Source organism: Chiroxiphia lanceolata, chromosome 4 (genome assembly GCF_009829145.1).
Source record: "Chiroxiphia lanceolata isolate bChiLan1 chromosome 4, bChiLan1.pri, whole genome shotgun sequence".
NCBI lineage: Eukaryota > Metazoa > Chordata > Aves > Passeriformes > Pipridae > Chiroxiphia > Chiroxiphia lanceolata.
The window spans coordinates 11,205,300-11,277,388 of record NC_045640.1 but is presented as its reverse complement, the minus strand read 5'-3'; the positions used below and the strand labels follow the sequence as shown (position 1 = coordinate 11,277,388).

At 40.1% G+C, this 72,089-nt stretch overlaps 1 protein-coding gene across 1 annotated transcript; it reads left to right on the top strand.

Moving 5' to 3' along the window:
• The first annotated feature begins 12,305 nt into the window (after positions 1–12,305).
• On the top strand, positions 12,306–50,057 carry CPZ (carboxypeptidase Z). The gene is made up of 11 exons (XM_032686079.1): positions 12,306–12,395; positions 25,112–25,135; positions 27,413–27,787; positions 28,561–28,773; positions 30,883–31,079; positions 32,018–32,179; positions 38,317–38,475; positions 42,931–43,066; positions 44,134–44,273; positions 47,761–47,860; positions 49,551–50,057. Exons 1-11 carry the CDS (start codon positions 12,308–12,310, stop codon positions 49,904–49,906), a joined length of 1,950 nt encoding a protein of 649 aa, XP_032541970.1. The 5' UTR covers positions 12,306–12,307; the 3' UTR covers positions 49,907–50,057.
• Positions 50,058–72,089: the final 22,032 nt, after the last annotated feature.

Here is a 72,089-nt window from a genome sequence, read left to right as displayed (position 1 = left end):
TAGAATAGTTATACTTAAATCACTTTCTCAATTTGATTTTTTTTTTAACCAAAGGCCTCGCACTCAACTTGTATTTTGATGAAGCCTGACCGTAAGTGGCAGACTCATTACCACCTTCTTTTCACTTTTATAATTCCTGCTTTTACGTATCCAACCATTCTGTTCTCTTTGCTTGCAGCTGTCAGCCCTGATGCACATTTTCAGACTGTTTTCTGAAACCCAGTAAGTTGTTCAGTGCCTTTGCTCCATGGCATGGGACTGGAGACTGGATTTGTGTGGTTTGTGTGCACCTTCATGAGAATATTTAAACAGGTTTTAGGTCTTCTTTTTCATAATTGTCCTTTATCATGGGAAAAAAAATGTTGATTGGTGATACATGACCTTTATTTTACAAAAGACTGCTGATCACTACTTTCAGATGAATAGCTCCACACTGGCTTTCAGCTTGAAATCTGACTTTTCAGTTAATCAAACCTTTATTGTTATAATTTTTAATGAAGCCTGTTTTAGGCATTTAAAATATCTTTTGGGCTTCTCATACAGTAGTCTGAATACTTCATTATCCTTTTACTCTTACTACCTTGCTGAAAGTCAGAGAAATACAAGAACTGCTATTCTCAGAAGACCTGAGTCACAGACAGATGAAAGATCACACACAGCCAGGAAAGGATCAAGTTGCATGAAACATGGTTTAGGATATACTTAGGAATGGAAGAAAAATATTGTCATCCTAAATCTGTCTGTTGATCTTTTGCATTTCTCAGGCGTTTATAAAGGTGCTTCTCGTGATGGTTAGGGATACCTTAGAGTTGACAGTGGAGCTGACTTTTTGGGAGAAAGATATGCAGTATACAAGAATAGAATGTTCCTCTTCCCATCCTGAGGAGCTTGCCATGCCAGCACCATGAAAAAAAGGAGTGACAGACACTTTTTTGCACTTTTCTAAATGGAGGTAGTGGTCTTCTCTGGGTGTGAGAGCTCATGCTGGGATCTCTTTTCTCCTTGGCCAGACTGGAAGTTAGGTAGAAATTTGAGATACTGTGTATGAGACCAGACTCCATGTACATGATAGTGAAATTCAGTGGGTAGGGCACTTATTACAAAGGAGGGATGATGCCTTTGCTCTTCTTCAGAGGGCTGCTTATATCCCATCTATGTATTACATCCCACTCATTTTGTGGGCAGAGACATAACTGAAGCAGAAAATATGTTCAGGGAAAGATCCTATCTTCACCGACTTCAGGTGGAGGTAAGCCAAGATTTTACTTGAAGGTTTCCATCAGTAGAGTCCAAGTTTGAGTTTACAGGAATGTTTTGAAAAGATCATTTAAGACCAGCTGAGTTAAGAATTAACTGAATTAAACACAAAAAAGAAAAAAAAATAAGAAATTGGATTCTTGTATATCCTAGCAAACCACACTAATGCCACTGAATGGAAATGTAAGCTAAGTTGAAGGTTTTTCTTCAAATGACAACAAAGGTATCAAGCAGACTGCAAATGGAGACGGTGTGGTTGTAGAGGAGCTTGAATTCCGGTCCTTTTACAGCCACTTACACCTCTGAGTGCTTTTTTCTTGAGTCTCTGTTCATACTCCTTCTGTCCTCCCTCTGGTAGATACCTGTGGCTTGCTGAGCATCTGCAGTCACTCCAGCCAATTGAATTTGGCTCTTGTAAGCTCCTTTCTTCTAGACCTAGAGGAGCACTGTGACAGTGGTTCTGAAAAGTGATTCAAACCCAGGGTATGTTCCTTCCTTCTTAAAACCCTAGTTTATTCTTATTATTCATAAATTCCCTCCTACTCGATTATTTTAATGTCTGGCCTTAGAGCTGAACAGAGACATGAACAGCATTAGCTCTGTGCATCTCTGCTAACCTGTTCTCCCTTTGCAACTGCTGGAAGCTCAGTCAATTCCCACACTTCCTCCACCTTCATAACTTTACCAAGTTTTTACCTGCCCTCTGATTTCTTATGTCACCTGAAAGGCAGGTTATTCAGACCCCATCTTTCCCTGATGCCTTCCCTTGTGCTACTGTGATGGTATTCTCCCTTTTTCTTCCCCCTCCCCCCCCCCCCCGTGGTTTTGGTTTCCTGTGGGATTTCTTTGTTGTTTTTAATCACTTTTCCACAGACAGCCTTTTCAAGTTTTTAATTTTGTGCAGCTGAGCAAGATTACAAAATGCAAATTAAATAAACTAGGAAGAAAACTGTGCCCCTCAACTTTTTGTGCTCAACAAAGCAAGCAGGTAAAGGAATCAAACCAGGAATCTTACTGAACCTACTTTGTCCCTTGGGATTACAGTCTACCAATCTCTGCAATCAGTGGCACATAGGGAGTAATAATATGACTACTGTTACATTCTCGCTTTCAGATAAAATTACCAGATAACCATTTATGGCTGAATCAAGGTATTCAGCATGAATTCCTCATAAAAATTAAATTCTTACTATTGGAACTTCAATAAAATCTCCCACCTACTGTCTTAATAAACCTCCTGAAGGGAAGATTGGATGAAATGCAACCTATCCCTTATGGATGCATAGTGGGTTTCTCTGGGCTCATTCTGCAATGGCCAAATGTCTGTAATTACCCTGGCAACTCAAAGCCTCTATGTCCAATGCTGATGCCCTCAGGTTCAGCCCTTGAGTGTCAGCCACCTTTTGTTTTCAGTTGCACACGATATGAACCTTCAAAAAAACAGATAAATGGATCCCTAGACCTTAGCCTTGTCATTTTCCCTACTGCCATGGCATTGATTTGATAAATTGTGGGGGTATCTGTTGCTTGGCAACTGGAAGCTGGAGAGGACCAACATGAGGTGGAGTGTGTGAATAGCTTGATTTAACATTCTGGCTTCCTCACAGAGGAAAGATGGAAGTTGGACTTGTCTTCTGGTACACTGTAGTTTACTTCAAGGAGAAAGAAGGAGTTACTGAGAGCTGTGTCTAGCACAATAATCTGAAGGAAAATGGAAAAACTCAGAGATTTCTCTGGATATCTGTTCTGCAAACTCGTCCTGCTTAACAGTAGTTTAAAGGAAGGTCCTTACTTGTCAAAATTTTGATTTGTAAAGTTAATCTTTTTGATAAGCCACTGGTTCTTTTTTGTTCCCTAATGATAGTAAAGGAGTAGAGGATAACTCACTGATATGAACAGTTGAGGGAAGTTAGAAAAACGCAAATTCCAGGTTGTCATAGGGGTCTCAGTGTCACTGTAGCTCAGGTTGTGAATAGTATGACTAGAATGACCGATGACAGTCTTGGAGCTGCTAAGGATCTTGTCCTAAAGCCTTGTAGGCTGAAGAAACTTCTCCCATAGAGTTCAGTTTGATAAGTGGATGATAAGATATGTCTCATATCTGTTCAAAACTTAGCAGTCCTATATCAACTCTCTAGTCAGGGCAACATCATTATATCAGTAGCACTAGATTACTTTACACTGGCAGAGGTTTTAGCCCAGAATGCTGGCTTTTTAGAAAAGCAGGGAGGAGAGGGAGAAGGATTTGACTGATTGAAGGAGCTGTTTCCAAGTTCAGCCCATGACTGGTATTGTTCCCATACTTTAGCCTATGGCTAATAATTAGGACCCTATAGTCTTTCTTTTACTCTCCCTGCTGCCCTATGCTTGTTCTCTTGAGTCATAACTGTGTCTTGGCCTGTCCTATACAACTTATTTTTTCAGATGCCTGAATATCAAATTAGTCATTATTTGGCCAAGAAAAAAAACATATTCAGCAGCTCAAATTATTTCTCATGAGTCAATGCTTAAGCCCCCGTCCTATTTGTTACCTCTCTGCAAATCCCTTCCAGTTTGTTAATACTTTTCCTGACATGGAAAAGCATGGACACATGCTTCTAATGTCATTGGATGCACAACTATAGCATGACTGAAGAATGGCACAATAGCAGTGCTGTGCAGGACTCTACAGTTCTCTAGCAAACCCTGAGTCAGCGTCACACATCACCACCACCCTGCCCTCCTGTTACGACCACCCCAAAAGACGAAGGTAACCCAAGTTCTTGTTAATAGATCCCTTGGGGCAGATTAGAGTGAAACAACACTGAATGATTGGTGTTTGTAAATATATATAAGTAGAGTTCATTTTAGAACAATCTGGTTTCAAAGGAAAACAGATGTGTAGCCATTTTGGTTGTTATTATCTATAATAATATAGTAATATAAAAGCATGAAAATAACACTTAGGAAAATGTATAAGGAAAAGAAAGAGAAAGAAAGGATAAAAGTAGAAAGATATATGTTGTCACCACCTACTGGATCCAGTGATGAAACTTGGTAGTTGCAGCTCCAATGTCTGTTGGTTGAAGTGGTGGTCAAAGTCCTGTCAAAGCGATGGTCTTGATCCCTCTGGGGTTTTGCCTCTTATCAGCCTCTTCCCTTATCTGAAAATCCAGTTTGTATCTTCAAGTATGCAAGCCCTTCTGCTCCTGGGATAGTTGAACAATAGTATCCTCCCTTATCTTATCTCATCTCAAGGTCCTTTTGCACCCCAAATTAGGAGGCATATTCAGGGATGGGTGGGTTTTGCTGGGTTCTTTGCTGTTTCCTTGCAGTTTGCTACAGTGGACAAAAGTCTTTGTTTAAGCCATTAACCATTTCAGTCTCTGACACCTCCTCAAACAGTATTTTGTACAACTCACATTTGAAGTAGATATCCATATCTATAAACTAATGACTTTCTTACAAATAAGGGAAACAGGATGCTGCATATGGGTGTGGCATGAGCTGCACCTGTGTAGACACTGGTAAAGCTGGGAGAACAACTCTGAGGTCAGCTTGGTCTCTGTAGGGCAGCCAGGCTATTTGTGGTGCCTCTGTAGGGCTGAGCATTGTGCTGCTGAAAATGCTGGCTATATGGGATCCTGCATAATCCCAAGGACAGCCTCCAACCTGGCCTCTCCTTTGCTATCTAACTATGGTAGCTATGGTGATTATCCTTTGTGGGCAATTCAGCACATCTTTAGTCTGAACATCATGAGTGGAGCATGCCTGAATATCAGAGGCTACAGATGTTGTCTTCCAAGGATTGTCAGGAAAAGATGGTCCCTACAATTGTTTTGTATTTGATCTCTCTAGTTTCCACTGATACTTTGATACACTGATAGATGTTTTGTAAATTATTTGAATAAAAGAAGAAAATACAATTTGAACTAATATTTCTTATCTTTTAAAAGACTTTATTTTTCACAGGCTGTGTCAATCTAAAGAGTTGGAACCTCGATATAGAAAACAAATATTAAGACACTTAAATATTATCAATATTTAGTGTGATGTAGACTCTCAGTATACTGATATGCAATTTTAAAGTGCCTAAATACCTTTGGAAGCATTTTATTTTAACTACTTTAACAGCCTGTTTCTCCTTGTTTTAAGTGAGGCCTGGGTCTTGATTTAACTTGTAAGTTTGTTTCTGAAAATGAAGTTAAAATCCTCAGAGCTGTCATGCTAGTATTATCTGAAATGGCTACTGGTTCTTGCTATCTGAGCTGACTCCCAGTTTTCTGGGGAGTGTCAACCTTGGAGGGCCTAATTTTTCTTTGGAAAATGCCAAGGATCTCCCTGCAAAGCATCAGAGTCTGTTGAGTTTTTCCCCCATCGGGTATCTACAAACTAAAGGACTCCAAGTCACTTTTTCAAAATACTTCCCAGCACCTCTGCAAATGTGCAAAGCAAGCCCTAGAGAACTTCTTTTGAATGTTTTGGCATTAATGTTCTGTGAGACAGGGAGAAGAGACAAAGTGAAATGAGTCTCAAAATAGGACTGTCAAGTTCTTTTCTGGTAGAACTTACATTAATTTTTAATACTCCATCTGTGATCAGAAGAAAAGAAAGACCTTTAGTTCTCAGCACAGATCTTTTTTGAGCACACATTTTTCCTTGTAGCTGTTATATATTCAGTTCTATGATTCACCGACTTATTTGTATTATTTTTCTTGCTTTATGGCAGAGTCACCTTTGAGCCTCATCTTGAACTAAACCCACAAAATGTATTACCAGTAAGCCCTCAGCAGTAATCCTGCTTTGCTGCTTTACATGTGGGAATAATAAAAGGCAGCCTTTGAGAGGATAACAAAGTCCTTATGTCAGCTCTGTCTTCTTAATGATTAAATTTAAATAATATTGTGTGCTTATCGCAGGGTTTAGTGATCAGTGCATGTTATTTTGCACATGTTCTCCTGGATATTGAATCATATTTATTACTGTTGTCCCTTTGTGGTCTCATTCTACCATCTGGTGCCAGGTTCCCTTCCAGTTTTTTTGTATCACTTGTGCCTTTGATCATGTCTGAATTTTAACTAGATATCATTTTCTCCTGTCATCAAAAGAAACTTTTTGAGTGGCTTCATTTCTTACTGATTAACTCAAACAAGCACAGAGACCACATGAAGGGTAGGTTAAAAGAAAGGCATGTATTTAGTTGAATCTTTTGGGGATGCTAAGGCCTTCTCCTGCTTTAATTGCATTCTTCTGCATTATGATGGGATCAGTTCAGTGAATCACCTGGAAGTGGTATAAGCAACTAATTTTGTGGGTCATTGCCTTAGTTAATCTGTGACAAGTGAGAAGAAGAAAACAGAATTTAATTATCACTGACAGTACTTGTATTGAATTTAAATGATTTAAATATTTTTAAGAGCTGAGTTTTCTTAACATTTATTATATTTAACCAGAAAGGAAATAAATATCTGTGACAGCAATAATAATAGTGAGGGAAATAAATCCACCCACTCACCCCTTGGTTTTGTTTCTACCTTACGAGGAAAAACTGAGGGAAAGAAATGGGCAAAACATGTCAAAATGACCAGAAAAAAAAAAGAAGAAAATAATTAAAGACCAGTTTCGAAACCATTGCAGGAAATTCAATGTTTGGAGTATAGCCAGACTGGTTCACTGAAGAGGTCTACTGGAGCATTATTCCTCTTCCCTTAGTGATCTGGTACAAATATGTACTTGATGAATAATAATCAAAAGTAACTAGTAGAGGCTATAGGGAATTTTTGAAGTACTTGAGACATGTAGAGAGTTGCAGTCCATGATCCATTCCAGGTTAAACTTTTAGGGTACTGTGTAGGAAAACACAAAAACTCTTGGTTTTGTGGTCTTTTTCTCTACAGTCTCTCCATCAAATTTTCAGCACTCAATGTTTATGTGTGGCAGTCTCTAAAGCTGGTTTAATCCTATGGGTCATAAAGGGAACAAATTGAAAGGTGAGATAAAAGGCACTGCTGAGAAAAACTCCCTGTGAGAATGTTAAAAGCTCCCCAAGAGTAATGTAGATGGTCCCAGAAGGCACAGCGAAACATCCCAAAATATCTTCTTCTCTTAACAAGTGCAGAGCTCAGAATAGTCTGTGTATCTTTAGAGTAAATTACCCATTTCTCTTATCCACATGCATGTTAATTTGAATTAGAAATATTTGTTTGGAGAACAAGCCTGTTTTCCTTTTTTAGCTTAGCAGCTAGAAGCTGAAAGAGAAGGCCTTGTGGGCCTTTTTCAGATCTCTGTTGTTGCATGAAGAGCCATCAGGCACAGGGAAATAAGGTCTTGCAAAGATAGCTAGAATAGAGTTGGGATTTTTTAAAATATTGCTGTTGGTTTATTCCCTGTTTGTCCTGAGAGCAGCTCCTCTTCTCTGCTCTGTTTTGCAGAAGCTGAAAAAGGGGGAAAAAATAAATAGCAACAGAAAACACAGAATGAGGATTGGTTTCTACTGTGCAAATGAAAACATCCTCTGGATTAATTTAAACTTCTGTAAAGTCCTAAAACCACACCTGCTGACTTTGTACTGGAGCAGACGTGATGTGCTGCCAAACACCATCCTGCCAGCTTCACTAGCTAGTAGAGGAGAGAATAACAAGCCATGAAGTAGCATTTTCATCTGGTATCTGTCTGTTTGTCCTTCAGAATAGTTATCTAGACAGCATTGCTTCTATTTATTGTTCAACCTCCTATCAGCTCCTATCAGAGTCAAAATAAAAAAAGAACCAGGTAATGAAACCCAGTCTGAGTCTAGTATACCCCTCTGCTAAATTTCTCTGACAATAGTAAGAATCATGAGAATGCAACCAAATTAAATGTACTGTATTTAATCCCACTTTGAGTACCTACCAGGGACATGAAGCAGTTTTGGTATTTAGTCCTGAAGAGGATTTCTGTATTGCTTCTGTGCTGCAGACTGTAGGCTAACAGAAAGGTCAGATCAGGAAAGACATAGTCAGCAATAAGAGCTAGTGAAATCCTTTAAATTTATTGTAGTGATTCAAGTGCAAATGATGAAACCCAGGTTACATCTGCTTAACACTCTGTGATTTGTTTGTTCATTTTTAAGATTCTTTCAGAACTGGAGTGAAAATATATTTAAACCTACGCCAGAACTTGTTGTCAACTCCCTGGAAAGACTAGAAGATTTACTAAAACCCAGAAATAAAAATAGACAGGTTGAGAAATCCCTCTATTCCCAACCATCCCTTCCCTAACTGCTTTTAATACTTTTAGGTTTGGTCATGCAGCTGTGCAATACCTGCTAGTAGTCCCATTTGATATTGTTAGTGTTAACATACACCAAAAATATGAGAAGGGCAAGTGATATACACAAAGTGCTAATAATGGGCTGAAAAATAGTCAAACATGGTAGAAATGCTGGATGGCTGGAAACAGTGTATGAGTGAGAAGAGCAGTAGCTGAACTACTGTTCCCCTAAGAAAGGCGTAAATCTGCAGGGGAGCCCAGAGATGGCAACCATGCCCAACCTTCACAGAAAGACACACTGTAAAGCCTGCGATCAAAACCCTTAGGAAGGAAGAAAAGAGCAGGCAATCAAAGTTAAGAGTAAGTGAAATAACCCTTCCAGACCTTCTGTTCTCCATGCTTTATGACATGCAAGCATGGGAAAAATCATAGGTGGTGGTGACGCACTGATAAATTTACCTTTATTGCTAATTGTCTTAATATCATTCTTAGCCCCCCATCTGTCCTATTTATATTGTAAATTTTTTTATTCTGGTACCAAATAGATATCCTGATTGAATGTAAAAGGTCTATGGAAGCTAAGAAACAAAGAAACTCGGAGCTTTCCAGCTATTGAGGGTTTAATTTCGTTGGTGCAGTGGAGTTTGTTAAGGATGTGATGTTTGTGGGTGTCAGATCCGTGCAATCAGGACCTGTGGGTGCAGCTGTGACTACTCCCAATTGCAGGTTCAGACAGCAGTAAGGATGAGTCCCACAGTGGCACACACACACGTGTCAACACATGCACGATTCCAGAAGAGCTGGTTTACCACCAGCACTCGCACAAGCCTAAGTACAGAGAGCCCAGTCCTATTGCTCCTCTCTGGCTGTTCAGGATTGAGGTTCACTGGTGGCAACACACATGCTCCCACTCTCTGTGTTCACATGTATGCTCACATTCCCAGATTCCTCAAATATCAGCACAAGCTCTCAGGTCATATCTTCAGCCTAGGCCCTTTACCCAGCCACTGATTCACATGTTGAGTTTTTCCAGAGAAGCCTTCTGTTTGCTTGCTAATCCAGACTGGAGTTTGCTAGCAAACTACACATGTACACATATGGACACAGGATTATATTCACTTGACAAATCTTAACACATACATGTCACTTCAGTGGCTGACACTTTGACTTTGCAGCTTACATTTGGTCTCTCTGGTTGCTGGCACTTTGATCTTTCAGTGTGCACACCTAGGTCAGAGAGGGAGATTACACAGTAGGAAAAAAAAAAGGATTTAGTATGAAAATAGTCCTGTGACCAGGCACAGGACTATGTCAGAAAAGCATACAGCTTGCCAGCCTACCTACATGCTGCCACTCCCTTTATTCCCCTCCTCTCTGATTTTCCTACACTTGAGCCTCCCTGATCCATTGTGGTCCTTCCCTTTGCTCTTTTCCCTGACCAGGCCATCATAAGTTTTCCATGGTCCCTGAAGTCACTTCTTATTTTCTATAATACTAAAGATAATCACATTTTATGTTTCTTATCAGTGACAAAATTCAGCCTGACCTTATTCAAGGTTGTGACTAAACTATTCCTTTAACAGCCCATCAGGCAGTGACCAACATGTTCTGGTCCCTGTTAATGTCTCCTTCATCACCGGCTTCTTAGTTCCTGAGTACCTGTGGGTTTAATTTATCACTTTCCTCATTACTTGTTTATTCTGTTTTACTGAATAGTCCTTACACTGTCTCCATTTGATTCTGTTGAATATGATACAATGACCTGAAGACTGATTGAGCTGGGATGTGTGTGGGAATCGATGCATAGACAAGCTACAAATAATATTAGATGGATACAATAATCTTGAGAACAAGAAATGTTATAAGGTGTGCCACAATCTTTTAATTGAGGGAAATAACAAATTAACATTTCCAAATTACACCAAATCAGTATTTCCAGAGTGATGTGACTTTGTCTCATTAATAATTGAGACTAAATATATGGAGCACAGTATGAATGTGGAGTATCACAGTAGGGCTAATAGTGTTGATGAAAGCAGGTGTCAGTGGTTTGCAAAATGTTTTGGGCAATCTTGGTAAAGGAGACATATATTTGCTGTGTTTTAAGATATATGGTCCCAAAGTATGTAGTTGCAGAAAACTACAATACAGATATAATTTCCAGGGGCTGAGGGTCAGCATCTGTTTATAGGTATTATCTCCATAGTCTTTTTTTCACTGTAAAGAGTTTATCCATATCACTTTGGTTAGATCTGGGCAACCTCTTTTTTTCCCTGTAACACCAAGTGCACAGCCTGGGCATGCAGCAAGCCTTGGGCTCGGATGCACTCTCAGCTGTAAATAGTATTTTGTCCTTGTAAGTTTGTTCTTTGAACCCTGATAGGCTTTGGTACTGTTTACTCCCAGGACAGACTCTGCAGTCTCCAGATCTAGAAGGAAGTCCTGGAGACAAACTCCCCCCTTCCTCGCAGGGCCTGGAAGCAGAGGACATACTTTACTGCTGAGCTTCCCAATGCACCTCTTTCAAAAGAGATGAAACATAAATTGATTTTCGAGGTGTATACAGCTTTCTCCTGCCCTGTCAGCCTCTTTAGTGGTTTCCCTATGGGGGGCTTATTTGATTACATTGTCATATAACACCATGTCTCCTTACTGATCTTCGATACTGATCAGCAGGAACCAGAGTGCTCTGTCTGCAAGGACAGATTCTCTATTCTCATGTGTAAGCAGGTATCTGTCCTCAAAGGAACATGCACTACCTGAAAAGATAGGAAGCTTTGATCTGTTTTGGTCTAGATTTTTGAAGAAAAATTCCTTTTTTTTTTTTTTTTTATTCTGTGGTACAGGATATTTTTTGATGTACAGGTAAGAAATGAGGATTTCACATCCTACCTAAGGGAAACTTCTCCACCTGTTGCGTAGAAATAAAAACATACAATGCATATTTCTCAAAAAAGAAAAAAATCCAACAGAACCCCCCCAAACAAGCAAGATAATAAAAAAATCAACTTACAAACAATTTAATGTAGATTTACCATCCAGTTAAAGCTTATAATGTTTTTCTGGAATCTTATCTACATTTTTGTGAAGTTATTCTTTTTTAAGAATAGAGAGAAAATACTGGCATCCCTCCAAGGTTGCTTCTGTAAACTGGATCTTATCTTAAGTAAAATGCCCAGGAGGAGTACACAGAGAGAGATCCTGGTGGCTATTCTTTGGGTTCTCAATCTTGCTGTGCTGGAAGGGATACAGCTTAGGGTCCCTTTGTTGTCATGTTATGTTTTAAACTTGCAGTTGTGTGATGAAATACCATTCTTTGGGAGGAAAGTTGCTTTCAATTGTTTGCTTTTCTCTCTCTCTTTTCTCCCTGCTCTCTTCAGGCAGTTGCTCTTGGCTTCAGTGAGACACGCTTTCATGAAGCTCCTCTTGTCCCTTAGGAAAACTGCCGCAGGAAGACCAAAGACATCAAACCCGCAGCTGAGGAGCAGCTGGGCACAACCCTGCAGGGACCCCCCTTTGCTCAAACTGTTTATGAAATTGTAAACCAAGCTGCAAGAGGGAGACGGTCTGGAGGCAGAGGGGAGGGGGAGCTCACTCCTCCTCCCTCTCTGTCTCAAAGCCTTTTGCTTTCCAAGCTCAAACGCTAGCTGAAATCTGACGCCTGGACTGCACACACTGTGAGACGTGGGCATGCCCTTGCAGTGCACTGATTTCCTCTGCAGCTTGGAGAGCCAGAGGCGCGCTGAGGCTCCAAGCGAGGAGTCACTCCATCGGGCAGTGAGTGCCACATCACTGTGCTGCTTGCCTAAGGGGCTCCAGCATGGTTCTGAGGCTCCTGTTCCTCCTCGGCGCACTGCTTAGGGCCACCAAGCCAGCTCCCCACTGTGAAACCGGCCAGGAGACCCTAGGTAAGGCTTATCACCCCAAGAGTCCCCCTTCTTCTCTTCTTCCTTCTCCTGGAGATGAGCAGAGTAAAGGGTTCCAGCTTCAAGGAGAGGGAGACAGGAGTTGTCACTCTCCTTTACAGACAAGGGGGATCAGCTTCTTGAAAACCTGCACACTGTTAGTGATGAAACTGGGGTTGTGCTTGGGAAGTGTGGATGGGAAGGCAGGAGGTGTGTGACTCTGCAATAGAAAAACAAGGCTGTGATGCAAGGGAACATAATGATTCCCCATTACTGTCTTTAGGGTTGTCTGTAGATGTGTCTTTCTGCTACTTTATGGACTTCCCAACTGTTAGGACCCCCCTCACTCTCATGGGGAATGCAGAAGATTTGCCTGATCTCTGGCCTTGCCTTCTAGGAATGTGGTAATCGGATTGAGAGAAGGTGAACTTTTGACCTTCTGTTTGCTTTTCGGCTTAAGAAAAAAAGCTTTTCCTTACATTTAGCTTTAGGTCACTTATTTCAAGTCCAAAATATGAGATTTATTAGGATCTGACAGCTGTAAGGGTGTGTTTTAACTTGCTATAAGCAATATGGAATTTGTATGAGTTGATTGGCTGGAAAAGTAAATTTACCCTTTAGAATAATGGTTAAATAGGAATATGCTGCTAAATTGATTGAAAGCTTTTGATTCAGTAACTATTGACTAAAAAAAATATTAAATGTCTTTTAAACATCTGTGGTTTTTATCAAGTGTATTTAATTAAAATGTCATTTATGTGTACATGATGGAGGCATGAATTTCAGTGTAGTGACAAGGTCTATTCCAGGAAAACTATTTTCAGAGAATCTAAACTTAAAATGAGTCAGAAAAATATTTATTTTATGGGATTACAGGAAGATATAAGTTAACCTGAAACTGACCTTAATGTTGCCCAAAGAAATTCTTCTATATTTCAGTGCTTAAATATAAGCCAAAGACTGTCACTGGCATTGAACTGCTACACAATGCAGTCCATGTGCCATGTACTGCATATAATTTGAGAGTGCTGTTCCCATGGACATCAAGGTCTACCACAGCCTAAAGGGATTTTATTTTTGGATAAAGCTGCACAAAGAGAAGTGTTGTAGACTATTTACAGCCAGTTACAGGAAGAGGTAATGTGGTTTGCAGCATGCCCTTTCTCTGTGAGGTATGATTCTACTCCAGTTCCAGCTGATCAGTTTTGCCATGGGATATTAATTCTAGCAGCCACAAATCTATGGATCATTGAGGGGTAACTCTGCTGTGGTAGAGTGTTTTGTGTGTGTTGGCAACTGCTCTGTCTTTAGGGGAGGGCTTGCAGAAGGGCAAGCAGTGGAAAAATACCTTGGATCTGGTGGGACTGGAGAGCTGAATATGGTGCTAGAGGGATGGGTAAAGGTAGGGAAAGGGAGCTGTCAACATAACCACATTGTGTGCCACATGAAGGTGGGATACACTTCTCACTGGAGAATCAGACAATAAAGTAGCAGCTTCTCACTGGAGAATCAGACAATAAAGTAGCAGCTTGGACATTCAGAGACCTGCCAGATTTCTCAAGGGTCTTCCTTTTCTAAAATGGGGGTAAGGCCATGTCAGACCACATGAAAAGAAAGGGCACTGCGGCAATGTTCACAAACAGACCTGGCAGAGGTCTCCTCTCCATGGTCAGGGCAGTAGGTTATGTCTTCAGCTGTAGCAGTGGGATTTTCTCTCCTGTTTTAGGATTCCTTGCATAGGTCTTGATGCATCTCAGTGGTCAGACCTGTGGTGCACTGCAAGAGGAGACCAGCCTGGAGCTGCTCTTGTAGGAGAGGAGAGCAGGAACCAGTTCTGCTGTCTGAGTCCCAGCGAGGCTGGAGCTGCTTTCTTCAGGCTGCCTTGTCTTCTCAGTGATATTTGTTCTGCAGTGACTCATTTTGCCTTTTTTTTAATAAGAAGCCAAAGTGAAACACAATTTACAATACCAAAATCCTTTCAAAATGCTTTTTGTTCTTCTGTTTAGAAAAATAAGGAAATGATTACTTATAATCCAGCTCTACAATATGATACAGACATCATACACCGTGTGTGGAGCTTTTTGAGCAGCAGTTGGGAACTGTGGCACCAAGAGAGGGCAAATCCCTTCTCCTTAGCTGTGTGCTGTATCCCTGGGGAGTCAGTAAGTCACTGTCTACTCCAGCGATAGGATGCTACACTGTCCCCTTGCGAGGCAGCACTTCCAGACCCTGATGAGTTTAACTGGCCTCTTAGCCTACAGTTTGGGTGAGAAAAGCACAGCTTAGCATGTGCTTAGCATGTGCTCCGCGGAGAGGTGGCCAACATTTGGTGGAGGGAGCTGATAGCACAGGTTCCCCTTTTATCCAAGTAGTGTGTGTCTCTGCTGCTGACTGATATATTCCTGTGGTAATTAGTTAAATGAAGTACTTTATCATAACTGACAACGAAACCAAAGTCCACGGAGAAGCAGGCTGAAGTCACTTGCCTTCAAATAGGTGACTTTCCTTGCAGCTGGGGCCAACTCTGCAGTTGCGATGACACCAGGGTCAGGCTAAGGCTGAATAGCATCATAGAATAATAGAATCATAGAATGGTTTGGGTTGGAAAGGACTTTAAAGGTCATTTAGTTCCAACCCCCATGCAGGGGCAGGGTCACCTTCCACTACACCAGGTTGTTCCAAGACACATCCAGCTTGGCCTTGAATGCTTCCAGGGATGGGGCACAACAGCAATAAAACTTTTAATAATACCAATAAAGGCTTTCCTTTCCTGATCAGTTGTATTCAGGCAGAGCTTTATTGTGGAGTTCTGGGGCAGGGGCAGACCGGTGCTCCAGTGGGAGCCCCCGGGGCTTACAGGGTGCGCAGGGAAGCAACGTCCGAGGTTCGCCGTGGCCTGGGACCTCCCCAAGGGCCGGGTGTCAGCGGGCCCCTGGTGGCCCCAGGTGGCCTCTGGCCCCGGGAAGCGCCTCCGCCACCGTCCGGGGCCGCGCCGCCGTCTGTGGTGCCACCGTGTGGGCTCCTCGGCTCGTACAGGCTCCGGGCAGGCACCGGAGCTGGGCTGGGGTTAAACGCAGCAGGGGTGCCCGAGCCTTTCGCCACGCTCCCGATCCTTGCCCGAGCATTTCAAGGGTGTTTCGGGTACATGGCACAGCCTGGCAGAGGATAGAATCATGGAATAGATACGGCTGGAAAAGACCTCTGAGATCGTCGAGTTCAACCATTAGCCCAGCACGACTGTGTTCAGCACTTAACCGTATCCCTAAGTACCACATCTACAGGTGTTTTAAATACCTCCAGGGATGATGATCAATCCCTTCCCTGTGGGCAGCCTGTTCCAATGCTTGAAAACCTTTTCTGTGAAGAAATTTTTCCTGATATCCAACCTAAACCTCCCCTGGCACAACTTGAGGCCATTTCCTCTTGTCCTTTTACTTGTTATCTGAGAGGAGAGCTACCTTACCTTGTTACAACCTCCTTTCAGGTAGTTGTAGAGAGTGATAAGCTCCCCCCCTCGAGCCTCCTGTTCTCCAGGCAGGAGTCCAGAGGGCTGGAGCTGTTTGACCTGAAGCTGTGGAGGTAGGAGAGCAGCTTGAGTGCTGCTCCCAGAATTGCCCCGGTTGGCCCACCCACCACTTTTGGGTCTTCTCCTCTCAAAAGTACCTTGGTGTTTCCCATTATTTTGGCTTGTTTTAGCCCTGAGTCAGACATTGCCCCATCCTGGGGGTCTGTGACTTTAACCACTGGAGATGGGAGGGAGTGGGGAGGTAAAAGGAAGAGAGATGAGGAGTGACAAACCACCAGGGCGGGAGGCAGGGGACTGGTATGGTATTTTTTCTGGAGCCTGGAACAGATTCTGTGACACTGACTCCTCTCTAAGCCATGGCATTGAGTAAGAGTGATTGTCTTCTGGGAAGTCAGACTGTCAGAAAAAGTAGCTTCCAATATAAATGTTTCCACTTAATATATAATACCTTTCCACTCTTCTCTGCAGTTCCCAACTCCACAGTGTGCCATGGTTTTTGCTAAGTGAAAAGGGAAAAGCTATTTCCCTTCATGATCTTCGCACTGCCCCCAGCTTCATGGGACCTGAGCATAACTTGTTCACTTGCTGTGGATATTTCTTACACCAGTTTCCTGGCGAAACTTGTACCTGTGCACACACACACAGACAGAGCCACTCCAGGTGCTGTTCTTCCTGTGTGTGTGATTGCACTGAATGACCTGCAGTGGGCTGGGGTCTGCTTTTTGCCCCAGGCCAGTGGTGCCAGCTGGGTCCCTCATCCTGCTGTGGCTGGCACAGGCAGGTGCTCACATGGAGCACGATCACAGGACTGTGCTGCCACATGTGGGAAAGCCCAAGCCCTAGGAATCTTGCCTGCTGGACCCAAGATGGATGTGTCCAAGTCTTGCCAAAACACAAAAATGCAGAACTAGCATTGACATCATGCTCACTCACAAGATGAGAAATTCCAGCTCTTGTAAAGCCGGTTGTCATCACTGAATCATGTGAGCTGCTCTGGATTCCTGCCACTGGCTCTAGTATTCCTACACAATTATTATTTTAGCAACACTGACCTTCAGCTACATTTAACATGGGAAATGGGGTCAGAAACAGCCACTTATGTAGGAAAAGTAAGTTTATATTGAAAATATAATACACAGGTATATCCTTTTACTGCTGAAATGGTTTATGCATGATTTTAGTCTGAAGGCAAAGTTTTTTCAGGATGCTTGTTGAGATATCTATAAATCGTGGGGGTGTGAATACATAGAAGTCAAAACTTGAACAAAACCCCGCTGCCCTAAGGAACAGCTAGGCTTTTAGCAAGACTCTAATACTAATTTTTGATACCCTGTAATATTTATGGGCATTGCCTTTCCCTTCACACAGTCACAGGGTTTGAGGATGTTGGCTGGCTGATAGATACCATGGTCCCCTTTGAGCTGCTAACGTCATGTGAGAGCCATTCCCTTCTCAAGCCTGGAGCAAATGTTGGATAAATGTCACAGGTATCATTGCTTGAGATAGGGCTGAGCATGGAGGTACCAGGCAGAAGTCACTTATCATGTTGTGAGCATAGTGTTTGAGGCTGGTGGGCCATGTCTTGGTCTCTTTGCTGGGCTTTTATGACTGCTGAATCTTGTTTGGACAGAATCACTCTCCCATTTTGATGCAGCTGTCACAGATTAATGGATTTTAGGGACTTAGGGTCGCTCTGCCCACCGTAGAAATAAAAATGAAATTTTGATCCCTTAATTTATCCTCCTGTACCTCAATTGATTTGTAACTCCCCATAAAACACCCGAGTTTTACAGGGTTATAGCAGGACACCTTTATCTAGGAGACAATATGAGATTAAGATGTAGATTTAAGTCAAGGATGTTGAATTAACTGTCAATCTTTTGTAACATAAACCCACCACATTTGGTTAAAACTCACAGGAGAATCAAATGTGATGTTAATTACAATAATTTTCATACACCTAAACTAAAGAACAGACAGAGTTGTTCTAGGGGGCTGCATAGGCTGTTTAAAGAGGATGGAATGATATTTTGGCAAATGTTTTGGAAAGGTTGTAGTAGAACAGATAAACTCTTTGTTTCTTTCAGACATAATCCTTTGTCCCATGACATTCAACAGAGTTGGCCTTACACAAAGGAAAGTTTCTGACTGTTGTTGGCCAACTCATGTGGAGAATACTACATCCATAGACAGTGGGAACTGTGCTATAAAGAGTGTGTGATCACAAAGTACAGCTGTGGAGGCATCCCAGCTCCCAACTCCACATTACCAGGTTAATAAGTGTTTTCATCCTTCTCCAGGCACCCTGGCAAAAAATCTGATCCTTTAGATGATAGTTGTAGAGATATCCTGACCTATTGCACCTTCTCATCACAGCTGTTTTTTAAACAGCATTATCCCCCACATCTGAGCTGATTTCTCCCTCCTTCACTGACCAGACACTGAGGGATGATCTCCATATGTCTCCAGATCATCCTGGTACACAGGAAATGCTTGTTCAGCAGCAGCCTAGCCACACATGCAGCTCAGTAAGCCTTCAGCCAATTTGGCAACACATTTTGTTGTTTTGTTGTCATTGTCTCTGTTGCATTTTGTTTTCCCAATGGGTAATTTTTCCCTCGCAACTTGGAAAAGATCTGAACTGAGGCCAGGAAAGGGCATTTAGTATATTTTGTTTTGAGAATTATGTTTCTGTTCAGGATTTTCAGCTCCTGAAGGACTCAGCACTTACTAGCCAGATGCACAGCTGAGGTGACACGGGGAGGGGGTCTGGTCACCAGAGGCACCAAGGCAGGTGGTGGGGACAGACAGGCAGACAGAAATATTCTTCATCTGTTCTTTTAGGTGCCTATCACTGCAGACATGTCTGAGTTGCATCTGAGCAACTAGAAACAAGGGGGAATTGCTGGCCCCCACTGAGGGGGGGGGGCACTTTGTGCCCTTGCCATATGACAAGTCTTGGTATGCATTTGCACAGATTTGGACCTGTCACCTGCAGGTTGTGAGCTCCCATTATCCATGGAAAAACTTCAGCACCTTCTCACTGGCCCCAGAGCAGTTCTGTGGGAGAAACAGCCCAGGAAAAGCTGATTGTAGTGTCACTGCTGTGGAAACACCTTCAGTAATTCAATAAAAATGGGTGTTTAACCAAATACCAGGCAGCAGGTGGGTTAGAAAGAAGTGTGATTAGTAACAAATACTGGTCTGAGCCTCCCTGCTGTGATCTTGCTCTGCAAAGTAAAAGCAGATGAGGCATTAATCTCTTTCAGGTGCTTTCAGGCTTCTTCATGTGAGGGAGCAGGGCTAAAGCAGGGCTGTATGTTGTTCCTGCTTGCTGCTCCTGCCTGTTGCAAACACATCGCTCCTCCAGGCAGTTGCTGCAATTGCCAGAGTGGAAGATTAATGACAGGAATTCAGTCCTCTACTCACAAGAACTTTGATGTATCCAGAAAACTGAGTTAACCACGTGGCTGCTTTTTGCAAGCGCTCCTCTCTCCTCCAGTTTTCCTGGAATTCCTTTTCTGCGGCTGTGGATCTTCTCCAGTTCTGCCCTTGCATGTATGCCTTTGATGTGTAGCTGCTTTCTCTTTTGGGCTTTCTGTTTGACCAAGCTGTCTGTCCAAGCTACTCATCTCTGTCAGTCCTCTACCACTAGTCCTCTCACATATTCACTACTCCTTCACCCTCCTCCTCATGATTCTGGTCCATTTTACAATTATATAATGGATCTTGTCCTGTTCTTGTCCTCATGCTGTAGCTGGGAGCTGGCTCCCAAAGCTGGCTGTGCTTTGCCATTTGAAGGTGCTGTTCCAGTGTTTTGCAAAATCGTAGAAACCGTATTTGCATCTTACTACTGATATTAAGTTTTGTCTCTTTAGTGTTACAAGGCAGATTATCATTGAAAGACTGACTCAATGAGCCATGTAGAACAGCAATATAATGTAATAATAATAAATACTAATATAACAAGGAACTGAATGCTTTGTGTGGAAAAATGGAGGTTTTTACTATAAACAGACAAAAATGAATACATATGTCTTCCAGTTTAAGAAAAGTATTGTAAGAAGCCCAGAAAGCTGGTAGGGGGTGTGCTGGACTGCACAGATCAAACAAGATGAGATAATTTATGTTATAAAGACCTGCAAACCCCCTACCAATTTGCCTCACTGAATGATTTAGATATTTTAGATTTAAGAATGGCCTTTGGGCTTATTCCATATCATCAATTGCACGAGTCTCCTGTTGCCTTTGCTCTTGAAATGGCAAGTGGCCAGGCCATGGTACTGGAAGTAGCTGTTGAGCTCCGTTGTCTGGGTTAGGGTTAATCAGAGCAGCTTGCTTCCTTCAGTGCTGAATCATCAAGGGAAAAAATGTAAGCTTGGCAGTAAAATATGTATGTGCTGCATTGTAGATTTTCAAGCTTGCCTTTGCAAATTGAAACCATAAGCGTATATTATAGAGAGGGCTCAGAAAGCTTGAAATGGCTTTTCTCCTCTTCAATAAGTTATTTTATCCATAATCTTGAATAGAAACCGTGCTACTGAAAGGACTTTTGTAGCTCTGATGGAATAGCTAGAGTACAAAAATAAACATTAAAAATTGAAAAGGTTGTTCTGGGTCAGGAAGAAAAAGGTCTCTCTGTACCAACCTATCCATGGATGTGACTTTGAGAGTGGGTGACACCGTCTTCCTTTGAGACCAGGGGAGCCTCTGCCCAAAAAATGGAAGAGGTTTAGACTCTTTCATGCACAGAAGAAGCAGCAACTGAAGCCTGCCAACTGAACCAGGAACTCTTTGTATATCATCACCTGTCATTTCTCTTATGAAAATCAGAAAAGGAGTGGCTGAACTCTTCTGGCATTGCCAGAGCTTAGAGAAAATGAGCTATAATGGGTGGGGATGGGGATTTGCTGGTGACTTCTGTGTGCAGAGACCTAGGGCTGTGGGTGCAGGGCTGCAGGAACAGAGAGTACAGCTGCAGCTTGGGAGCTGGCCTTGGAGAGTTTCCTGCCGCTGGCTCTCCAGGCAGGCAGGCTCTGGCCCAGCTACGTGTATTCACACTTATTTATATAAGCACACATACTAGAGAATTATCTTTGGCCCTTGTAGAGCTTCACACTCCAAAACATATGTAAGCATTGGCATTAGAAAACATTGGGAAAGTCCAAACACCACATCAGCACACATACATGTTTAAGACTGGCTATAAAGCAAGGTTTAGTATAAACCAGACCTTTTCTCTCTTGCTTTTATGTACACTGGCTCCTGATAACCTGAAATCTCAAGCTATTTCACTCCTGGGTGTTTACAAGACAGAGCTGTGTCTGATGTATGGATCATATGATAGCTTCCATGATGGGGAGAGGTAGTACAGTTTGGGCAGAGCTGGCCTTTGACAGCAGAAAAAGTTGCATAGAGAGAAAACAGCACAATATACTGCAAAAGTGTGAGGCTTAGATCCAATTTTAGACTTAGATCTAGGTTTAGATCTAGGTGTAGGACCCAGTAGCAAGGAGTCAGGTTTGCTAGTGAATGAGTAAATACTGATAACTGATTTTGTAAGGGGTATCCTGGGTCACAAGCAGTGGAAAAGCTTTATCCACTAAGCAGGGGATGTTGCAGATTCACCCCTGCTTATCACATACTGAGATGAATAACTTCAGTTGCCATGGAAAAGATTTATATGGATTTGGGTTCCTCATCTAAAAAATACATTTATGCTCTTCAGTCAGCATCTTAGTTAATGAGTAATAGCCATGTTGTTTAATAGATTGCCTCTCCCTCTGTAAGAATGGTTAAAACACGCAAGTGTAGAAGCCAGGTAGCAGACAGTTTGAAACCAGAGCTGCCTTTACCTCTCCTGTGCTAACACCTCCTGCTCACAAAAGGTTCACCAGTCCTCTGGTGAACCCAGGGATAGCTATGACTTAGCAAAATTTCACATCTCTTCCATCAGCTATCCATTGCTCCCCGATGCCTTCCTTCTGGCCAACTGGGCAGAAAGAGGCATCTGCTAAATGCAGCAAGTCTGCTGCTGCTCAGAGAGCTGGAGCAGGGACAAGCACCAGCACCTTGTCCAGACTCCGCCTGCTGCATTTCCTCTTTGGTTTCCTCTGCTTGTTCCAGCGTGTTCCCAGAACACCTTTTTGCTCCAGCTGAATAAGCAGAATCCTGAGACACCACTGAGAATGGGCTTGTGCCACACTGATGGTTATAACACTCCTGTACAGCAAAAGAAGTCACGAAGATTGTGTGCGCCTCAGTTTTGCTATTTGATCATTGCATGTCAGAGATAGAAACATAAGGGACATTTGTAGCTTGGTCCCAGAGCCAGCAGAGGGCAAAATGCCTCTTACCTTTGAGGAAATGTGAGCAGATGTAGAAAGACCATTCATACTCCCCAAACGCCCCATGAAGAGCTGTGCTCAACACACATGACCCTCTAGCCTAAAATAATAGCTACAGTACATTCATTTTCTGCTCAGGAGAGAAAAAAAAGGTGTCAAATATTTCTCATCCACCCTTCAAAGTAATGAAGGGGATTCATTGCTAATGACACAGGTGATAAACAGCGATAGCGTCACTTTGCTCGTTGGGATGTGGCTGAACTCAAGCCAGTCCCATCCACACCATGTTTTCCCCTCTGTATGGAACATTTGGCTGGCTCCAGACTTGTGTCCAAGGCCTCTGAAACGTGGGTGTGACGGTGTTAGGATATAAGACTATCCAGATTCAGGAGGTAGTGACATGCAATTTTATCAGCAGGATTAATTGCTGGAGCTCTTACTAACAAGAGATCACTCTTTCCCAGATAGTGTTATACAAAATGCTATTCCTTGATTATCCCCAGATGTAACACTACATGCAGTATCTGGCTGAGATGAAGCTTTTCTAGAAATGTCTTGACCTTAATAACTAACTCACAGAGGGGATTGTGCCTAGTTAGGGGAAACACTGAAATCCTATAACGGAAGGCACTGTTGATGAACCAGGTATTATTTAATGCAATTAGCATAATGTACTGAGCCAAGAAAGCAGTATGTAGGGATATAATTTTTTCCAGCTTGCTGCTTACCAGAACTTGTTGGTGTTGGAGGTGCACTGTTTCTGCTAGTTCTGATGCCTCATTTATTTTATGAGGTAATGTGGCTCAATTACAAGTCATAATATAGAACCAGCCTAATTTCCAATTCAATGTCCCCCTCCAAGATAAAACCCCAGGGTTAATTTGGTTCTCATTACAATGACTTTATTTTGGCTAAAGAACGATCAGCTCATTAGCAACACATATGCGGATGATTACAGTTAAACAAATATGCCAGGAGTAGAAGTTTAAGCTCTCTTTAGCAGCAAAAAAAGAAAACATAATGAATTTGGGCTTATGAGGACAAATACCTGATTCAAAGATGAACAAGAAGCTAGATGCCTGTCCCCCCAGTGAGAGCTAGGAGAAATAGCAGCAGAGCTAGATTTCCAGTACATCATAAGGAAAGTGAACCCGTTGGTGCTGAAAAAACTTGCAGTTACTGACTTAGCTGCTGTGAGGCACTGGTGAAAACAACTCCAATACCTTGGTAGCAATACTTTTCTTAAGTTGCCAGTATTGGAGAAGGACAAGATAGAATCATTGGTTATTGGCAGAAAAAGAGGCCTCTCCTGAGTCATCAAACCATGTTCCTTCAGAATCAAGAAAGCTTCATTTATTTGACCTAGTAAACAGAAAGCTGAGGAGATCTGATTGCTCTTTGCAAGCAGGGGGTGAATGAATGCACCAGGGAACACAGAGAGCTATTTAAGCTGAAGGACAATGCTGGCACAACACCACGTGGACATAAACTGGCCACAAATACTTTCAAACAGGAAATTAAAAGGCAATTTCTAGCCATTAGAAGAGTGAGCTTTTGGGGGAGGGAAATAATTAGTTTTAAGATGTTATTAAAGGATGATAAAATGCAGTTGCTAGAGATAGGATGAAATAGGATGGGGAAGAAACAAAGTCCCCTCATATCTACCAAAGGCTGAATTGCTTTACAAGAAAGTCACAGACAACATCATTTAGGACCAACACATTTTTTAGTGGAGATTGATAAGACACCTTGTTATGTGTGGAAGGACTCCTATGGAATTTTAGACTAAACAGATTGATAAGGACCTACATTTTGATTAGTGAAATTTCCTAGGCACCGAAGTTACAGTTTTTAGGCATGTCTAGAAATATTGGCCAGTTGTCAGGGCTGGGCTAAACACCTTTTTCAAGCACAGGCCTGATTTCTTACGAAACCACATTTCAGATACGTTGTCAAGTCCTCCCTTTTTAAAGTGGATCAAGGACTGGCTGGTCAGTGGATTTGCCTACCATGCCCTGTACCTGATCCCTGCAGTCTTTTCTTATTAAACTCCATTTCCAACTCTTTGCCTGGGTGTGGGTATTGCTTTTTGTGCATGTGGATGGGGGTGTATGAGGTTCCTCATGCCAGCAACTGGTGTGAGACAATGGGTCGGTGGGGCTTGTGTGTCCAGGGCTCAGCAGTTGGAGGGATCAGAGTGTGTGTGCCTTGTGTGTGTTTGTCAGTGTGTGCCATTGCTAGCAAACACCAAGCTGGACTAGCAGTGGACAGGACAAAACATATGGGAGATGGATATTTGTGGGACTGTAATCCTGGGCTAGATACTGAGAAGACCAGAGGGTCTCATAGTTGGATACTTGAGGAATCAGGAGGTCCAAGTCAGCTATTAGGAAGACCAAAGTGTCTGGAGCTTGGCTAACAGTGAGACCCTTGGTCTGGACCAGCTGCCAGAGGGACTAATGTGTGTGTCAGCACACGAGGCAACCAGTAGGTCAGTGTATCCAGGGGCCAGCTACTGGGAAACAGCCTAGTTACTCAGGTTCTGGTGTGTCTGTGCTGAGCAACCGGAGGGATTCACCTGTGCTTCTTTTTCATCAATGGTATTTCCTCCTGTTTAACCAGAAAGGGGAACAGGATGAAGCTTTGTGTTTGCCTGTGCTGCATTTTCTCTTTGTGTATACATGTAATAGATGCCTGCTGGGAATATGTACTTGTCCCTGGTATGTCTGGACCTCAGGATACAGAGCTTCAGCAGCCTCTGTGGGGATACCAGACTGGACAATTCCTAGTACTAGGGAGGTATTTTGTACACCTGCCCTGTAATGACTTTTCCTCTTTATTTGCAGGTCAATGCCAAACAGTACGGAAAGGTATGATGTGTCTTTGCTCGCTCTTCATGGAGAAGCTCAAAACCTTAAGTATTTCTTCATTATTTCTTTGCAAGTGTTCTAATATTGGTGCTCTGGTAGGTCTTGTTACAAGAGAAATGTACTTTTTCATGCAGTGTAGGATTTTGCTGCTGTGACAATGGCATTTGTTACCAACCAGAGCCATTATCAAGAGAAGGAGGCTCAAATATAGACCAATTACTACAATAGCCAGTAATTTTATGAAGAGATGTCTTTCTATTATTCCCTTTTCACCTCTGAGTTGGCTGAAGGTATTACCAGCACTTAGCCTTCTCAAGACCTCCTAACATGATTTCTTAAAAAGTAATCACATTTATGGGTCTGCTTGTCTGTGAGTTAAGTCCCAGAATAACTTTTGATCGTTTTGGGTAATTTCAATCAAACTTCACAGAGGGCCTGCAGTTTCAGAGGTATTAAACTCTACATATTTTGTGGGCCCAAGCAGAGAAGAGAGATATCTTACTGGTACATTCCTCACTAAAAAAAATCAATCTATATGATCTCACACCTCATCAGTGAATCCATATGATAAGGGAAGGACAGGGAAGAGAGTGATATCACAAATACACTTTCTTTCAGGAATCTGAGTTTTTCTCATGTTAGACAACAGCAAATTTATACCTCAACAGAGTTTTTTTCTCTCTTAGGAGTTTAATAAACTCAAATTGTATTCATAATTTAAATCAATTAAGATTTAATTGGAAATTAAATTGGAGAGACATGGATTTCATGGGTGTACCACTCAGTGCATAAGGAATTGGATGGATGTTCACACTCAGAGGTGCAGTCAATGGCTTCATGTTCAGGTGGAGAGTAGTGATGAGTGATTTTCCTCAGGGGTCGGTACTGGGACTGGTGTTGTTTAATACCTTCGTTGGCAACATGGGCAGTGGGATGGAGTGCACCCACAGCAAGTTTGCCAATGACATCAAACTGTGTGGTGAGGTCCACACACTGGAGAGAAGGGATGCCATCCAGAGGGACCTCGACAGGTTTGAGAGGCAGGTCTGAGCAACCCTCATGAAGTTGAACAAGAACAATAGCAAAATCCTGCACCTGGGTCAGGGCAATCCCAAGCCAAATGCAGGCTGAGTGGAGAACGGATTGAGAGCAATCCTGAGAAGGACTTGGGGGTGGTGGTGGACGGGAAGCTCAACATGACCAAGCAATGTGCACTTGCAGTCCAGAAAGTCAAAAGTATCCTGGGCTGCATAAAATGCAGGTCAAGGGAGGTGATTCTGATACTGTACTCAGCTCTTGTGACACCCTGCCTAAAGTACTCCATTCAGCTCTGATGCTCTTAACACAAAAAGGACATGAATCTGTCTGAGCAAGTCCAGAGGAGGGGCCACAAGAGGCCTGGAGCACCCCTCCTATGAAAATAGGCTAAGACAGTTGGGGTTGTTCATCCTGGAGAAGAGAAGGCCCCAGGGAGACCTTAAAGCATCCTACCAGCACCAAGGGGGCCTCTAAGAGGTCTGGAGAGGGACTTGGGAGAATGGCTTTAAGCTGAAAGGAGTCAGATTATACATTAGGAAGAAATTCTCACTATGAAAGTGGTTAGGCACTGGACCAGGCTGCACAGAGAAGTTGTGGCTGACCCACTCCTGGAATTGTTCAAGGCCAGACTGGATGGGGCTCTGAGCATCCTGGTCTAGTGGATGTGTCCCTGCCCCTGGCAGGGGAGTTGGGACTACATAATCCTTAAGGTTCCTTTCTATTCCAAACTGTTCTACAATTCTATGAGTATGTGTCAGCCTTTCATTTGGAAACTAGACTTTACTAATTTTGGTTGTTTTCTAATTTCAGTGGTTTTCAAACTATGTTTCAAATGAACTCCCACATGGGCTCAGTACTCCAGTGTTTTCTAGGCAGGGATTTATCCTTTTTTTTTTTTCAGGTATTGAATTAACGAAATGCATCTAATTTAGAAACAGTGGTTATCAATCAGATAAGCTCTGATGCCCCATAAATTTACAGATACCGTTTGAATTCTGAAGGACATCTAAATGCATTAAAGTATTTGCAATCAATCTCTAGACCACGCATGCTTCTCATCATCTTTCTATATGTTGTTTTAGACATGAAAGTCATTTGAGAGTACTGCAAACTGCTTCCAGCCTATCTGAGAACAAAAGGAATAAGTTCATTGAACATGGTATTTGTTATGTTGTCTTTGAACTATTCAGAATGTCTGTGAAGTGAGTTATTTTTCCTCTGTTCATCTCCCTTTCATAGCAAAATGTGTGGATATTGCCTTAAGTTCTTGTACTGATGTTTCCTATACTCAAATGGTGTATCCCAATTTTCTGGATCAGAAGTCTCGAGAAGTGATTGAGTACAGCTCTGAGTACCTCCTCATCAGCGTGCTGCACAACTTGCTCCAGGGAGAATGTAATCCTGACCTGAGGCTCCTGGGCTGCTCAGTGCTGGCCCCACAGTGTGAAAAGGACAAAGTTATAAAGCCCTGCAGGCATGTCTGTGAAAACCTAAAAAAAAATTGCCTCCCTGCCTTTGATGCAATAGACATGGCCTGGCCCTACTTCTTAGACTGTGACCGCTTTTTCGCTGGGGAAGAAGAGGGATGTTTTGATCCGCTGGCAAAGCTGAGAGGTGAGGAAGGAAGCTCTGCCAACACATCTTGTCTACATGGGAAGGGTCTCATCTCACTTTTCTTGGCATATCTATGGCACAAAACCTCTTTGTTTGTCATCTCAGCTTGTTGTCTTTAGAGACACCTGTGTGATTCATTTTGTTCCACCTATTTTAAACACCTAATTAAACTGTGCTCAAGAAATGTCTGTTTCTCTCTTCGTTTACAAAGAGATCAAGACAGGCAGCTCAGAGCAAGATGTTTGGATGCATTCAGATAAGCCCTGTCCTGTGTGATAGCTGTCTATATATTTGAAATTTTTTATTTTAATACTGAAACTTTAATGCACTCATGAATTTTTGACTGCTTGACAAGCTTAACAGCTCATTAAAGTGTTCTCATTAATGATTGTCACAGATTTTTGTTTGGATGAAGAAAATCCAGATAGCTGAAGACAGATGAATCTCATAAAAAAATAAATTTGATCCATCAAATTCAAAAGGAAAAATCTGTACAATTTGTGACTAAAATCTGCCAGCATGCCAAAGGCCAAATTAAAACTGGAGGTTTCACAAAATATTTGTCAGTGTGCATATGGATTAGTAGGATTTTGAAAACAAAATATGCCACAATAAACAGTGTAAGATGTACTACATACATTTAAGGTTTTGATTGTGTCTGTATTTTCTATAATTCTTCAACTTATAAAGGTATTTTGCAAAAAAGTGCAGGCTTTCATGCAATCCTCTGAGCACTACGGTCTTAAACACTGTGTTACAACTTTTCTTTGCAGGAGAAGTAGACGTTGAGGAAGATTTGCCTTCAAACTTGCCAGCAACTTTTATTCAGTTCAAACACCATTCATATTCCCAAATGGTGAGCACGTTGAAGAAGACTGCTTCTAAGTGCTCTCAGATTGCAACAACTTACAGCATAGGTCGCAGTTTTGAAGGGAAGGATCTCTTTGTGATTGAGTTTTCAACCAAGCCTGGACATCATGAACTGCGTGAGTTACATCAGTGTTGATCAGGTCACCTGAGGGGAGACCACTCTATCTGAGTGAAAACAAGTTCTTTTAATTGGATAACACTAAAACTGTAAAAAGCATTTGTTCAAAAACATTTCTTCTCTCTTGTATTTCTGAATTACAGCGATACCCAATGATTCACTGTAGCAACTACAACCCAGTAGCCCAGTAGCAATTTCTTACTGTTATGACCTCTGTGTATGACCCTAGTTAGTATTCCTTGCTCCTAGATTCATGTTACTTGGTTGTAGGGGAGTTATTTGGCTGTTATTTGTTTGTGCCCAGTGTACAAAGAAGTTGGGATAGTCTTCTGTTACTGACTTGCCCTCCCTATCATCTACCACTTCCTCAGTTTCCCTTTATTTATCACTGTACCATGAAACCTCCTCATGCTTCCTACAAGCAAGGCCTGTCCCTAGTCTAAACACGGTCCTTCACATCCTAAAATACATACATCTTCTGAGAAGGCCTCAGATACAGAAGGATATTAATATCAAAAAAGGAAAAAAGGACAATCCAGCACAGAAAACACTGCTCCTGAACAGAGATTCAGGTCAGTGCAATACCTGTCAGTGTAACAGGTGGATGATACCAGGAATTTATGATATCATAGCACCTGAACAGATGCTGTTATACTGTATATAGGTGCTAATATATATTAGGATACGAATTCCTGAAGAGGGGAACAGTGATGATCTCAATTTCGTGGATTCATCACTGAGACAGTAAGGGCCAGATTTTTAAATGTTCTAAATTCTTCAAAATTTGAATAATTTTCTTAGGGAGTATTAGGTATTGTTTTCCAGCTCCCAGCTCAAAAATCATACCTGACTAAATCTGGTGGATTGCTATGGGCACTGCTGCATACTAAGTGCCTCAGGTTGTTTTTCATCAGAAGAGCTCCAGCATCAACAGAGTCTCAGCAGTGTGGCAGAACTGAACTACATCTGACTTAATACTTTATTGAGATTATCGTCTCAGGTCAGGCTACTCTGTCCTCTGTGTGCTGTGCTGCAGGGGATGCAGAGACAGCAAAGACTGGTATCTTTTCTTACTCTTGCTGCCTTGTATGGTGTAGAGGTGTTTTGAGGTGCCTTTAGACTTGATCAGTTCCTGGTAGATGTCTTTAACAAAGCAAAGATCTACATTACATTTTTCTGGCCTATCATGCTTCCTCTCTTTTTTAAAGAAAAGAAGTTGCAGGTGTCTTTTTAAGCTTATACTCCATTTGCCTGGAAAACACAAAGTCTATGAATCAGGCTTTTAAATGAAAACTGTGATATGGCATGATAAAAGATGGTACTTAGCCATTATATTACCTAGCATTTTTCTTCTAAATCTGTTGCTTTATGCTGCTCAGGACAGCCTAAAAGGAGGGGGAAATAGCTCCAGAACTGGACATTTTGCCAGCCTGAGCAACTGGCATAATAGCTCTGTGCCAGGCTCCCTCCAGTGTCTAGTGCTCAAGGCTGGCCAGGATCAATGAAGAGGTAGACAGGAAAGAGTGTCTCCAAAGCGCAACTATTTTCTACTTTCCATTAGTCTCTAAGGAAGGATGGAAATTGAGAGAATAACTGCAGGGAATTGTGAAATTATGTGTTTCTAATAGTCTTATTCAAAGGCTGTTTAGCCTGAAAGCCACTTTTTATGCACGACTCAATTTCTGTTCCAAATAGAGGGGTGATATATTACACATCTGCAGGTAATTTCTAGCATCTGTGACAAAACTGAAGCCATCCAAGGTAAGCGAGAGTGCCAGGGGTATATTTTGTTCCTTCCCAGCCATGGCGTTCCTGTTTACAATTAATGATGAGTCCAGCAAAAGCTGAGAGCAATGATTGCCTCTTATGGTTTGGGATACTGATAGATTGGACTTAACTTTATTTTGCAATTTTTAAACTGTTGCTGAACTGATGTGTAATAGAGGGAAGTTCACCTGGAACTGATGTGCTGTTTACAGGGTAGTGCGCATGAAATTAGTGTAAATAAAAGTTTCTGATTCATAAGTAAACTCTTTGGGTTACTCTGTTTTTGGAAGCCACCCAGGTATAATCAAATTAAAGCATCTCATTACTTCATGTTCCACAGTCAAGCCAGAATTTAAGTACATTGGCAATATGCATGGAAATGAAGTTGTGGGGAAGGAACTTCTAATATACCTTGCACAATATCTGTGTTCGGAGTATCTTCTTGGGAACCCTCGCATCCAGACCCTGATTAATAACACCAGAATTCATCTCCTGCCTTCACTCAACCCTGATGGGTATGAACTAGCTGCAGAAGAGGTAAAAAGTTTTGTATAAGGAGGAGTTCAGGTCTTCGTGGTTCTAGAATTCCCCATGGGAAAGAACAAACTGGGAGGGAAGTGTCACATAAAGGAGGGAATGTTAAAATCGGCAGCCAGAATGCCAGCTGGGTTTGGTGGTGGGTTGCTTTCCAAAGATGATGAGAACAGAAATAAAAGGAAATCACAGCCATATTTGTCATTTTTGCTGCCTGCATGGGATGATGTGGGAATGACTGTGTTACTTTTTCACACATTTAGCACCCTGCAATCAGTTCTAGAACAAAATGCCTTCTGACTCACTGTAATAATTTAAATTGTTTTATAAGGAAATGTAGCTTAATACCATGGAATAGATGTTCCCCCTGTTTTAGAAGTACAGGTATTATGAATTGTGAATATTTTCTGTACTGTCCCAGTTTCATAATGGATGGCAGTTTTCAGAGATCAACTAATTTCTTAAGGAAACCTGTGAAAAAATTCTGTTATATGTTACCTGACGCTCTTATTTTTTTCATCTCACTGTTTTCATTACCACCATAAGCATGAAACTAGGCTTTTTCTGCTTGCTCATTTAGTGAAAGTCTAGGGTTATTGCACTCTGCCTGATCCTGTCTTGGGGCATCACCTGTATTTTCTTTTTCTCCTCCTCTAACCCACTCTGCATGCTGCTCTGTGCTGAGCAAGAAGATGCTGTGTTCCTCTTGTGAGTCACATCACTGGTGAGTGAAATGCTTCCTGCATGCTAGTTAGTGCATTAATATTCATGTGGACAAAAAGTGATTAATAAGTGTGATTTTTTTTTTTAACAGTAAGACATTTTCAGTTTACTTCTTTTAAAACTTCCCTTTGACTAAAATGGCATTTTAAACAATTTCCATAAAGTGCTATTTTGAGACAGGAAGTTAATCTGAGGTTGGCTTCTGTGTTACAAATTAGGGAGCTGGTTACAATGGATGGGTCATTGGACGACAGACAGCTCAGAACTTGGACCTGAACAGAAATTTCCCAGATTTGACATCTGAGGCTTACAGAAGAGCTGGCATTCGTGGAGCCCGTCTGGACCACATCCCCATTCCACAGTCCTACTGGTGGGGTAAGGTATGAATTACAGATTTTATAAATCATATATACTACAGAGCAACTCAGGAATCAAGCAACTAAGAATGCTTGGTCTGAAGTTCCTTGCTGGTAATCTATAAAATGCTGATTTTATAAGTACTACTGAACTGGACAGGTTCAGAATTGGCATGAAAATCATGATGTAGGTCTGGACAAAGAGGCAGGTCTCACAAATCATTCAGAAAATTTGTGGATAATTTGAATTTTGTTATTTTAGATTAAGAATAATAACTCTTATGAGGGGGCCACAAGTGTGTGATGACTCATTATTAGTGATTTAAACTGTGGTGCACATGTTAAGACTTTATGGATTCGGCTGTCATTGCAGTAAGATCTACGCAGGTTTGATGCAATAGTGGTTTCTACCTTGGAAAATGTACAAAGGCTTCATGTAAAGTTGTGTGGCATCAGAATCCATAAAAAAAAGGATGTTTATAGGTGAGTGTAACCAGATAGAGCAACAGAAACAGCCTGTCAGGCTGCAATGGTGCTAGAAGTGAAAGTTCCTGCTGCAGGATAAGAGTGGGATGGAGGCAGTTCTACAGGGCCTTGCACTCATCATCACTAAGCTCTATTTTATGTTATGTCTAGGAATATAAAACTCAATTCTACCTGTGTCGCTGGCAGCCCCCAACACTAGCAACTCTCATTAGAACTTAGTTCCCCTTGAAAGCAGAATCACAGGAAGCTAAATCAGTAGTTCTGGTAGTGGGAGCTCTGCTTTCCTTCTGCTTTTAAACCCATTTTATTCTAATTCAATTTTATATTGCTAGCACAAAGCCTCTGTCAGGTAGTGAACAGGATTGTTCAGCAGGTGGTGTGTTAGCAGAAGATTTGAGAGACCATACTTCAGGTTCCTACTGTGCTGCAGTGGTCTTGTGTAAAGCCATGTCTAAATCCCAAAGGCATCCCTGAAGCTGCCACAGTGTTTTGGTACCATTTCACAGTAGTGAAATCTGAATAAAAGCATATCACTTCCTCAGGATAATGTGCATATGAGGATGCAAAGCTTAAGAGGCTCAGTATGGCATAGAGTATTAGACCACTGATTTTTTACATAACTAAGCTCAAAAAGTTTATTCTGTTTTATGCATGTAATCATACGGATCCCAGCTCATGTCACTGGGTTTCTGCATGAGTGTAAGGTCACAAACTTGAAAGTTTTCAACTTTTGACTCAATAATGACAGATAACCATGAGCTGGGAAAATGCAAGTGGGGTACAGAGTCTCAGATGGGAAAGAAGGATTGAGAACTGTGGAGCAGAGCCTGAGATCAGCTCCACAGACAAAAACCGAAAACAGACAAAAATACAAAAAGAGGATTTTTGGAGAAAAGTCAGAGATTTTGATTCACCTCTGTGGTGAATCACTTGTCCCTAGCTGGATGTCAGGTGCCCATCAAAGCCATTCTATCACTTCCCTCCTCAGCTGGACAGGGGAGAGGAAATATAACTAAAAGCTCATGGGTCGAGACAAAGGCAGGGAGACATCACTCAGCAATTACCATCATGGGCAAAACAGTATCGACTTGGGGAATTATTTATATTTCTTTTATTTATTTTGAATCAAATCAGAGTAGAGTAATGAGAAATCTTAAAAACACTTTTCCCCTACCTCTCCATTCTTCCCAGGCTCAATTTTACACCTGAATTCTATATGCCTCCTTCCCCTCAGTGGTGCAGGGGGACTGGGAATGGTGGCTGTGGTCAGTTTATCACCTTATCTCTGATGCTCCTTCCTCCTCAGGGGGAGGACTCCTCACACTCTTACCCTGCGCCAGCATGGGAAGTAAAGATGGATATCTCCCTCCATCCATGTATTCACTCTTTGTCCAGGGGTGCACGATTGAAGATTCAAGCAACACAGAATAAGGACAAACATATCTTTGCCCCCCTTCTTGCCACTGCCCAGCGCAAACTGTGAGTTTGTCTCAGACTGTGCAGAGTCCCTGTAACTCTCTGGATTTTCTGGTTCCAACCTCCTCCCTCCCTCCCGAGTCCTGCTTCTGCCCTGGTTCCTTTTGCTGACCTGTGAGACGGACAGTGGCAGGCAGCCACTTGCAGAAGTCATCTTTATAATGACGTATTTAGGTTTTCTAGACACTGTGTAACATTGCAGTTTCTAGAGGGATGGATGGAGACAGCCTAACAGTGCTCTCACAGTTAGAGCTACAGCTCTGCCCCTGCTGCAGTGTGCTGGTCATCCTGAGACAAAGTGCCAGGGAGCCTTGGTACACCACACTCCTTGTCTGAGCTCTGCCTCAGTGGGTGCAGATCTGGGATTATAAATACTTTGTTTCTCCTGCAAATCTTTTCTTGCTTTTAAAGAATAAATAGTGTGATCATTCAAGGATTCACTCCCCAGAGCACCAAAGCTTAGGGAATTTCTAGGTGCTCTCCTGACCCCAGAGTTGGTCCTGGCCTTAACAACACTCAAAGCATCTCCAAATCCGTATGCTTTGCAGAACAAATGAGGGAACCAATTTGCCTGTGGCCTTGATGGCACCACAAAATCTTCCTGCTGACTGCCTTTTCATGTGGTTCATAAATCTGGCAGTAACTGGTCTCACAGCCTCCTGTCCCTCTCCTCTGCTGGTGGTATCACAGGACAGCCAAATCAGCTCTCCTGTAATAAGCTTCAATTTTGTCAGGCAGATGAACCCCTGGCTCTCACAGTAGTTGGCTTTGTGCATGCAGGAGCATTAGATTGAATGTTTCAATACCAGCCTCTCAACTTTCATTTACTTAATAGTGTTTGTTACCTACCTTATTAAAGTAATTATCTGAATATTGCAGGGCATTGTATAAAGATCAGAAAACAGAAAGCAAGCTCTCAGCCAATCCCCTAAGCTCAGGAGAGCTCCTGCTCCCCATAACCCTTGCTGTACAGGATGTTTTGTTCCCCACTATCATGAATTATTGTAATAAGTGGTCTGAGGGCTCAGACTGAGGTACTTCAGGCTTCATCTGAAATAAAGTCAGTTCAATTGGCTTGGTTCAAACAGAATTTGGAAGTCTGTGCCAGTGGAGGGTGGCATAATCTTTAAGAAAATAAGTCTGGCTGTCTCTAAAAGGGAAAAAAGAAATCTTTGAAAACCATGGAGACAGTGACTAATTGCAATATAATCAACAGAAATGAGATTCAGGTTTAAAAAGGGTAGTGGCTGTTCTCTATACTTATGCAGAAATAATTTAGCTGTTTTCTAATTGTTCCCTGAATTGTTCTTGTGAAATGGATACTTTAAAATTGATCTCATATAACTTAAAAGCAAGAGCCCTGGTGAAAAAAAGAATCAAAACCCATAAAACCCACATTAAAGGAAAAGTCTATGAATAGTCAAAGGCCAGAGTGACATAGCACCTGCTATCATCTGGTGGAGCTGTGCACATTTCAAAACCATAATTGTTCTGTACATGATGTCACTGAAATGCTATTAGGATAAAAATAGTGACATTGAAACTCCTGATTTACCACAACATTCTCTTCAATAAGACATTGGCTCTGTGAGATGGCACTGTCTCCGGGCTTATGCAGGTACCTACTAAACGAGTTGGCTAATTGGGATGAAGGACTGAAATTAGGAGCTCTCAAATAAAACTGTGCATTTCACACTTGCCTGATGAATTGCAGAAGCAACTTTAAAATCTTCTTATCAAGACCCAAGAGTGCTGCTTGAAAGCAGGGCTGATGCTGTGTCAGGTATGCCCTCTCTGGCTGGGCAGTGGGAAGTGGGGCAGCTGCAGCAGGGCAGGGAGCTGATGAGATTTTGGGGCAGCATCCTCCTTGGGAGTGCTGCTGCTATGGGACTTGTAGGGTGTGAGCTTGGTGGCAGGTGCTCAGCCAAGAACTCCAACAACTCCAGAACAGGGATCCACAGGGCAGGCAGTGACACTTACAGTCCCTTACAAGCCACCTGGAGTCTTCTGCTCTTCAGAAGAGATGGGCTCAAAGGAAGAATGAAACGCTTCCAGCGTTAAGGTAGGAGTGGCTGATTCAGTCCCTAATTCTCTTGGAACAAAGATTATCATCAGATCATCCCAGAGCAAGGTACAAAGACCAGAAAAACAAATACTTTGCTGCAGATAGCATTCTTTGGACACTGCCAGGTTCATTGTCAGGAAGCCTTTGAGCTGTTTTCTTCTCCTGCCTCTGTGTTGTGTGAGTGGGTGTGTCAGACTGCAAAAAGTGCAGAACATTTGTCCTTTCCTTTTGGAGGCCCTTTATCTGCCTTTTATGAAATGGGTTTTTTTGTGTCATCCTCTTCCTGGAAACTCTGTGTTTAATAATCTCAATTATGCAAAGAAACTTGGTTAAGTTTCTGGTGTGCTAAGTGCATTCTGTGTGTTTCTGAGTTGATCAGACTTTACCTATTACACCTCATTTTTTAAGTTGCCTCTTTATAATGCCAAAGTTGAAAGGGTTGTGACACAGAGATTCAGAAGCTACCACTATGTTGATAAATAAAATAAACCTGTCCTGTTTCTCCTAAGGATGAGTGTCACAAACTGGCTCGTATCCACATGCTAACCACAAACTCCTGCTTTAATGATTCATCTGACAGCAGTGGGAACACTCAGATTCCTATTTCTTCCCAAGTATGAGGTCCAGCCTTTCACAGATGCACTGGCTAGAGGCACTAGAGTTCAGCTCAACAGCTGCAGAATGGCATTTTAAGGAAATCTTAAAAATAGAAGGATTCAATTAATAACTGTGGCATCTGAAGGGAGGTAGTCTCCTGCTGCAGTTGGGAGTGGGCATGGTGATATCTTCTTAAATCATTCCAGGCAAAACTATATTTAGACATAGCTTCTTCCTTTACTTTCTGCCTCATTACTGGAACTATAATACATCCATGGTGCACCTTGGCTTCACAATGTCTTTCATGGATCCACACCTGGGTTTGTGCTATCCACTGCATCCCCAAAGCAGTGATTTACCAACAGCAGGTTAGAGACTGATCCAAAGAAAACAGGAATTACTATTATTGCAACACGAATGTATAGGTCTTTAGGGGTTTTATTCAGTTGGGTTTTACTTGTTTGTTTGCTTTGTGTGGGGTTTTTTCTTGCACATTGTTGACTTGATTCGCTGTTACCAGTTCTGAGGCACTCTGGAACCCTGGCTCCCTGGTTTTCTGACAGCTGATGGAATGAAAGCAAAGGGTCACAGGCAATGTTAGCAGCCCTAAATAAGTGCTGGATTAAGTCCATCATAACAGATCTTTCTCGTTTTTATAAAACCTGCATATCTGCATTTGTGCAGACTCCGGATGAGCAGCCTCTGTCCTCACTTGCTTTTCCTCTGGTAACTTCACTCAGCTGCAAGGAAAAGAGCCTCAACTCTCCAGGGGCACTGGTGTGAATCTGGGCTTGCAGGGACTGGCCACCAGATGACACTGTTATCCCTAAGAATGAACTAGCATGAGAGCAAGGCCCTGAAATTACTCCTCAGAAACAGGGGTGAAGGAGCCTCCTGCATTCCAGGGAAAGGATAGGTGCCCGAGCATCTTCTGGAATTCGGTGCCCTCTCCCTTGACCTGTGTTTCTGAGGAGGGAATGTCAAAAAAAAAAAAAAGGCAACTTATTTGCTTCAGTTCATTGCAGGTAAACTGCAGGTGTTGCTGTGCTTTAGTTTTCATTTATTTGCAGATGAACCTGGACCAAAAGGATAGTAAACGTATTTTCAACAAGTGATGAGAATTACAAATTGATCCTCCTATTCCAGTTTATCCATCCACAGTCAATCCTGCTGATTCAGAAATTAGATTAGATAAGGAGTTTGATTTGCTAGTAGTGGTAAAACACTACAAGTTTTTCAGCCTAAAAAGCTACCATCATCACTTTGAACTGCTGAAAATATTACTGTAATTAAAAGTTATTCTTCTGTCAAGGTTTCTCTTTTTTTTTTCCCCCTCCAGTTTTTCCACAGTGAACAACGTGTCTCATCTGTTCCCTGGAGTGAACTGACTTTCTCCCCTTATTAACCTTTGGGATGGAAAAGCCAAAGAGCCTCAACATTCTCTTTGACACACTCTCTTCTCCACTGGCCTTTATCCTGCCCAAATCCCTTTGGAGCTGCATGGCTGGTACATCTTTTCTTTTCTTCTGAATTTCAGGTGGCCCCTGAGACAAAAGCAGTCATGAAATGGTTGAGGTCTATCCCATTCGTGCTCTCTGCCAGCCTCCATGGGGGTGAGCTGGTTGTGACCTATCCTTATGACTATTCAAGGCATCCTATGGAAGAAAAAATGTTCTCCCCTACACCTGATGAGAAGGTAATATTGTTTTTGCAGTAAGAGCAAACTCCTGTGGTTTCCATGTGGAAATGTTTTCTTTTAACAAATAACAAACTTTGATTTACTTAGGTTGTGTAGGTGTATCTCTCTGTGTATGCATGTATGTGTTAAATATGTAAAAATTCACGTTTACATACATAATGCAAGTGTATATATAATATGAGATTAGTGTACATATAATATGAAATTAGCTCAGTTGGTTAGAATATGGTGCTAATAATGTCAAGATTTCAGGTTTTATCCTCATATGGGCCATTTTTTTAAGAGATGGAGTTGATGAGATCGTGGGTTCCTTCTAACTCAGAATTTTATGAGATTCTGATTTATAGACTTACTTAATGCGCTTTAAAATATAGGATCATTTACGCACTATCAGCATGGTCTGGAAAGATTTATCTATCTTTTGTGAGGCAAAATATGATTTCATAAAGCACAGCCTAGGAAAATCCAGGTTTTTAATTTTTAGGGGGACAAGGCTGTGGTATTTTTACCAGTGATTTCCAGAAGAAAAGGAACAAGCCTGACCAACAGTGTTATTTTCTGCTGAAATCTATAGAGGGGAAAAAAACAAGACTGGCTACCATATGGTGGCAGCCTTGTAACATTTATTCCAGGTCAGTTGAACAGGAAAGGTTTCCCCCTCTTGTCCCTGAAAAGCTCCCCATTTGGGACACACTGTAAATCTTCTGTGAAATTTTTTACCATCTTTCCTATTTCCCTTTGGTTTCCTCAATCTAGTATTCATTGCCTACATGCCCACTAGGAGAACAGCTAGATTATCAGCCTTCTAGTGTATGCTAAAAATGTCCCTGGCTTCCTAAGAAAAGTGGTTCTTTATATATCTAACAGCAGTTGAAAATAGTCAGAAGTCGATCTTTGACTTGAAGCATCCGTTATCTTTGAGCATATCTCTGGTCTGACTTCTAAAACGACAGTTCTCACTACAACATGTTAAATATTTAAATATTTAAATATTTATGACTGCTAAACATTTTTATATCAATCTGTTTCTTCTGAGCTTTACAATACCTACTGACTATGCACGTATGAAAATGACTTAGCAGTAAAATTAACCAGGCATTCCACAGTAAAAAACCTATGTAAGAAATACCTGGTGAATGCTAATGAAAGCTACAGAAGCCCTTGGTGAGGACTAGGGGAAATCATAAACATGTTCATTTATATCCCATTGCCTGGGCTAGGGTTATCCTTGTTTAAGAATGCATGGTGAAGGAATATGGCCATGTGTGCCTTATAATGCAGTTCACCTGTGGAATGGAAGGACAGCAGTCTCTCTGTCATCTCCACTCAGGGACAGCATGTGTATTTTGAGTGAAGTGATACAGTCACACAGACAAAGGGCTCCATCCCAGAGCAGTGCACCGCTGGACAAGCCCTGAAGGACCCCTGGTTTGCAACACTGTAAGACAGGGAGCCCTATACTGGTGATTGCTGCATAGTCAGTGGCTACAAAGTCTGGGAAGTTGGCTGCAAATGTGGAAGTTTAAAACATACGTGGTAGGGGGATAGGGGTGTGCTCAATGAAACCAAATTTTTTCAAATGACAGCACAGGAACCTTAACAGCACTATCAGTATCACTTCAAATTTTGCACAGAAAGTTACAAAACCTGTGTCTGGGAAGTGACTTGCATTTAAGCAAAGTCATCTGCAGATGCTGCTGCCAGAGAACCTCCATCCCAAAATAAAGCAGTTTGGTTTAGCTGCCATACATTAGCCATAACCTTTTTCCTGACTGCTGATCTTTCCCATTTACTGTGCAAGAGGAAACTTTCAGCCCAGGGTGAAATGCTGCAGCACAGATAATGGCCAAATATTAAAAAGTCAAATTCTGACAAATATATTCAAACCAAGTTGCCCTGTTAGAAAATCTATATGGGTGCTGCCACCTCCCCACACTCTGTCATGGTGTGTGTGTGTGGTAGCACAAGGATCCTCTTGGCACTTGCTCCAAGACACTGCTGATTTCAAGCCTCTTTATCCTGTATCACAGCCTGGGCCTACGGGGACCAAGGAGTCTCGAAGCTGAACCATGTCCTTACACTCACATTCTTGCATCTGGTTCAGCCTACCTATTCAAAACTTTCCCATGTTTTGACTTATGGGGAGGCAGGTGTTTTTAGCAGGCACTCACTTTGTGTTACACAAGAAGCTGCATCGATGCTTCTGCTCACCAGAGCAGAAAGGTCTACAGCAAGTCAAGTCCACTCCTTTTGGTGAGTTGAAACACTCCCTTTCATCCCCCTGAAAACCCCAACCTGAGACAATTAGTGGCGTAAAAGTACTGACCAAGGTAACAGCACTGACCTCATTTTATGAAACGAAGCATCATGCTACCAAAGACGCAAGGATTCCTCTGTGTTTTTTCCCATTTTGTTCCACAGTATTACACCTAAATGTCTAAGTTTTTTTTTGAGGTACATGATTAGTCATACATTAGCTGCTAAGTAACAACAAATGTATTGTTATCCAGGAACTTTTAATTTTTTTCAAAAAAAGTGTAACTTTTTTTTTTTAAAACCTATTACTTGCTTTTGGAATTATCGCTTTCTCTTCTCACTACCACTTGTCTTTGTTCACTTGCACTAGTGACCAGGCAAAAGCCTTATGTCCCTTGCTGTGAAACAAGAGAAGACTTGGTCACTGAAAATAGCACATCTGCAGATGTCATTGTAAAAGCTGAGGAACGTACTCCTAAGTCACATTGGCACATTCAAAACTTTTAGCAAATTCCTTTCACAGGATGTTCAGAAGTGGTACCCGAATTCCTGTAGAAATTAAAGATATTGAGTCTGGCACTGAACTATTGGCAGTAAAAGTTCCTCTTAATTTAATTAACATCCACTTCTTTTCAGCAGAATTTTGAAGGATACTTAATTTTCTGTGTTGGACAATACTTAGACACATGGAAACTCAAGGGAGCTGTGGAAACGTTTTATATTAAGTCAGAATTTTTAGTGTCTGGTTATCGGAAGTATTTTGGTAAATTGCCTTTACACTTATATTACAGTCTCTTTCCACCTTTTCCCGGTAACCTATCTGATCCCATAATTGACTCAGCTTTGTGATTATTGTAAACAACCATAAATGTTAATCAATGTTGTGTGATTGGTCATTTTGACATCAAGGATAAAGTTTAGGATTACTTCTAAAACTAGTATTTTAGTCACCCAACTCCTTGCACACATTGTCTTAAGCAAAATGCAATGAAACCCTTGATGATGAATCAAGTAGGATCAAATAGCATCTGACAACTGCTGTAAGTTCAATCTTGAAATCTGAAAGCATAGCCTTTGCAGATGAAGTTCAAATAAACAAAAAGGAGAGGGGGGATTTTTGTACAAAGTTGGAATAAACATTGGAAAAGAAGAGCAGGAACACGATTCAAATAAATGGTTTCTGCAAATCACTGCTGTTTCTTCTGTCACTGTCACTGTTCTTTTCTGTGTAGTGACTGCTCTGCTCTTCATCAGTATCAACACTCTTAGGAAATCAGTGGTGACATCCTACATTACTTTCATTCACTTTTTGGGAATGGTTTCTGCCTCACAAAGAAGCAACTGTCATTGAGATCAGTCAGGTTTGCCTGTGTGAGTGATAAGTCCAAAGCAAATTGACATTGTCTATTTTAAACAGCAGCAGTCAATGTGAAGATTTAGTTGGACTGAAGGTGATATAAGTATTTTTTAAAGGGTAAAAATAGCAAAAGATAAAACACAACCTAAAGGAGGTCTACCAGAAAGACAGAGAGGGACTTTTTTACGAGGGCAGGTAGTGATAGGACAAAGGGGAATGGCTTTAAACTGAAAGAGGATATATTTAGATTATATATAAGGAAGAAATTTTTCACTGTGAGGGTGGTGAGACACTGGAACAGGTTTCCTAGAAAAGTTGTGGACGCCCCGCCCCTGGAACTGTTCAAGGCCAGTTTGGACGTGGATTTGAGCAACCTGAACTAGTGGGAGGTGTCCCTTCCCAGGGCAAGGGAGTTGGAACAAGATGATCTTTAATGACCTTTCTAACCCAATCCATTCTAGGATTCTACAATAACAGGGAGAGATAATTTCAACTTTAAAACTGGGGACTTGAAGTACAACCAAACCAGCCTTCTGCTCCTGTCCCAGATGATAGATGGAAGCCAAGTATCACAAAATCCGCTGGTATTTAAAATGTTGTCTCTGGCTAAATATATTGGATTGCAGAGAAGGACCTTAGAGCAGAAGACAAATGAAAACTTCCTAGCAAAAAATGAAAACTTCCTTGCACAGCAGTTCATTGCTTCCTTCAGTCTCAAGGGGGCTCAGTGTCTGGGTGGGTGGCTCATTGTCTGGGCTTGCAACACCAATAGTTACTAGCAGCAATGACAATGTTTACAGTTTGTAAAAGCAAATGTATTTCAAAACTGTTTGTTGCAGGTATTTAAAATGCTGGCTAAAGCCTATGCAGATGCACATCCTGTCATCTCAGACCGATCCGAACTACGCTGTGGTGGAAACTTTGTAAAACGTGGAGGTATCATAAATGGTGCTGAGTGGTACAGCTTCACTGGAGGTAAAACCACTTTACTGTCATATCAAGTGAGGTAAAACCTCTGTGTGACCTTTATAAGACACAAGGGTTTGAACAAAGTAATTTTATTCATTTTAATTTGCTTAAGGTCATACACCTGCAAAACGTAGCTTGTAGGGGATTTAAGCAGCAAAATGTATGTGGGTAACATTTGTATTCAGATCCCATGGGACGTATTCAGCCCCATTGTGACTTGAGGAAAGTTAATAAGTTATGCAAGGTTTACATTTGCTTTAGTATAATAAAATTTTGTTTTCCAAATCTAAAATGTAGAAATAAATGCTTAATGCTATGCTCTTATTCCTTAGCAGCATGAGTTTGAATCCATTTTGCAAGTGCTGATTTTTCAATCTGTTTAAATAATCTTTTTTTTCCCGGGAAAATTACAAACATCCCATTCATTTGTGCTTTTGTTGTTAATTTGATTTCTCCAATAATAGTATTGTGTTTTCTTTAGGATTCCTGCAATACTGGCATGGATGAAATATCAGTGTTCATAAATTTTCAGCAGTGGTTCAGTTGTGTTTTCAAATAGGACTCAGCTTGATCCCCAAATAATTATGTTGAAACTAGGCGTTGAGAATGCTTTGGGGCATGGGTGAGAATTAGGTTTAAGTATCTTTGGCTTACATTCTTCTCAAAATTATATCCAATGTCTTTTGTACAGAAACAGTTTTGAACATAACAATGGCAAAAGGTCATTTCTGTTCTGGTGACCCTTGGCAATCACCTCTGATACAGCCGATTATCCAATTACCATGATTAACCAATCCTCATCGCTCTATCACTACTTCTTGGTCAGGAGAATAAGAATTTAAAATTACGCTTTTTTGCCTCAAAGAAGTGTCATCGTCATTAGTTAATTCATAGTTGAAACAAGTTGTTGAATTCTGATTTTGTTGAATACTTTTTATATACTAGCATATACTCTTTGCAATATAATAATCTACACCCACTGAGACGGCATTCAGATGATTGCAGCAGCAAAGCTGCAGTTAAAGGCTACATTGCTTGTTCATGAGCTCATCTTTTTCTTTTTAAATCTATAGGTATGGCAGATTTTAATTACCTTCACACAAATTGCTTTGAAATTACCGTGGAGGTAGGATGCGAAAAGTTTCCTTTGGAGGAAGAACTGTTTACAATCTGGCATGAAAACAAAGGTGCCCTTCTGAATTACATGGAAATGGTATGGCTCTGCTTTTACAGACCTTTGTGCTCAGTTTCACTTTTTCATTGTCAGTATTAGTTTTTTTACTGTTTCCCCAGTTAACTGTCAAGATAGAGCTGAATCAATCATGACACTCCACCAGGGTCCTTGGTGCCTCAGTCTGTCTAGCAGTACCCACAGAAAATATTCTGCCTGTGCTGCAGGAAAAGTTGAGATTGAGGACTGTAAAGGCCTTGAAAACACTGAGAAAGGGAATTATCTGTGAATACTTTGGGCAACGTTATACATTATCTGTCCAAAATTTAACATTATAGAAAACCCACATATTCAGAAAAGTATGAATCAACCTCTCTCTTGAAGATTAAAGCAACAAGATCAGCTCTCCAGAGACCTTCCTGAAACTTTTTCTTTTCCACATTCCGTGTTTGTGTCCCTAATCCTACCGTCCCACAGCAAGATTTAGATTCAGCTAAAATCTTGCTAGAAATGCCATTTACACACTTTCCATCTTGATTTCTTTATGGAAGTAGAAAGATCTGAAAGATCTGAAGCCAGATCTTCAAAAGGAACAACTGTGTGTCTCTGAGCATTAAAACATGCCATTTAAAAGTAATTTTTGATAATAAGTTTAAGCTCAGCAAAAACAAATATCTCACTGACAATAAGTAAGTGAGCACAGAAACAGAAGTTGCTCATCTTTCTCTCAGCCATTAGTAGACTAGCTTTCTGTCATGCCTTATTTTGATAGAGTACGCAGTAATTTAAAATTGTTAGGAGTGTTTTTATGGCCTTTCTAAGCAACCTCTTGCTACTTGTGGTAAGTATTATCATTCAATAAAGTCTACAGTACAGACCACCAAACTCATTTCGTTTTACAGCTGTCTGATGAAAATGAGTTTTAGTGAATCCAAATGGAGCTGGGTTAAATCCATATATATTGCAATTGAAGTCTTCAAGATGTAAAGATTTTATAGTGCGAGATACTGTAGAAGTCTGTGCTGGAAAAGCTTTTTGAGTAAATGCAGGACAGTAAGCAAAACTACTTTGTAGATAAGGATGACTGAATTACCCCCGATAAGGATTAAATCTGCCATAACCAATTCAAACTTTTCTTATTCTGATATGTACCAGGCTGTTTGGTGTGTGTACAAATCCACTTGGTTTAACACACAGAAGCAGAATTCATTTTCCTAAATGCCTATCCCTTCTCCCCATGAGAATTAATATCAAAACACTCTCCCAAACTCATATGGCACGGAGTTGAGGAAAAATGAAAAATAGTTCATTTACTAAAGGAAACCAAAACAACATTGTTAAAGAAATTTCAGTTTTGTCGTTTTTATCCTGTTATGTTGTAATTGCAAAATTATTATTGAAGGTGAATGAGGTCATACTTGTTTCAGTATGTCTACACTGTAAATTAAATTTGGGTCCAAGATGACTCTTCTGACCAGATTTATTCACTATCCATAAGACAAATCCTCAAGCCCATGCTGAAAAGCAAATTGCAGTGCTACATCATAAGGGCCAGTTTTCAAGTCCTTATACTGAGCTGTTCCTAAATCTTCCTGTGAATAGCTCCACTCAGTACAGAATGGCCTTTTAACAAGAGCAGTGACAACACAGTCTCACCTTAAATAAAAAACTGCTGTCACTAGACCAGACATTTTATTTTCAGTTTTTTATTATGAATTTCTGTAAAGTTGGATATTTTAATGTTTATTTTTAAGTGTCTTTATACTCCACAGAAAAGCAAATATATTTTTCCCATTGTTTTGAAGCTTTATGCTTTTTTTTCTATTCTTTTGTGACAAAGGATACTGGGGAGGAGAAAATGAGAGGAAAATAAGAAGGTGGGAAAGTGAAGTAAAGAACAGCTCAAGCTGATCATAGCAGTTCAGACAAAAAATAAAAATGGAATTATTTCTCACTTAAAAAGGTCATATAGACTTCCCAATATAAAATACTGTAGTGGGTTGACCCTGGCCAGGTACCTACTAAAGCCACTCACTCTCTCCCTCTGCGACTAGACAGAGGAGAGAGAAAAAAACCAGCTAAGAATTCATGAGTAGAGATAAGAGCTGGGAGAGGTCAGTGACTGATTACCTTCACGGGCAAAACAAGACTCAAAGTGGGGATAATACTTACATTTATTACTAACAGGATAAGAACCAAAGAGTGAGAAATAAAAGAGTCTTAAAAACACCTTTCCCCCACCCCTCCTTCCTTCCATGTTCTCCCTCTTCCCCCCCAGCAGTGCAGGGGGACAGGGAATAGGGGTTGCGGTCAGTTGTTGTTTCTGCCACTGCTCAGGGAGAGGAGTCCTTCCCCTGCTCCTGTGGGGTCTCTCCCACAGGATACAGTCCTTGATGGACCTCTCCAATGTGAGTCCATCCCTCAGGCAGCAGTTCTTCCCAAACCACTGTCCCGTGGGTCACTCCTCCATGGGGTGCAGTCCTTCATGAATGAGCCCCCAAGGGGCCACAAGTCCTACCCAGGAAAAACCTGCTCCAGCATGGGCTTCCCTCTCCATGGGCTGCAGGTCTCCGGCAGGACACCCCACCATCCTAGGCCTCCCATGGGGTCACAGCCTCCTTCATGCATCCACCTGCTCCAGCATGGGCTCCTCCATGGGCTTCAGGTGGATCTCTGCACCCCGATGGTCCCCCATGGGCTGCAGGGGCACAGCTGCCCCACCATGGTCTGCACCACGGGCTGCAGGGGAACCTCAGCTCCGCTGCCTGGAGCACCTCCTACCCCTCCTTCTACACCGACCTTGGTGTCTACCTTGTTATTCCCATGTTCTCACTCCACTCTTCCCTGGTAGGAATTTATTCTGTGCAACAATCTTTTGTTTTCAAATATGTTGTCTTGGAGGTGTTACTGTTGCTCCTAATTGGATCGGCCTTGGCCAGAGGCAGGAAGTCTGTCCTGGAGCCGTCTGGCATTGGCTCCACGGGACAGGAGAAGCTTCTGGCAGCTTCTAACAGAAGCCACCCCTGTAGCCCCTCCTGCTACCAAAACCCAGCCACAGAAACCCACGACAAATATTTTCATTTTGGAAGTGTAAGGCAGCAGAGCGATGATGAGTCCCAAGCATCTAAAGTGATGCCTTCTCATTGTGTACAGAGCCTTGGATTGGTTTTTAAAGCCTTAACTTTTCGTTTCTTTGTGGTTCTGGGTCTAGGGCAGACATCCAGAAGCAGTCTTTAAATACTGTGGTCAGATCATGAGGTGCCAGTGACTTGTGCAGAGAAGGGTCTCTCAATGCAGAGCCATATTCCTCACCCCCAAAAAAGCTCTGATTCCATTATCCCTTTCTCATAGCCCCCTTGTAGCTCCCTAAATAGGGAATGTGATCTGAAGGGGCATTAGCACCTGAGACCCTCTATAACAGGTTGAACCTTTTGACAGTAGTTTACTCTCTGCAGGGGTTTTCTTGTAGAAGCTGAGGAAGTGGTACTGTAATAAGTGACTCCCATCTAACTTTACTTTGTTTTACCAGGTTCATCGGGGGATAAAAGGAATTGTGTCTGATAAGTTTGGCAACCCAATAAAAAATGCTCGTATTTCAGTCAGGGGCATTCAACATGATGTTACCACAGGTAATATTTTCAGTCTAAGATCTTTTCTGGGACAAAGGGAAAGTACTGAGAGCTGAATCTGCAAAAGTCTTGTCATATTTGATAGAAATGGCACCTTAACAGAGAACTGAAGGCTCAGCTGTGTCTTTGCTTCTAGAATAACAAGAAAGAAGACATGTCAAGCTGGCTGTTGAGTTTGACATGTCTCTGGCATGACAGAGTTCTTGTCGTGAAAAATTTTAGCTGGAGTTGTCTGCTGTCCACCAAAGCCAGTGTTTGGGGAAATAGGGCAATAGGTCTGCTCAGGGGCTGTAGCTCGGAGTGGAGCACTGATGGAATAAGTTAGCTGAGATATTGTGAGCATGCTGTAGATAGTAGATTAGGATCTACTCTGACCTTAACAACTAGAATAATTGGAGTAATTGAAAGGTCTGCAACCTTTGTTATTCATGTGGAAATGCATAAACATATGCAATTTTGGTACAATAGTTATATCAAATGAAAAAAACTAGAACATTGAATTATTATACCCACCACTAACTGGCAAACATGTACTGAGGGGTATGTAACTGCTAATTTTCACAGTCATAAAGTTCTGAGCTTTTAGGCTGTCACCGAAATCAATGCTCTGTTTTTATTATTGATTTCAGTGAGAACAGGGTAGGCCATAGGAGTGCAAAACAGAAGACATGAATGGTAACATTTTGCTCTAATGGCAGTTGTTGAATCAATTTGGAAAGCCAGAATGGCTTATAATGTAATGGATGCTTTCCAGCTTCCAAAAAAACTAGCATTAGAGGGGATACAATAGTGGAGATGTTGCAGATCGTTTTGGCTGGTGGGAGACTCTGGCATGAATTAGGGTCTTTTCAAACTTCTTTCCAGACAATGGCTTCCCATTGGCAGTGAACCTTTAAAGGATTAAGAATTAAATAAAAACGTGTTTATATTGAAGGAAAGAGGAGTATTTGTTCTTTAGTTAGGTGGGATTAAGAATGTTATATGATTAAAAAGTTTTTTATTTCAGTGTTAAAAAAAAGAAATTCCACAAGAAAATAGCATTAACGCAACATTTACTTAGCTAAGAGACTTACCATTCAAAATAAAGGAAATATAAAATGAAGAATAATTTTTTCTGTTTTAAAATTCCCTGATTTTTCCTTCAGGCTCTAACCTTCAGCTGGAGGAAATTTGCACCCATTTTACACTAATGGCAATTTATACCAGCTGCAGCTCTGACTCCATAGTCTTATGTGCTAGAATGTCTGCAAAGTAATTGAATGTAATTTAATAAAAGCAGGGATTTCTTAGCTCCTTAGACATACTAAATATATATATTGCAGCCTGGATTCTGATTTCACTTTCTTAAGTTTCACATAGCTTTAAATTAATTTCTTTGGGAGTTATGCTCTGTACCCTTGGGAAAGCAGAACGAAGGAAAGTTTCTCTTCCCTGTGATACAGGAACAGCAGTTGCTGACATTTTGTATGTGAATTTTACTCCATTAGCTCCCAAAGCCCAAGTTTTCACAGGCAAAGTCTCTTTTTGTCATCTAGAGTTTGCATTCAAACATTTTTCAGAGCGTGAGATCCTTCCACAGCCTGCCCCCTAAATGCTTGTGCTATCTGCGTGCGCACGGGTATGTGACTGTGTAACTTTAAAGGGTGCGAGACTAAAAATCAAGTTTTATTGTGCTTTTACCTTTCCTAAGCTGCTGATGGAGACTACTGGCGACTCCTGCCTCCAGGGACATACATAATCAGTGCCCAAGCGCCGGGATACAGCCGGGTGATGAAGAGGGTCACCATTCCTGCCAAGATGAAACAGGCTGGGCGAGTCGACTTTGTGTTGCGACCTGCTGAGGCCTGGCCCAACAAGCTCCTCCGCCGCTCCATGGAAAACACGTACGACCCGTACGACCCACTGGAACTTTTTGACCCTCACGCCCAACCCAGGCAGCCCGAGGCCCGAGGTGGGTCATCACCAGGCAGGGAGAAGCCCTGGTGGTGGTCTTACTTCAGCTCTCTAGACCTGCACAAACCTCTGTGGCTGCTCAAGCAGCGCTGAAGGGCATCACAGTGCTCTGCTCGGCTCCCTCTGCTGCCCTTCCACCGGGTTCCAGGCACCCTCAGCGCTCTTGGCAATATTTAAATGTTTCATTTGAAAATACAATGTTAATTCAAGCGCGCTTACTTCTTTTGTTTTCTCTTCACACACAACTGAGCATATTCAAGTGGGTTCTTTGTATATTAAAAAAAAATGGTGCACGTACAATCAAAGGCCAGATTTTATGCAGTTTTTTTCTTGGTAATGCTCTGTACTTCTGCCCATGTAGTTAATCATCACATCCATTATTTATTAGGTCCTAAGTACCTGCAGGAAAATATTCCTTATCTTTTAATGCATTTTTGTACACATTTTAATGCATTAATGATTATATACAAACAACTTGCAGAAACAGTCAGAAAACTCTTTTCTCTTTTTTATATTAGCACATTAATTTCAGTTCATTACTTCTTCTAATTTCAACTCAAAATCTTGGGAGGTTTTTTTAACTTTTAAAAGTTTTTTTTAATTTAAATATAGGGTTTTAATGTATTTCAGCAAAATACTGAAAAATGTCTTTACTGCTGGAAATAAATCTTATGACATAGAAAAACACATGAGATAATTTGTGAAGAATTTAGGTTAAAGTGTGGCATATTACATACTAAGGTTGTTAACATCACGCATTATTCTGAGCCAATGCACTTGTTAATGGAACTTGTAGACATCAAACAAAACACAAACTTCTTTTCAAGATAGTTGGGTAAAACCTCAGTGAATAGCGGTCTTGCAAGATGCTGATCTCTCTCAAATATTAGATGAAACATATTTTTTAGGGTCATTTAAACAGAAAGTCCCTAATTTGGATGAAACACATAGGCCCGCCCTTCCTTTTGGCTTGAAGGGTTAATGAACTGTGTATATGGACTGTATTTCCCCGTCTAAATGCCGCAGTGCGTGAACTGGGTGATTGTTGGAGCTGATGTACTTTCTGCAGGAGCTGCTGGATGACCTGTGTGGATTGCCCTTCAATTTGTGAAAACATTTTTGCTCGTCTTAGGTAAAGCAGCCCACATTGCATGAACCCCATAATCCATGTGCACGTATCTCATACTAAAATTGCCTAAGAAGACCCAAGAGATGAATGATCTTAATTCTGCAACCAGATGCTGCACATGGCTAAGTACCTTATTCCCAGTTGTAATCTGATTGAAGTTAGGAGACTGTTATTCATGTGCTTGAATGTCGGCTGGACTGGAGACTATGTTAAAATGAAAGAAAATGATTTCATAGCATTAACAAGTATTTATAATGTAATTATGTGGGAGTGAATGTACTGTATGCACATGGATAAGTGTTCCTTGCCCAGGCTTGCCAAGTTAAAGGAACTCTGGACCCTAAATATGCCAAGGAAAATTGAGCAAGAGATAGACTTCCAGAGTTTATTTCCAGTAATAGGTATTACTACTGTTTTCTATGGTCATTTTTTTTTGTGGTAAGAAAGAAAAGAAAAGAATAAAAAAGAAGACAACAAAAAAAGAAAAAATAAAAATAAAACAATAAAAAAAGAAAAAAGAAAACAATAAAAATAAAACAATAAAAAATAAAACAATAAAAAACCCCAATAAAACAATAAAAAAGAAGACAATAAAAAAGAAAACAATAAAAAAAGAAAAAAGAGAACAATAAAAATAAAACAATAAAAAACCCCAATAAAACAATAAAAAAGAAGACAATAAAAAAGAAAACAATAAAAAAAGAAAAAAGAGAACAATAAAAATAAAACAATAAAAAACCAATAAAACAAAAAAGAAGACAATAAAAAATAAAACAATAAAAAAGAAAAAAGAAAACAATAAAAATAAAACAAGAAAAAATAAAAAAAGAAAAAATAAAACAATAAAAAAGAAAACAATAAAAAAGAAGACAATAAAAAAAGAAAAAAGAAAACAATAAAAATAAAACAATAAAAAAAATAAAAAAGAAGACAATAAAAATAAAACAATAAAAAATAAAACAATAAAACAATAAAAAAGAAGACAATAAAAAAAGAAAAAAGAGAACAATAAAAATAAAACAATAAAAAGAAAACAATAAAAAAGAAGACAATAAAAAAGAAAACAATAAAAAAAGAAAGCAATAAAAATAAAACAATAAAAAAAGAAAACAACAAAAAAGAAAACAATAAAAATAAAACAATAAAAAGAAGAAAAGAAAAGAAAACAATAAAAAAAAAAACAATTAAAAAAGAAAAGAAAAAAGAAGAAAACAATTAAAAAGAAGGCAATAAAAAATAAAACAAAAAAGAAAGCAATAAAAATAAAACAATAAAAAAGAAGACAATAAAAAAAGAAAAAAGAGAACAATAAAAATAAAACAATAAAAAGAAAACAATAAAAAAGAAGACAATAAAAAAGAAAACAATAAAAAAAGAAAGCAATAAAAATAAAACAATAAAAAAAGAAAACAACAAAAAAGAAAACAATAAAAAATAAAACAATAAAAAGAAGAAAAGAAAACAATAAAAAATAAAACAATAAAAAAAGAAAAGAAAAAAAGAAGAAAACAATTAAAAAGAAGGCAATAAAAAATAAAACAAAAAAAGAAAGCAATAAAAATAAAACAATAAAAAAGAAAACAACAAAAAAAGAAAAGAAAAGAAAAGAAAAGAAGAATTGATCAAAAACAAGACAAATAACATTGCAACCAAAATTAGTATCGCCTTTCCATTTCTTTTTTTTTGAGATTAATATAGACTTAGTTCTATATATATCTGGAAGAGACAGTGATAGCTTGGATTTGTATCCTGAACTGGATTACATAATCTTCTTCAGTATTTATTTAATTCAAACAATTTGTGTTTAATGTCAGATAGTTTTGTTTAAAAAAAAAAAAAGAAAAAAAGAGATATAAGAGATATAACCCACAGCAACCCACCCCACAACTATGAGATGGTTGAAAGGATTGTAAGTGGTGGTAAAATTTAAGCAGCTGTGGGCAGCACTATAATTAATACATGAAAATTAACACAGTGATGAGCTATTTTATACATCTCTCTGGAAGATGCTTATGTGCAGAGTTCAATGGAACATAAAGTTAGGAGCATATTAAATACTTTCTGAATAGGAAGAGGGATTAAAATGCTTCAGTGGAACATGTCCTCCTACAGCTGAAGTAATATAGGAAAGAAGTGAGAATAACCAAAATTCTCTGGCAGACTCCATCATGCTTAAACCCTGCCTTAGAGACTGGGCTTGGCCTTTTTCCAGTGCTACTTTGGATCGTGACAGGTTCAGCAGCCAGACATTGCCATCAGAAATTATAGTGTGTGTTCATCAGACTCTCCTTTTAAGTCAGAGTCTACATAATTTTTTTCAATTACCTTCCAACCACATATTGAACCGTATTGATGTATGTTTTTGCAACATCCTCCTTAATAATTTATTTCCCAGTCTCCACATTTGTTTCAGAGGGATCTTCTCTACCATGGAGCCAAACTTCTTCTGCACAATCACACTAATAGATGTTTTGACCTGCCAACTGTCCAGACCTCATTGCTCTGCCAGCAATGAATCTTCCCAACAAGTCAAAGCATGCAAATCTAACTAGCAGCACTACAAACACAAAGAGCAAAGAGAAGCTCTCCTTAAGTCATGTGTGCAATTTCTCTTTCATTCATCTGGCAGAAAAAAGCCAAGAACACATAGAACAAATATCAGCAGTTAAAACACAGGCTGTGTGCATGAGTCATACAAAAGATTTGAGTCTGTTTGTTCCATTCATAAAAAAATTTTAGATCAAAAATAACAAAAATAAACAAAGGCATAAAAGTTTGCAACTGTTGACATCTTTATCTCCTGTAACAAAATGATGTTCCAGTCTTGGGCCACACACATATAGGAAGGAACATCTTTATTTTCCTAAAGACAAAAGAAAATAAAAGAAAGGTGTTTGCTGAAAACAAAATTTTAAGTGTCAAAATCACCGACTAAGAGAAGCTCTCCCTGCTATCATTTTTCACAGTATTTATGCAGTTTTTCTCCTTTTTATGCCTCAGTTTAGCAGCTAAAGGGAAGTACTCCAAAAGAATATTGTAGTCTGTTCCGAAGTCCTGTGAACCAGCTGTAGAACAGAGTTTGCCAAGCCAGTGCCATTTCTTTGTGACCATCACTCTAGTTCTGCACTGCAATTCAAAAACAAGCCAGAAATGTCTTTAGCAGTTACAAAAGCAGCCATCAAAGTGAGACAAGCCTGTATGTTTCTGTGGTGATGCCTGCAGACAGACTGGGAGATGTCTGTGATGGGTGGGCATTCCCCCTGCAGCAGTGAAGCACTGGAGACTCAGCCTTTAGGAGATGAAGAACAGCAGGGATCGGAGCTGTTCGAGTGTCTTGGATGGAAATGTGAGCTGAAGCTGATACACCTCTTTACAAAGCTCCTGTCAGAAGTATTCTCGTGCTGTTTTGCTTCGCTGTGTAAGATCTGCCTTTTGAAGCTTCCGCAGTGTAAAAGGAGTGGATGGGGAGGTTGCAGTTTGCTTCCCCTGCTGTCTTTGTCTGCACAGCATCTTGGATGAGATCCCCTTTGACATTCGTCTTTCCTGATGTCGTGTAGTCTCAAGCTGTGCTGCCAAAGGGCTTCACAACTTGACTTCCTTGGTGGGGCAGCCAGACCTCTGTGAGGAGGTGAGCTGCCTCTAATGCCCCATTGTGCTTAGGGAACGCCAGAAGGGCTTCTCTGTAGAGACTTTTTGGTGGTCATGCTGTTCCTGGGTGCAGATCTGCTTAAATGAGAGTGGGGTGAATGGGGGATTCCCCAAATCTGGCAGCTCCTCCTGGCTCCCAGGGGCCACCATTGTCATACTAGTGTCAGTGTGGCCATGGTGGTGTAAGAGGTTGAGCAGCTCTGCAGCACACTGTCAGCAAGTATCTCTTAGTAATACCAGGACTGGCACTGATTACATTTATGGGCAGAGTTTGGAAGTGTAACACCACTTACCCATCCTGTTCAGAGATGTTAACAATACAAGGCCAGCTGGCAGGGTGTGATCATGTCTCTGAACAGGAAAATAAATAATTTTTTAATACAGAACTTTTCAGCAGGTGCTTGTACTGCAGTCTGTGGGGAACTGGATTATGGAAAAGGATGTAGCATTTTTAAAATATTTTTATAAATTTACATGTACATATTTATATCTTTGAAATACATATAATTTCAGTATATAGGTCCTAACTTCAAAAGAGGGCAAGAACAAGAACAAAAAACCATCAGTATACATCTGTAACTAATCTTTTTTATCAGAGATTACTTTAAATTATGGGAGAAGAGACTTGGAAGTTAAATATTATTCTAAGGGACCATATCACCTTCAAACAATAGAGTTAAAAGAATAGTGGTAGTGGATGCTGATATTGGTTTAAATTTCCTTCTTTCAAAATAGTATTTAAATATTTTTGTGCACTAACTAATGTAATGCATATGCATCTTTCTCAATTTTCTCCTTCTGCAACAAGATACATATTCTTTATTTTCATGCAATTAGTACTGACATTGCTCTATGCTGAATCAGATTAAGCATTTTTAGGATTTTTTTTGTTTGTTTAAAAAATAGTAATTCAATTAAATTGACAAGAAAAAGACAATGGAAAATTCCTTTCTGATGAAGTCAGGATATTTACCTTTTCATTATTCACACAGAAGCACAGTTCTGAAATACCTGTTTCCTACTGGATTGAAACTTCATTTTACAATTTGCAATCCATTATATTTTAAGGAAGATCTTTCTATTTTCTATTCCTTCCCTTTTAGGAACTGTGATTTAGTGTGTGAAAAAACAGGCTCGTTCTTCTTTTCTACCTCCTCATTAGTAATTTTGAATAATTAGCTACTTTGAGCAGTGGGATAAAAGTCTTAAAGTACGGTATTTTACAGCAAAAGCTGTTAATTTCTCATTAAAAATTCACCGAGCAATCTCAGGCTATTCCATGTAATACATGCTATGCACTATATGCTGGGTATCACCACTTATAGCTACATGTATAGAAATACCAGCAGTGTTGCAAATTATTAGAAATTAAACCTTGAACACTTTAAGCAGTTAATGTACTGGAAACTTTAGAAATATAATTGTAACTTTTATACCCAGGCTCTGCACCACATTACCTTTGCAGGGCAGTGGCTCCTTTACACCACGGACTTCAAAGAGAGCTCCACAGAGGAGTGTCCCGGCTCCTGCTTCTTGTCTTCAACTCTGTCCCCTGATTTTAATGCTATTCCTGACTGCTTGCTGGCAGTGCCTCTCTGATAACATATTTAAGAAAGGGCAACAAATGTGCAGCAACTGTGAGGGACATGAGTGAGTATTATGTGAAAGGAACAGCCGTGAAGACACCAAGGTCAGTCCAGAAGGAGGTGTACCAACAATACATGATTAACAATGAGTAGACTGGAGAAAACCATATAAGTTAGATTAATAAAAAACTACTTCAGAATTCACTGCTTTAATCATCTTTAACAGGAATAAAATGATGTTTGTCATCAGAAAATAAAGCTTCACAGATAAAAATCACAGACAAGTACCCATCAATAGAAAACATTGTACTGCTAACTGAAACAAAAATAAGACAGCATAGCTCTTACACTGACATTAAGTAGCTTTTTATGTCTGTAATAATATCTTAGTTAAACATATATTTGAACTTTACAACACACTATTAAAATGAACATCATAAAGTCATATCTTGGTTGTCTCAGTCGACCTTAATGTCAGTAACAAATGTAGTTCTAAAGTAGATCATAAATCTACTAAAAAACCAAACTGCCTTTACCATGTACAAGGAGTAAATATCTAGAAGACAGATCATGTACATGTTCAAAGACAGGAATACTGGCAACATATTTTTGTATATGAACATAACCAAGGGAAAAGGTGATGTGTAAAAACTACAGCTTATATACTGTAGTGGACTGTAGTGGACTCGGTGACATGACTGTATGAAGTAAATCCATCCAATGATAAGGATTATAAAAATCTATAAAAAAAATAAAATGGCAGAACATTATACATGGTTATTTTCCCTGTTTTCAGGGGTTGCTCATCATTATTAAAGTGTATTGAATACACTTATCAGACCAGACATGTGAAGAGATGGAATACCTGTTGAGGGCATCAAATCATCAGACTTTAATGTAAATATACACAACTGAGATATTAACTCTAAGCTCAGTTTATATTTAATACAGGTAATGATGCACTACTTTAGATGCAAATATTTTCATACCAACTCCAGCTGGGTCTCGAGTTTCCAACACAGGTGTAATTTGTGGCACAATTCTTGGCACATGCAGAGTCATCTATGTGGGTAACCAAAGAAATTTACTGACAAAAAATTAATAAATCTCTAGTCTTTAAATACTCCAAGGTTAGGCGAATTTTGAGGATCACATCCTTTAAAGGATTCTGGCAAATTCTACCAAGGACCATTTCAAGTCTGTTTTATATCACTTTATCATGTAGGAATATATGTTTCTGTATAAAACCTCTACCAAACCCCAATTGTCAGTATGAAGGACGTATGTACTGGTAAGACAGAACAGCTCCATCTGGTTTATGTTCAGTTAAAAAGAGAAGGAAGAGAATAGGCTAAGTCTCTATGACTTACCGTGAGGTTTTTTGACTGGCACTTAGCCTGAATCCAGAAAATTTTACAGATCAGGCAGCATGTTTTCAAATTTCTTATGAAGACTCTAAAGAATTGTTTGGAAAAGCATTTGACAGGTAGAAATATTCAGAAGACATGGGGAAATAGCCACAAAACCCAATATTTTCATTGCATTACTGGTATTTGTACAACCAACTTTTCTTTTAGCAGAGGTACAGTGGCTGCTGGTTTTGCAGCTATTCTCTGACAGATTCTTGAAGATGTGTAGCTTTCTTAGCACAAATATGATCATTGTAAATTGAAAAATCAGATATATTAGTGAATCTGTTGGGTACAGGGGCAATCATCTGACCTAAAATATCTGCTCTACAGAAGATCTTAGCCTTTAAGTTTTGTATACTATCACAAACACCTATGTAACTTTCTATATAATCCAGAAGAGAATTCAAATTTCAAGTTTGTCTTAGTATTGCTTGAATATGTTTAAGGTAGGAGAGGAGACTTCCTTAAAGGTTGATGTCCAGTAATGCCACCCATACATGCTCCCAGGCAGGTCCAAACTACTTGGCAGTGCTTTTCCTGCTTCTCCTCCCTCCACCCTCCTCTTATGCAGACTCTGCATACTTCATTGGTGGGGAACAGCAACATGATAGGGTACATTCATTTCTCTGAAAGACCTCTTTGCTCAGGGATTTCTCAGAAATTCTCCATTATGAAAAGAAATGCAATGAAGGGTAGTGATGGAAATCTTAAGGCACACAGTCCTGAAGCATAAAAAACAGTAAAATAACCTCTCAAGATATCATATAGTTGCAGATGTCTTCATGATCTACTTAATGTCAACCTTCATGTTAAACTTTCGTCAAATACTTTTCTTCAATTCTACTCAGAGAGTGATTATCATAGTTTGCAGACATTTTAATGTTCTTAGCTTTATTCAGATGATGTTGTAATTTACTGCCTAAATAAAGCTAAGCCCCACTGCTGAGACTAGAGACAGCTTTCAGAAACTGTGATGCAGAAATCTCTCTCGTGGGAATTGGCCCCTTTCCCCTCATTGAATGTCAGTTTGAATGCTTCCTTGAGGAGTAATGGGCTATTGGATTTGGGCAGAGGGTGGACACGAAGCAGATACAGCATATTAGCCCCTAGACTCTGAGAAAGTTTTTCAGGCTACACCAGATTGTGTGATAACTTTGTCTTGTATTTCTTCAAAGACACATCTTGAGTAAAGGTCAAGGATTCTTCTGCTTTCTTCCCTCTGCTTCTGCAAAACTGAGAAACCTGTGGCATGTCAAAAAAGTGAGGGGGAACAAAAGCTTTGAAGATTGCAATGCAGTTATGGCTAGACAATTTCCAGTGGTCACATGTCACATATACGTGGTTTAAAGGTAACTTGGGTAACTTATTACTACAACTCAACACAGTAGTTGGAGTATAGCTATCCCATTAAATACATCCTCTACCCTTAACTATGACTGATAATTTATTTGAATGGGGAGGTAAATGCAGACATTTGAAGCTGGCACAACACAAGACAGTTTTCGTCTATTTAATCCATGTTAAAAATGCAAAAGGGTGGTGCAGGCATGCCCTTGACAGTTTGGTTTATAAAAATAAATGTGGTTAAGTGAGTGGGAAACACAATAAGGAGCTGAGGACCAAATGGGAAATGTCTCCAAGATTGCAAAAATGCTTTTGCAATCTTGATTTTCTGTGTGTAAAGCTAACCTTGCAGCGTGCAGACTAAGAGAAGAGACCACACAACCCTTTGGAGCATATGGGAGTAGTCATTATGAGGACTCAGAAGAATTGGCTAAGATACCCTAATAATTGAACGAAGTAGCTAAGCTGTCTTATCTTGCTGGAGAATAGATTGGCTTCTTACGCCAATTACAGAAACCACACTGAACAGTTTTTTTATTCTTATCATTTAGATTTAAATTCCTCCAGTCGTCGTCACCTTATGTATTTCATTCCTCTGTTGACAATTCCACATAGCTAAACTCTGGAATATTAAAAAATATTGTACACATTTCCCTGGAGCTTTTCAAGTATCTGACTGTCTACATCAACATTGCCCTTGGAGTGGTGGGTCAGAGAGTTGGCTCAGTTCTTATTTCCTTAGACTGTGGTGGGGAAACTGGGATTTCTACACTTTCTCAATGTTGTAGGATGTGTTGCACTAACAAAGGCAATCAAATGTGAATTATCTTAGCCTAACTAGCAATATCAGTAGGAATAAGCCAACAGAGCTGCTCTAAAGTTTTGTTGTGAAAAAACACTTTTCAGGAGCAACTCTACCCCACCACAACTGTACAAATACCACTGATCTGCCTTGTCTTTAAAAATGATATAGTTCTAACTGTGGAGTCTGGTTCAAATGAGGTTTTCTTTGAAATTGCCATCTTCTTTAATGGCTGCAAAATGACTCCCAGATCAGCATGAGCAAAGCAAATATCCTGGTGGCAGCAGAAAGTCATAACAGCACAGAGGAGCAGTGGTGAGTATACATAAATCTGTGAGCATATGAACCAAGATGTCTGGTTTCCTATTGACTTGTGTCTCAAGTTAGAGTTCCCAAGAAGATCCCCCATGTCCAAGCAGGGCCAAACTCATTGTAAAGTCACCTTCTCAGTGGGAGCCTTAGCGAGATTTCTTTCTTTTGAGATCATTCTCCCTCTCTCAAATTTTGATTGCAATTGACCAAAAGTCAGTGACAGGTGCAGATAGTCACATGAGCATGCACACACACACACAAACTCCCCAAAATCCATCTGTACCAAGGTCTTTTTCTGCAGAAACCAGCCTAGCACTCTTGCAAATGCAAACATATCTGCCCCAGATGAGTGGGGTGGAGTGCTGTTCCCTCCTTGGTGCAAGGGTGCTCAGTTGCTGAACACCCATCTACAAGTGCTTTAAACTGCATTGCCAGGGATACAAATAAAAACCCAGAATGAGTTCCTTCACTTTACAAGCAGTGATAAATGCAGTAGAAGCCACTTAATTAGTCTATGATAAATTGCATGCCCAATTAATTGTGATGACTGCCTAGGGGGCAAAACCCAACTCGAGGCAGTCTGATGACTCCAACGTAATGGCACACTTTAGTGAACATTGGAGAGTCTCTTCCCATGCCCTTTCTGCAATTGTTGGTAGCTGAATCACAACAGTTAACTGCCAGGGATGTATTTCTTTGATCCAGCTTTGACCCAATTTGACCTTTTCTTCATTTTATTCTGGTTAAAAGAATCAATATTATCATAATACAGTGTTCGCTTTTGTCTTCCCAGTAGCAGTGCATAGTTATACTGTGGACTTAAAATGCAATTAGTGAAATATTAAGTGAGTGCAATGGGCTTCCTTATCCCTCAGAGCAGTAGGTGGGAACAGGGTGGAAACACATTAAAGGTGAAGGAGTTACCTGAATGTTAAGTCAACACAGCTGTGCTTCAAAAATATATGCACAGAGCCTGTGGAGCATGACCATTACAAGCAGAATTGTACCTGTTTGAGCAAAATGGTAGTTTTAAAATGTTTTTTTCTAAACTAGTGACAAGGACCATGCAGACATTGCTCTGTCAGTTTTAAAATAGTAAATGATTTCACAGGGCAGAGTCAGGTCCCAAATGTGCCATCTGCCTGGTTGCGGTTTGTTTACTTTATACATGATTGAGTGTAGTGCTCATCTTGTTTCCTTTTATATAATGATGTTATGATAACCACATAATTAATGTTTCTAGTATTTAGCAGATAATGAGATGCAAAAAGAGAGAGAGAAATACCTGGTGTTTAAGTAGAAATTCTTCTGAAATGCCCAGTATAAATCCATGTTTATTCTATGATATCTAACCTATAATTTAATATATATGATATTTAGAATTAGCTTATATTAATAATAAAGGTTGTTATTGGACATTTCCTGGGATGTTCATGGGTAGATGAAACAGACCCTCTTGACTCCTCACACATTTTTTTTTCTCTCAGATGTTAATTTCCAAAACTTCCCAAAATTTCAGCAGGAAGCAGAATAAAGTGACACTTAATCAAGATAGGCAAAAGTATTTCACTTTATTTCAGGAGCTGAAGAATTTCCTGAAAATCTCGTGAAAAGTGTATTCTGGAAAACATATCTGGGTTTTTTTTCAGACCTTCTACTCCTGCAAGCATTTGAATGCTTATACTCTTGCCCCTTATTTCTTATACAAATGTGGAGCTTATACTCTTGCCCCTTCTTATTTGGAAAGTTAACCTCTCTGTAAATGGAACTAGAGTTTGAGTAGAAACATATGGAAAAAATACGTGTTGTTCCTCTGGTTGTTCTTCCATGAAAAGTTATGAAGTGGAGGTGAAGAATGTGAGCTTAGTGGGGGAAGAGGAGGTCAATGAGAAATTTGTCCCTGTTTCAAGTATTTTCTCATCATAGACTAGATTGGGCAACGTTTTTCCCAGGTCAGGATCATGGAAATGTGTCTCCAATGATTTGAGTTTAGCCTCTCATGGGATGGATTTCTGTTGGGAATTCTCATATTTCTTAGTGATGTTTTAAATTGCAAATGTTCAGATAAAGAACTCCATACATTCACAAAAACCAAGTTCTACTGACTACTGTAGCAATGCACAAAGCTGATGTCTGCTATTAAGAAAGTTCTTTACAGGAATAATTTTGAAGTGGCGTTATGCATTATTAATGGAGACAGATCTGACGGTGAAGCAAACCACATTTGGCAGCAAGAACATTCACTAAAAATGTCATTAAAGAATTTAGGCTGTACACTACCAAGTATTTTGTAACTCCCTTCACTGACTTCTTGGCCTCTCTTTTTCTTTCATGTCTGGTAAGTAGCTTGAGGTGGTTGATGAACATTGGAACTGAGGAAGTCTGGCTTCTCGCTGCTGTTTGTCTAAAGGTTTTTGGCTTTGACACCTTAGAAGAAGGAAGTTCTAACCCAGTCCGTGCCTCATTTTGTGCGTTTAGAACTTTCCTAAGGCTTCTCTTTCATGTAGGTTTTATGGTGTCAAGAAAAAAGTAGAGTTTTTACCATAACCAATTCCTCAGTGGATGTAAATTTACAACTTTTTTTCTAATAGTGTGGGCCTATTTCCAAAATTTAGAAAATTTGAGATGTCTTCCAAGGTACCCCTGACAAATTTACATCAATACAAGTAGATAAATTTTTGCTAAAATCTTTCACTAAATGATAAAGAAAAATAGAAGATCCAATAGGTTTTCATATTCACTTAGAATGATACCACAGGACTCATTTCTTAGAAATGCCACCTAAAAAGGGAAGCCAGGTAGGATGTATTTCATCAAATACTGCGTTCAGTGTCATCTTTGAGAAAAAAATTAGCTTAACTGCTACATCTCTTACTTGCATGGCATCTGTATTTGAAATGCTGAGGCAGTGAAATAAAATAGTTATATTTGGAATGAAATGCAGCCTCAAAGACTGGCTTACTGGGACAAGAAGTTATCACCAGATGATCTCTGGGACAAACTGGAATAATCAGAAATATAAATCCTGTTTATATAGCACTCATTTTTATTTCAAAATAGGTAAGATGATCCTATAGTAGTTTTGAAATTTACTGATATCACAACACAATGCAAGTACCTAGGGGTTTTTTTTACCATACCACTGAATATTCTTTATAAATAAATAGCCCCACAGGGCTGGATTCTGAAAATGAGGAAGTATTTCAAATTAGGGGAATATTCACCTTCAACACCTGAAATCAAACAGATGGAAGTAAAAAAAAAAAAAAAAAGTGTGTATATATATATATATAATTTTTTTCCCACTGCATTTTATTTATCCATTCGATGGCTCTGCAAGGCCTGGCATTGAGCTCTCTACCCACTGAATTTAGGTAAAGAACCTGTAAAGGCTACATGGTCTGAAGCTGGACATCTTCAGTTAGGACTATGAGCTGGCATTCATGATCTGTAGATCCTATGACCTTGATTGCCAAAGGTAAGGAAGTTTTAATCATGAACTTTCCCAACTCCTTCGGGACTGATGAAGGCACAAGATATTTCTTCCAGCAGCTCTATGACTTTCCCAGATGGATGAAGTGCCTCCACTTTCCTTATGGCTTACGAGCAGACCTTTCCTTACAGGTAGGTTCCAGTTTTTCCAGTCTTATTGGGATTTGATGCTGGCCTCATCTAAACCCTCCTGGAGCTGACTGAAGCTGCCACATTCAATACCATCCTGTCCTTGGGAAGGCTTCACAGGGATGTGAAGGAGTGGATGAAACTTATGTCTGAGGGTCTTCCTGAGGAAGGGTTCGGTTTGATCTACTTTTCATGAAAGTACTTAAAAAACCTGTTATGGTAGAGGGAGATATAAGGAACGTGGCATTGCTCAAGTAAGGACAATCAAACTGGGACCAGCTCCAGGGGCTGTCCACCTTTACTGGGCAACCCTAGTTACTGGTGGGTGTTTGCAGGGAAATGACACCTGCACCCACACCTTGTAGAGTCCTGGCTGATGTTCTCCATCCAACCAGGGCAGCCAGACCCTCACCCTGAGCAGAGGTGCTTTGGGGGGTTGGGCAGGAGCAGAACTGATGGGGCATTAGGCATGTTGACAGAATGTAAATGTTTCCAGTGGCAGATGAAAAGAGGTTTGTGGTTTTGAGGAGTGAAATTTGAGCAAATGCACTCCAAGCCTACAGTCTATTCCGGGGTTTAAATCCCTCTGTGGATATTGGCCTATATAGAGAGCCGCTGGACTGTGCTTTTACATAAGATCCTAAGTGACTTTGTAAGCCTTCAAGCACTTCCAAATCCTTCACTTTCAATAACAGTGCTCTTTGTACTAAAAATTTAGTATATAAAGCCATATCATAGACTGGGGTTTGAATATATTCAGAAAAGTTCCACATAATGGCATCTTAATGCCTAGACAAATGCAAAATTAATATACTGAAAATCTCTGGCAGCAGCAAAAGTAAAAGCAGTACAATTTTTTAATGTTTTGTTGGGGTTTTTTTAATAGCAAGCTCTACTTCTGAGACAGGCAGAGGAAAATCTTCTCAAGCTGTAAGCTCAGCGTCCCCAGAGTGAATAGGGTTCAATGTAGCATGGATAATTTGTTTGCTTTGCAATTATTTTCCGTCAGTGGAGACAAATTGATTTGTACAATAAAATTGACGGTCACTGCAAGGCAGCTGGCTTTCTAAACTGTAAAAGAATTTGACTAGGTTAAGTGAGTACGAAATTTTTGGAGTACTGGGATGTCCTTTCGTGCTGGTAAAACTTGCAACAATTTTAGGGCTTGCCAGTGATTGCTACGTGAAATTCAATATCAGAGAATGCCAGAATAGTTATTCTTAACACCACTGTGAGCAGGATCGTTGCCAGTTTATTAGTGGCCTGCTTTGAAAATTATTTCCACCAAAAGAGAAATCAAAATGCAGGAAAAGAAACTGATAGTGGAGCAGATGAACAGGTAGGAAGGAAATAGCAGTAATTGCTTCCAAACTGCCATCTTAATTATTAAGGGAAATGAGATATTTAACATGATCCAGAGTCAAGGATGCTAGGCAACAATAGAGTTTCTGGCAGAGAAAAACAAGTAACACAATTCTATCTGGAAAATAGGAGCATGATCAGACAGTGAGGCGTATTTCCAGAAAATGCTGGTAGTGGAAATATAGAAGAAATTACCAATATGTGCTGCAACTGGAATATTTGGATGTTTGTCCAAATAAAATTATTTAAAGCTCATAATAATGAAAAAGCTATTGACATCCATTCTTTCACTTTTCAAAAAACAAAGATTTGGTTTGGCCTCTCTAAAGGCCCGACAAAAATTTATTGCATGCATGATGAAATGCTAAGTGTGATTAAGAATGCTGTAGTACCTGGTAGCTGCCTGAAATGAGGCTTTGATTCCACTTTTCACAACAGTGGGCTAATCAGGACATTCTGTCATATTCAATCTAAAAGCTGAATATGCCCCAGAAAAATGTTGAACCTAAAAGCTCAGTAAATTGCTTCAGTTAAACTTTACTTGGATGTTTCAAGTGTTAAACCTCATTGCAGACATCAGGATTAGATTAGTGATACTGTCAGTTTTGCAAAAGCCCAAGATCAGCACTAAGTAAAGTCGAAGTTTGCTAAGACAGACCAGTTTCTCTTTGCTCAAAATTAAAGGACCTGGGAAAAATTGATACTGTACAGTTCAAGGACATTTGATTGGGCTCAACACATAAAGTACACAAAGCGCTCCGAGCACCGATCAAAGTGCAGTTCTGGAGGCCAGTGGCATGATCTTTAGGTGTGAGAAAAAAAAGTTTTGAGGAGGAAGGTCACATGTTTGAAGGTCCAGACAATCAGGCTTTGGCTTGACCTCCCTGCCTATCTCGGAGCAGCTCCCCCCAGCTACTCATGTGAGTGGGGTTCAGAGGTTACCAATTACTTAGAGAGGCTGAGAAAGTTGTATGGAGCTGCTCTCAGCTGCCATTTCACATTAGCTTCAGGCCACTTGCAGGTAGGCTGTGGTGCTTAATGCTTCACTGCCAGTCACTGATGTTTTTCACTTCTCTCATCAGCAATACACCATCTCCCTGTCCTGCCAAGCAGCTCCTCATGCCTGCCTTACAGCACAACACTCCAGCTCCCCGTCCCCACACATTTGTGCATCACACAGATGCACCCCCCCACTAAATGGAGATTGTTTTAATTGCTTAACTGCTGACCAGGTAACATTTTTCTCCCCTTTTTCCTTTTTTCCCCCCCTCTCTGAATGTTTCAAAGACATCAATAGAAATGAGCGAAATGCTTTAATTGGTTGCAGGTATTGAGATGATTAGAGTGATTTCTCACAACTTTTTCTTACAAATCTTAAAATAATATATGTGTCTGCACACACTTCATTACTAGCAAATTAAGCAAGGGTAACTTACAACCTTATGATAGCAGAAGTATACAAAAATACCTTAAATAAGTCTTGCAAGTTATAGTAAAAATTTTGAATCTTATACAAAAGCTCTTAATTTGAGAGCTTATGTAATTTTCCAACTTTAGAAGCTAGAATTACCCTTAGAAGTTATCTGGGCATGGATAGATTGTATGAAACGTGCTCCCTGGGAGAGTTCTCATGCTTTCATCTGAGTCTGCTCTCTTGGGTAGTGACAAACAGGATATTGAACTACCCAGGACTCTGGTTTGATCCAGTATGGAAGGTCCTATTCTTTCCATTTCACAAATAGGATTTCGGAGTTTGGAGTTTTTGCTTAGTGGAAATCACAAAATTGAGTATGATCACACTTCCCTAATGCAAGGCATATTTTCAGTCTAAAAACAAGCCAGTTTCCTTTCAGAAATAAGTCTGGGTTTTATTACACATCCTTTAACTTTCCCTGAAAAATGAATACATTTCTACTTAAAAATATTCACATAAGTGAAGAGATTTTCTAGGAAATTAAGTAAGCCACTTTGAGTTTACAGTGAAATGCAAGAGCAGCCCAGCCTTAGTTTGTGAATGTCCGATTTCACATACATCATATATATTCAGATTTGCTGTGGGATTTTGTTGGTTTGTTTTTGTTTTCTCTTCCTCTTAAGAGTTAATTTAGCTTTCGGGTGAAATGTGATATGCGCTAATGGTTCACAAAGCAAATATGTGGTGCCCGTAACTTCTTGTGTGTCATGTATGGCTATGTGCTTACTGGAAGTCTGCTTTCCATGTAGCAAACAGGCAAGAATAAGGAGTAATACTTTCAATATCTGGACAATAGAGCTGGAATATCCTGGTTTAATAGTCACATGGCATGTCATGCTACCTGGCACAGACATGGACATATTTAGGGAAACATTTGCTACATCCTAGATTTTTTCAAAAGCTTACCTTTTGTCTTTCTTTGATACTGACATTCGTTCCCCAATAAAAAAACTTTCCTTCCTTGTAGGCTTTTTTCTTAACATAATTTTATTTTTCCATCCTTTTGCATTTACCTTTCCTTTGCCACCATGTCTGAAAATTGTCATTCTCTTGCCAACAAGTACTGTTTGTATGGCTCCAACATTTGCAGATAGACCTTTTGATATGCTTTACAACCTTATCTCATTGGTATAGAATGAGAATTACAGCAGTGTATCTAAGACTGATGTGAAAAAATACTGAGAATCAACTGAAACAAATGAATAACCTACTAATGACAGCTTGTAGGCAAGGCTGAAGGCAATCTTAGAGGCTGAATCTGTTCCTGCTACATGTTGCTAGGGTTTTCCCACCAGTATTAATGATATTAGACCAGATCCCAGGTTTGCAATGACATTATTATGCAACAAGAATCTGTGACACTTGCAAATGCATCTTTTATTATGAAATTAATCAAGGACATTGTTTTTCTTTTAAAACACTAGATATTAACTGAAATCCTGGCTCTGACTTACGTCATTATAGAGGTTCCTTTTTAATATACAGATACATTAGAAGTGTTCCAATTTGTTCTGATTTGGCATTTTTGTTACCACTTACCAAGTGAGGATAAATAGGATAGCAATTATTTTTCATTTAACTTTTGAGTATTAATTTTCTCCCCCCCTCAAAATTCCACTATTAAGAAAACCATAACTGGATAACCTTTTTGAGAATTTAATGCTGTCACTGTGAGTTTAATAAAAAAAGTGTTATGCCCCAGTCCATTCGGCGTTTTTAGAGGAAGGTTGTTTCATTCACTCTGGGCAGTGCACAGGAGGAATAACAAAATTTTCAGGAGGTTCAATAACAAACATTTACTTGCAAATTTTAGAACATGAAGGTAGAATAAGGTACTTGGCACATTTTAAAACAACATTCAGGCAAAGTAAGGCACTTCATAAAATTTAACTTAGCAAATTTAAACTTAGCCAACTTTAACTTATCCAGACACAACAAGGCACTTACTTGGGCATTGAATGCAATTTTTCAGTCTGCCTTATATTTCAAGAAGAAGTAATTAAGAGAAGAAAGAAAGAAAGAAAGAAAGAAAGAAGGAAAGAAAGACAGATAGAAAGAAAGAAAGAAAAAAGAAGGAAAGAAAGACAGATAGAAAGAAAGAAAGAAAGAAAAAGAAAGAAGAGTAGAAAGATATCACCATGTGCAGATCCAGCACTGAGACTTGATCGTTGCAATTTATATGTTTGTTATCAAAGTGATGGTGGCAGTCTTGATCCGTCAAGGGTGGGAGAGGCCCATGAAACACAAAGTTCAATGGGTTAATATATGTTCAGGTTCAGGTTCAGCCCAGGTACTTCTGATGAGGGGGCAGATTTACAGTCTCTGTTGCAACACTGTGGATCAGGTGCAGCCCTCCAGTGGAAGGCCCTAGAAATGAGTCTGGGGGCTCTTCGGGGATCTTTGATGATTTATGACCCCTTCTAAGACCTGACAGCTGCCCCTCGCATCAGCATAGTTGAGCCAATTATTCCCCATCAGAAGAGATGAACAATGTGAATGTCCAGATACCTTCCCAGAGGAGAGTTTTACAACTGAGTCAGTTGCATAAGGGAGGACATCAGCACGATAAAAGAAACTGTCCTACCTCTCAGGGTCTGATTCTTATTGGACTCTTCCCTTATCTGGCTCAAACACCAGTTTCTTGCTAAACAAAGATTGATTTGTCGTGGTCACCCTGTGGTGCTCATGCCCTCTGCTCCTGGCCTTTTACCTTGCACATCCTCAGCAGAGCACCCACTGCTTTTGCAAATGTCCAATTGTTTGAGCCACTAACCATTAACATTCCAGTCTCTCACAAGGAGTGAGTTTATAACTTGATATAAATGGAATTGTAGCCTCTTACATCGTTTGTGGTTAGGAAAATTCAATCACTTTCACGGAAAAAAAAGACCAAGCTCAGGCAATACTCAGAAAGCTGAGGGTATGCCATTCAGTGGAGTTTTTAGGGATGGTGGATTTATAATTGTCCAAATTGCAATGTCTATAGCTATTATATCGTATAATGTAATAGATATCTTCCAATAGGGTTATCAATAAAAAAAGAAGGAAATGTAAGGATGATTTTTGAAGCATTTTGACCCCATTTTGTGCAGATTTGTCCCTCTTTGGAAATATTTTTGAATTTCAATCTGCACTATCAAAAGGTAATTCAAAACATTGCATAAATTTCATGAAGAAGACTGCAGAGAATACTAGGGAGTAGAATAGCCAGGAAAAGATTCCTGGAAAATGAAGGGTTTGCAAAGGAGATTTTACAGCTCATTATTCACTGGAGTTAAAGTAAGAGCAGACAGATTGCTGCAAAGAAGGAGAATGGGTGAGAATTGGCTGAAAATGCAGAGAAAAAGACTGGAGGATTTGATGCAGGAGGAAGAAAGCTACAGGAAGAAAAGAGAAAGTACATGAAACTTGAGATGTGTTTTTGAGGAGCTTTAGAGGCACAGACCCTAAAATACAAGTAGAGATCCAAATTAAATGCTTGACAATAAAGAGAAAACATTACTTCTATCTGTTTTACATTACCCTCTGTTAAACAAAACATTTATTACGTTACATGCCCTATTATGCATTAACTCAATATTGAAAGTAATACTACTGTAAAATATTCTTCTGTGTTTAATATAGGAACATTTATACTCCTTTATTTAAAGTTATTCTGTATAAAAGAGAGAAACTGCAATCCAGGCTTTCGTGAGTAGTATTTGGAAAACCAAATCAAACAAACCAAATAAAACAAAAGTGTGACATTCGAAATGCTTTAATGTATAAGTTTAACACCACCATCACTAACTTGATGGAAAACCCTCTAATGCCCTGTGTGAAATTTGATGTGTTTTTAAGAATATGCTTTAAAGAAACTTCAGTCAAAAATCCCAGTGCAGCACAGAAGCAAAGACACATGTTGCAGAGAGAAATGTTTCTAGCATTGTAGCTATTAAGGGAAGATTTGGAATTTTAGACTGATACAGGTGAGAGGGACTTCATGAAGGTAGTTACTTATCAATGAAAAAAGCCTGAGTATACAAGGAATTTTAAACTATCAGATGTAAATGTAAATACCAGACCCACTTTGGAGATCTTACAGAGATTCTGCAGCAATGTTCTAGATGGCTGAAGAAAAGCCATTATAGTACAGGGAGAACAGAAGAGTACATTTTTGCCATGTGTATTGAAAAGTTTTCTTTTTATCAGTGAAAATTACATAGCTGAGCAATGCCAAAAGTTTTATTAATTGTTAAAATTTTTTAAATTATTATTAATACTACTTTTGAAATATACCTATTGAAATGTCTACTGTACCCCTTCTTTTCATTAATATCCTCTGATCCTGGTTAAACTAATGCAAATAAAAAAATAATCACAGTGGGCAAAGCACAGCCAAAAAAGTTGAAGTAGTGCAGACTCCTGAATGATGCTCTGTCTTGGATGGGTGGTTGAATCGTGTTGGGAGAGCCAGGGAAGGTTTTATTTGATTTATCAGAGTGAGAAATTTGGATGGCATCAAGCTTCAGACCAAATGGAGTCTTTGAAATATAAGCTCTACGAAATTTGTTGCACCTCACTGAGACACGCTGATAGCAGCCAGACCACACAAAATTGCATTTCAATAGAAATTGGCTCGTTTTAAAATACCCCAGTGAGCCACAGGAAGAGAACAGTGGGGGAAAATGGAGAAAGGTTGAGCAGACGGAAGCTCTGATCTAACTTCATGTCATGTGTAGATGGGAAGAAAAATGGTGCCATGAACACCCTGGGCTTTTCAGCCACACTGGCACACAGAAAACATGAATGGAGTATAATATCCTCTGTGAATCTGAAGGTCAACACACCAACAATTTCAGAGAAACTTCCAGCTCCTGAACAACATCACATAGATCTGATTTCTGTTATTTCTCAGGAGCATTATGATGACAGGAAAACTTATTAAACAGGATAAACAGATGCAAAATAAAGCATATGTTTCCATCATGAGATTTGAAATCAAGACATCTGGGTTCATCTCCCAAGCCTGCTGTAATACTGAATGCATTACAAAGAAGTAAATGTATCAGATAGTCATCCATCCAAGTGGCTAGTGCTCCATCACTGCCTTTTTTTTTAATTGTCTTTTAACTAAAATATTTTTGTCTACTGTCAGATCTTTAGCAGCGGTGTTCTATTTAATTACAATGCCATATTGTATAAAATAAGTTTTAAAAGAGCAATATCTTAATTTTCTTTTTCTGTGTTTTGAACATATGCAAAGATAAACCCCTCCTCATGATGCAAAATCTAAACTTGCCTATTTAAAGCAGTCATAAAAGTATATTTTTTCCTTGACTAAGTTTATATTTCATCAAAGTATTCACTGTTTTGTTAAAAGGGCATTTTGCAAGGGGGGGGCTCATTTCAACAAGAATCTTTTTTCCTTTTGCCATGTGCAGTCTATATCTTGTGTTTCAAGCAGCTTTTATTGTTGTTTTTGTTGGTTTTCACTGGTAGTAACCAGCTAAGCAGAAACAGACCTGTGATGACAGTAATATGTTACAGTGGGTACTACAGAAGGTGGAAAAGAGTTACAAGGAAGGCAAGTGGGGAAGGGGGAAG

What these genes read in the sequence shown, in the direction of transcription:
- CPZ (XM_032686079.1), top strand. Translation starts at nt 12,308, where the DNA reads ATGGTTCTGAGGCTCCTGTTCCTCCTCGGCGCACTGCTTAGGGCCACC. An exon ending in AACCGGCCAGGAGACCCTAG is followed by an intron (nt 12,396 to 25,111) that starts GTAAGGCTTATC and finishes CTTTATTTGCAG; the next exon opens with GTCAATGCCAAACAGTACGG. An exon ending in AGTCCTACTGGTGGGGTAAG is followed by an intron (nt 32,180 to 38,316) that starts GTATGAATTACA and finishes TCTGAATTTCAG; the next exon opens with GTGGCCCCTGAGACAAAAGC.